The sequence below is a fragment of the Melanaphis sacchari genome, unplaced genomic scaffold, assembly GCF_002803265.2.
Source record: "Melanaphis sacchari strain LSU unplaced genomic scaffold, SCAv2.0 Contig121_pilon_pilon, whole genome shotgun sequence".
NCBI classification, from domain to species: domain Eukaryota; kingdom Metazoa; phylum Arthropoda; class Insecta; order Hemiptera; family Aphididae; genus Melanaphis; species Melanaphis sacchari.
The window spans coordinates 358,552-430,640 of NW_020270481.1; the positions used below are offsets into that span (position 1 = coordinate 358,552).

The 72,089-nt window shown below is 28.2% G+C and overlaps 1 protein-coding gene and 1 long non-coding RNA gene across 2 annotated transcripts; both read left to right on the forward strand.

The window, feature by feature from the left end:
- Nucleotides 1–3,379: 3,379 nt before the first annotated feature.
- On the forward strand, nt 3,380–37,455 carry LOC112590868. Its single transcript, XR_003114478.1, has 4 exons — nt 3,380–3,479; nt 27,675–27,817; nt 35,409–35,577; nt 37,416–37,455. It is a non-coding gene; the product is annotated as an uncharacterized LOC112590868 (long non-coding RNA).
- Nucleotides 37,456–47,812: 10,357 nt separating this feature from the next.
- Nucleotides 47,813–53,869, forward strand: LOC112590867 (the record flags this gene model as incomplete). Its single annotated transcript, XM_025334448.1, has 2 exons — nt 47,813–47,922; nt 53,424–53,869. Coding segments are annotated over 2 exons (258 nt in total), but the record flags the coding sequence as incomplete, so codon positions are not given.
- Nucleotides 53,870–72,089: the final 18,220 nt, after the last annotated feature.

A 72,089-nucleotide genomic window follows, 5' to 3' on the forward strand; every position in this document is an offset into this window, starting at 1 on the left:
ACAAGACGCACGCTTACGAAGACGTTAAATATCAAGAGTTAAGACGCAACTAAATACCAATTAACGTAATCTCGTGTGCCGCTGTTGGGCCTTGAAAGATGTGACGCCTGCGACCCGTCCTAAAAGTTATCGTCAGTTTTCGATGGAGATCTGGGGATACTGCAGAGTACAGGTGACAATGCATTTATATAATATATTTGTTTTGCATCTATCTACAACAGCACTCGCACAAACAAGCGTCGTTTGGGATTTCAGTTTCTCTAATGAGCATTGGCTGTCAACTGTAAAAGTATACGTCCAACCACTCGTACGAATACGCTTCCAAATTAAAATATAATGATCGCAGTATAGCTTATAGCTAGCAGGTATACACAGTTATAAATGCCTACCTCACGTACAGATATTTTATGTAATCGAATAACTATTCGTATGTGTGAAACTCGGGGTAAGTAAACTGGAAGTGTTGTCGACAAATTATAGAAATGTTCAAAGAAGATTCCACTTTACAGTGTAATTTGCTCATATATATTAAATAATGAGAGATAGGTACAATCTGCACATATGTCGTTAGTAACTATAGACAGATTCTATATACATGAATAGTTGATCATTTGTCTCAAACGCCTTATGTATTTTACTAATCTTGCTTGTACATCAGGCAATATACTGAATCTTGTTAAAAAATTCAATTTAAATACTTAAAATATATTTATTAGAAGTAACGATTTACTTACCATAGATATCACGTAAGACTTTTAAATGAATAAATCAATAACTATACATTGTAATAAATAATAATAATAATAATAAAAAATAATGTACCATCAATAATTGCTTTACTATTATTATTTTGTTTCAATTTATTCGAAAACTAAACTAAAAATTTCAAATTTTCAAACTGAACCAAATTCTTATTAATATAGTTAAGTTTAAAATGTAATCAAATAAATTAATATTAATACTGATGATTTATGAGAAAAAAATTAAAATTAAAATTTAATAATATTTTTTTTGTATTATTTTTTAAAAATATTTTTGTTTAATTCGGATCCAAATAACAAAAAAAGTTACTTTATTTTTTAAATTTAAGTTCAATAAATTAAAAAAAAAATAATTTTGAAATAGGTAGTTTTTTAAATTAGAGTTAATATAATCAGCATTTTTTAAATGAGTATAGTCGAAGAATGTAATTACGTATAACAGTATTAAAATTAGCATTGACCTATAATTACATAAAAATTGTTTAACTCACTTTAAGCTATTTAATAGATATCTCAAATTTTATTATTTTTTTTTTATAAATATCGATAAAAAATTATTCACAGGGTTAAAATTTAAAAAAAAAAAATGGATACGAATTTCTACATAAGTTTCTCTTGTATCTATATAAAAATATATAGCCACATTTTTTTCATATTCATTTGTAGTTAGAGTTTTGTCGCAATTCTTCATTAAATTAATTATTTAAACAATAAATAACGATGTTAATTATTACGCAATGCATTTTTGATCAATTTTAAGATGATATCTCTTGATATTATGAATATATTTTTTACCGTTTTACGGTATTTACATAGTTAAAATTAAATTTCAAGTTATATAGATGTTTATAATTTTGTGTGGATGTTATGTTTTTATAATAATTAAATAATACATCAACCTTTTGCAATACTAAAAATAAATAAATAGATTTAATAAATATATAAAAAAAGCATATCACAAAATACACTCAGTAATATTATATGGGTTGACAAATAGTTCCCTTTAGAATCGTTTTTCGTTTACAACGATTTATCATTGAATTTAAATTTAACTTACTCATAATACTATAATAACAATTCGGCACCTAATATACAACAGCGCGGTACCTACTTGTTTAATAAAAGACTTTTATTAATAAATATCTTTAATAAGAATTATTAATAAAATATTTAGAACAACTTAGGTACTTGATTTTTCTTATTGGTTTAGAATTATTTTACGCAACTATAAATATAGTACTGCGTATAGTACACATTATATCATTATTCATTACATACCCACATTTAAAATGGTTAACTTAAAAATTTATATACTGAAATAGAATGTGTGGTTTGTTTATCAGTAAACCCTTATTTTTTTTTTAATTCATAGAATTTTAATTAAAATAATTAATTAATTGATAATTTGTGAAGTTTAGATACCTACATAGTTAGAAAAAAATACTTAATAATATTTTAATAGTATATAGTGTCAATCGTGCGTTATATAATAAACATTAAAATTAGACATATTATCTTAAAATATTTCTAAAAATACTATTCGGATTTTGTTTAAAAAAAAATTAATTTATAAAATAGATTAACACTTTTAACTATCTAATACTTAAATGAATAATCGATAAAATATTATTTTCAATAAGTTATAGTTTTAATAAAAAAATACTAAGTAACAAAATAAATTTTACATTTATTTTATACAGTATTAATATTAAAAATTACATATTTTTAATGTATTATATTAGCATACACTATGTGTCTAAGCGTAACTACATAATGATCATTAGTATTTAAAGTAAATAATATTAGGTAACATTGTTACGATTGTAAACTTGATTTAGTATGGTTTAGTTGGATTAAGAATATTAAAATATTTCTTCAGGTTTAATTTTTTAATCTTTGAGACAAATTATAAAATTGTATATTTTGCAAAATTAAAAATTGTTAAATAATGTTAGCTTTAATGATAAAAAATACATATTAGGTTCAATTAAATATATTATACAACAATTTATGCATTTATTTTATTATATCATATACTTATTATTACAGATTGTTCTTTTTATTTCGGTGTAAAAAAATGTACCTTTATGCTAACTGTTATTGCCAATCACCAATAATGAGCTGAAAGAACACAGCAGATACGACACAGTAGGCGTAACCGAAGACCGTGGGGTATCCTGTGCGAATTTGCCTCTGGGCTTTCGTCGATCTGACGATGAAGCGTATATTATTATTTTGTACTATTACTTTGTGCGTATATGTGTATTTCTCTAAATTTTGGCCACAAAGGTTCTTCCCCCGGGGTCCGAAGACCGCGGACGGTCAAAAATAGGGGACCAGATGTCCAGCCGCGGAACGAGTAATTCCGGTCCCACAGTGGAAACCACGAGTACAATACAATATAAACGTGTTACAATCGATAAAACTAGTTCGATAGCCTTTCGATGTCCCGAGAACGACGTGCCATAAAATATAAAAAGTAAAATAATAATAATAATAATAATAATAATAATAATAATAATATAAAACTGGATTGACAGGAACGACCGGTATCGGCCCTTCGGCAAAACCCGATCGAACCCCTTTTTTTCTCGGATGTATAATATTATTATCGTATATCGGTTCTAGCCGTTCACTCGGATTTTAAACACCGCAGTATAGCCGCTGATTCAGCCTTAGACATGTCACTATCTGGGAACGTGAGCTAAAAAACAATCCGTGAGTATCAGAATTACCTATATTTTATTTTTTTTAGTTTTTACGTGTGTTATTTTGCTTATTGGTTTCGGATTTTTGACGGTGTTTCTTTTTTTTTTCGTACCGATAACATTGAAATGCGTCAATACGAGTTTTCACGTACCGAATGGTTCCGTTTTCTTCTTCCTATAAAAATAACATTAACAATATTAATACACCGATGAAAAAACGCGTAACAGCAATCACCTTCCGAGGGTCTGTTTAGCATAATACATTATAAGTGCGCTTGCGCGCGCGACGACGACGATGACGACATTTAAAACAATTTCTCGGAATAATAATATTAATATCTTAAATTTAAACACTTTAGAAACAAGAAGGAAAAAATTAGATTTATTTTTCTCGCATAAATTAATTAACAGTTTAATTGAATATCCTGAATTATTAAATAATATGATTAGTTTTAAGGTGTTTAAAATTAATTTAAGAAATTTCAATTTGTTTTAGTCATCTTTAAAAAGTACTTAATTAGTATCAAATACACCAATTAATCGTTAAATGAGCTTAGTCAGTATGTACAATATTGATCCGTTTGTTAATAGTTTTTGTGAATTTAGCTCTTAGATAAGCATAATAAGATAAACAATTTTTATTGTAATATAGGACCTTTTATCCGTATAAATAAATAATAATATTGTACACATCTCGCAGCCGCCGCCACTGCCGTTGTCGTCTTTCCGGCGACGCAGTGCGTGAGCTCCAGTATAATATAGTAAATCGACTTGGAAACTTTATTATTACGACGGGTCTTCTCTTTATATTTCGCCTTCTTCGTCAACACCGCCGTCGTTTTATCACCAGCACAGCCGTAACGACTCACAGAATTATTTCACCCGCTCGTTCGTCTTTTGCACCATGAGCGTACGCGTTATGTATATAAATATAATGTGTGTGTGTGTACTTTTGCGCGAATAATGCTTCCTTTCAACGTGTATATATATCTACGTACACAAAAATACGCACACGCGTACGCATATTATATAAGAGAGAGTAATGGTACTACACGCACACACGGGCGTATAATGTATAATATGTGTATATATGTGCATGCGTGGAGGAAAGAGAGAGGATTGCACGTCAAAACTAAAGTTCGCCCTCTTTTCCCGGGGTTCAGCCATTGTGCCTGCCTGCCGCTGCTATCTAACCCCCGGTCGTCGTCGTCGTCGTCCACCACCTCCACCGCCGCCTGTCCGAAAAACCCTTCGACTTGCAGCAAGCGGGCTTCATTATTCATACAAAAGTTTTCTCGTCAACATTTTCCTTTGCTCTGCTGCCACTGCCGCCACCGCTCTCCCAACGTTCCATTTTTGCCTCCTTTTGCCCCGGCTCCGAGGACGTTCTCTGCCGCACCGCCACGTCTCGTCTCGTCTCCTCGCGGACTCTCCCCCCATTCCGCTACCATACCCTCTTACAGACATCGCATAAATTATCTATCGACCCAGACCACCGCCACACCTCCTCACCAGCAAGATCCCTTCGTTTCCTTTCCTTTAATACCGCCACCACTATCATCGACGTCGTTTCATATGTACATATAGTTTTTCCCTTCGACTTTAAACAGACTTCTACTACACGCTTTGTCCATTTACGAGAATTCCCGCTCATACTCTCATCCGAATTCCATTACGTTTCTGCCACACTACCTTCATACAGTTGCTACTGCCGATACATGTCAAATTTTTCGCATTGTTGGATCGTGCTGTAGAGTGTCAATGTCAGTAAAACAATTGATTTTTATTTCATTAGAAATTCGTGCCTTATACATGCATATGAACTCATATTTACATTGCGATAATACATATTAACTTTGATTAATAACAATTAAAACATAATTATAATATTCAAACATAATACCATCGCACAAAATACCTATAATAGAAACAATCTTCCAACACTAGTAACTTTTTCCAATATGATTAACCTCAATGGTTTGTATAATTTAAATCTCGATATCTTACATTAGTTTAGGATCAGTAAACAATTTAATAGCATCTACATTCTACGTAATGTTACATCATTAGTCATAATTCAACATTTATTTTATATTAATAACATACACGAGTATGACGATCAATGGAAGTCAAATTTACTTGTAAATAATATAAATACAAATATTTTAATAACTTTAAAAAAATTCTATATTAGTATCAAAAATAACTTCCTTTTTGTAAATTATTGTATATATTATAACACTTAATCTAATGTTTGTATAAATTACAAGCATGTTGTAAATGAATTACGAACAAATAATTCTTTATTAAAAATGACTCTCCGTAATTTTTTTTAGTTTTTCTATAATTTTTGCTCAGTAAAATTAACAGATCAAATATAAAATATTCAACTTTAAAGTTCAAGTTGAATCACTTTTGATAAGGATCTAAGAATTTTCGAAGTTTTCTTTTTTAATTAGAAAAAAACAATTATAGTCAAAATCAAAGAAAAATATCTTTGACATTTTGTGAAAAATTACAAAAAATTAAAAAATAATCAAATATTGATTAACGAATTTATTTATTTACAAATCATAACTATGATATTATTATTTAAGATATTTGAGAATAATGAATATTTACTATTTACATAACTAGCATTTTAATGTCCGTACTAATAAAATAATAAATTATTAATAATAATGTTAAAATATCAGTAAGTTCAAACGTAAGACTCCCGAGAAAACTAGAACCCGTAAGTTTATGCTATATTTTTATTTATTAATATATTAATTATAAAAATAATATCAAGATATAATAATATGATTATTATTTATAAAGTTTTTATATTTTCAAACTGTTTTTATTAGATGTCGGTTAAAACTATACGCTTTCTGAAATTTTCATAAAACTATTTTACGCTATAGTCAGTAGATTTTCTTGGCGCTTAAAAAACTATTGAATTCTGGTTTTCCAATTCACAATCTTTTAGATGAGCTTAATAAAACCTTATTAGTGTTTTTATTATAAGAAAAAAGTATTTACTCAAAAATGTTTATACTTATATTAATATAAATAGTGTTCTCGCAAATGTACCTTATAGTTATACAATTCTTGACAACTAAAAGCTAACTAATAACATGTACTTGTACTAATGGATAATAAAATAAAACTTGTGAAAGTAGTTTTTGTATTACCGTTGGGGTTTTATAAAGTAAATTTAAACTGGAATAACCTTTATTCGCTTTTTTTACTTTTTGTAATAACTAATATTACTACCTAGTTTTATTATTTTATTACGTTTAACTTTGTTATTAATCATAAAATAGTTTCCAATAGTTTATTATACATAATACATATAAGGAATTATTTTTATTAAAATATTGCGTAATGATCTGAATAGTTTATATAAATATAATCTAATGTACGTAATATTATGTTGAAGAGATATTTGATTAGTTTTAATTATTTCTATAACACTATCAACAATATAGTGTTTATATATTGTTATTTATAAGTGAAATTATTCCTGTAGTCCAATAGCTACAGTACTAATTTTTTTAATGAATATATAGCCTAAAAAATAGCTTTTAAACGCGTCTTAGGTAAATATCCTCAGACATGCGTTGATGGCGACTATTGAATTAAATAAATACATTTTAATTTTAATAGTGAAAAACGATTTTCCATTTTTAAATGCATTATTAAGATTAAATCAAAAATAATACTGTTTAACACACGATGGCCACCACATATTGTACTAATTTTGGTTTTGGATAAAATTGACCAACTCTGTCGTCACGCGTATCCACGACTAGCCTAACCTAGCCCGTAGGTATTATAATGTTTAGTATAGCACTATAGCGATAATCATAATGAATACGCAAATTCGCGAGCAGATAGGAAGAAGCGGCGCGCATTCCTCTGACAGGTAAAACCTTTATAGATATATGTACGGCGATTCTTATTGTGGCGCTTACGACACGACGGTAGGTAATAATAATAGTACCTACCCATAGCAAAGAGCTCGGGAATATTGTTATCGTCGAATTCCTATACACACAGACACACGGATTATATATATATATATTATATGCGCTCGGAAACAGCAGCGACGTGGTCGAAGTATTTCATATTATACTTAATAGGATTTCTTGGCACGGTTTATAACCTTAAGGCCGTAATTCATACGGGTCCCCCGCGACGAGGCCATCTTCCTTTCGTGCTCACTATGTACTGTGCATATACCTTCATAATGTGCACGTGAATGTGTGTGTGTGCGTATCTATGGTAGTCGGGCCGTGTCGCGTGCACGACGGTGATACTGCACACCGATAACGGCAAAGATGCCTTTAAAATGTTTCTCGCGCGCAAAAAGGGTTAGAGCGGCGTGTCGGCGTGGAAGTATAATATATAGTGGCGGGCGAGCGCAGCGGCAGCGGCGGGGTTGCGCGCACCAAGAATGTATAGTTCGCCACCGCCCGCGCCACCCTTTTCGGCCGCCAAAGAATCCGTGGCGCGCGCGAGGGGGCGGCGCAAAGAAAATAGGGGATTCTTTACCCTCGGGCCGCCACCGCCGCCGTCGCTGCCGCCATTATTCATTCGGCTTAGGGTGCGGCGGAGTGGTATACGAGTTTAAAACTGCTGCCGGGTTTTAGTATATATATATATATATTATACTGCGCGCGAGTTCTCTTCCCGCCGTCGCTCTGCAGCCCCGTTTCGCGTCCCTTATCGTGCCCGACAACAAGACGCACACACGCACGGACCACCCTCGATTTCTCCTCTCCCGTTTCTACTCTTATTCCGCTCTCTTTCGGCCCGGGTAATTTTATCACATTATTATTATAATATATACGCGCGTAGACGGCGACTGAGACGACGTTTGAACTCTTCTTCTCCCCACATATCATTGCCGTCGTCTCTTACTCACTCTCACTGTCTGTCTCTCTTTCTCTCTCTCTTTTTCACTCGACCGAAAGAAACTCGGTATGGCGTAGAGGAGGGCTTGCGTGCACGCGTGCACAGCATACGAGTATGATATATGTACATGACGTGCAGCCTAGGAATTTAACGTCGTCCTTTAAAGTTTAAACGCCGTCCCTCTCATGTCCGGCGCTGTAAAAGACGATATATACCTACGACATTTTATTAAAATTATTATTATTATTATATTATTATATTACTGCATACAATATTTATATAAATGAATATATTATATTGTATGGCTGCAGTCTTAGGGTAGGTTCATTATAATGTACTGACGAACCTTTTTGACCGGCGTACATAGAAAACGTAATTAATTTCTATTTGCTTTCAAAGTGAAGAGACCAAAGCTACTATTTTATACTTGTATAAAACTATAATTATATAAGACTATAATAATAATTATCATACACAGCAAAAATAATTATTTTATTGCTATTTCATGCTATAAAAATATCTTTCTTGTGGAAATCGAATCGTTGTCGGTATATTTGAATATAAAATTTCTCTAGTAGTCTTAAATTTATTGATCATTAATTTTAAATTGCATCGTATACATCAAACTTACGTTTTTTAAATACTGTAAAGATCATATAATTAAATATAAATAAATTATAAGCTGTGTAAAATAAATATTATATGTATATTGTATATTCATATAATATTTAAGGATTAATGTGGATATTAAATTGTGTAACATTAAACTGAAATTATTAATTTGTGGGCTAAGCTAATTTATTATTACAGTATAATGATCAGTAAAATAATTGTTTATACAATGGTATGATACGTATATTATATACTACACATATCTACATATTCATATTATACATTTTTGGTGCATTTTTAGTACGTAAAATAGTTAACATCTTATTTAAACGTAGATATTATATTTTCAAATACTTAAAAACTATTTATGTTGATATAAAAATTGATTATATTATTTAACTGATTTTATTTTGTTGCCAAAAAAATATTTTCTTCAAAAATGCTTAATCTCATGATAATCTATTAAGGTAAACTTAGATATCTTCGTGAATTTAATATTACTTTTCCCTTTTATTATAGTGGCACATGTACATAACTATCAGATTCATATTTTTAGAGTCTTAAAAAAAGTAAGTACATATGTTTTTTTAATGAATTTCTGTAATAAAATTATGATCACGTGGCGTTTTTTTTTTAAGCAATGCGTGAGTCTAATATCTAAGAATTTCTAGACTTCTACTAACCGTATTTCAAAAATAAAATTATGATTCCATCACAACTTAAGATACTAAAATTGGAAATCAGAAAAATAATCATAATAAATAAAGTATTTATATGTACAAAAAACTAATACAATAAAAATAAAATAATAATAATAATTATTATTATTAATATTATAAATTAAATAAAGTGTGTTGATATTATAATATTATTCCGGTTAGGATAGTAAAACGATTAGCTTCTATATATCATATATGATAGATCAGTACCTTAATACCTAGTAAAATGATTAGCTTCTATATATGATAGATTAGTACCTTAATACCTAGTAAAAGGATTGGTTTTAAGGTTGTTTTTGGTGTGTAAACAATTTTTGCATTTCTATTATTAATAATATTATTCTTATATTAGAACTTTGGCAATCTTTTTTTTTTTTTTTTGAAGTTCAAATAAATGTTTGCTTAACAAACAAAATGTTATATTTTTGAATGTTTTCTCAAAAGTCAAAAACATCTAATTACTTTTCCTATAAGAAATGTGTCATGTTTGTTATTTATTTTTTCTTTTAATTCTCTTTTTTGGTACATGTATGTATTATACGTGCAGCGTACAGAGATAAAATTGAATCAGCATCCCCCGGGATGACTATAGTGCAGTGAGCGCTACAAAGCTGCGGAGATAACGTCTTACAATAGTCGAAAAGGGGTTATTATTAGACTTGTTGTCCGTGTTTGGCGTAATTGCAGAGGACATTTTTCAGAAGAGGGGTCTTGTATGGTCGGCGAGTGTATGTTAGTGTTGTATACATACGTTTAAATTAATGCACACTTTTGTCCTGGCTATATTTATATCCACCAAAAAAGGGCGACGGAATACATTTTGCAAAAACACGGGCATAATGTTTTTCTAAAGTGTGCGTTGAATATATGATATTTTTGTATAAGTCACCCCTAACCACTGGTTTCGAGGGGCGCATGGCGTGGGATGACGGAGAAGGTTATGAAAAAGTGAATTCCCACGACCGGCAGTTGTGTAATTGGACGCGTTATATTATTTTATATATTATACACGCGTACGTTTTTCTCGAGAACACCGAGGCGGTTGGACAAGAGGTGGAAATTAAATATTAATTTTTCCACCGGCCATTGTTTTTTTTGGAAAAGGGATTTAAAATCCCTTTTTAACGGCAGTAGCCACCGCGGCGAGTAACGAGAAACGGGGTTTTCGGTCACAATGAATATACATATATGGGTGTGTGTAAGTTATATGCTTTCTCTGTTACCCCAAAAGTGTATGGATCCTCAGCCTTCGTATTTTACCTAGAGACAATATTATTCCCGATGGGTGAGTGCAACACACTCCGCGCTAAGCAGTGCTACCAGCTCGTGCCTTTTTGTCCCTATAATGGAATTATTTCACAAAGTTTAAAATGTTGTAACCCAAAATGGTGTGGCAGCTTAGAAATACAATAACGGCCGAAGAAATATATTCGAGTTTTTGTCATCTGATATTTTCACGACGTCATATTTTATGACACGTCAGCTAAATAATGTTGACTCGAGTCCTAGCAACATATTATCACTCTCCATAATGGTGGTCTGAGTATTTTCAAACACAAGGTTGAGCGTTAAAGAACACGCATTTGATTTCGTGAAATATATAATGCTGAATATTAATCGCCATTTTTATATTAATACGTGTCGTACTAACGAAAATAGTGACCCGTAAGTATCGTAATCGTTGTACTAATGGTCTAAATTAACGGTCCAGCGGTTGAATATTTTGTTGGAAATAATATCAGTATTTATTTAATTATTATAAAACATTTTGTTTGTAACAGTTGTTGGCGGAGTGTGCGACTGAGTCGTTAACTGCTGTACAGGATTCGAGAAAAGGAAAAACACGGTAATCGCGTTATCAAAAAGTCGTTTTTATTTCCATCACGTAGTGCTACGTTAAACCGACCAAAAGTTTTGGATAACGTCACCGTCGCCCACGTCGTATACGTTTAAAGGGGGGAGGGGGTCACGTAGCGCGTGAGATACTCCGTCTCCCGGCTGTTGGGTTACGACAGAAGTTTTAGATAGGTACTTTTACATTTTTATTTTCATGAAATAATTCGTTTGCTCGTGTTAAGGTCGTCGACGGTGAATGTGGTTCATTGGAAATGTAGTGGCTGGTTATCAAACGTTTTCGAAGTAAAGGTTGTGTATTGTCGACGAGGAAAGGAAATCAGTGCAAGTGGAAATCACAGGTGAACTGTAATCGCGGGAGAAGTATATAATACATATAATATGGGAGCAGAGGTTTAAAATATAGAATAGTTCGGTTAATGTTTCATTCGTGTAACTATACCCCGGAGAATATTCTTATCGTCGTCCAAGAATATAACGGCCGCCAATAATTTAAACGAGCTCAGTATCGCAGATAAGAAGACGGTGCGTGTTGTTGTTGTTGTTGTTGTTGTTGCTACACAGTCCTTTCGCGCCACCGCGGTCCTCCGAGGACGCGTTATCGAATCTGACTCGTTCACGTGCAAACTTATATAATAATGTAATCGAAGAAAACGTCGGTGTAACGTCTTAAGCTCCTACTCTGCGTATAGTATAATTTATTGTATTGATAATATTATAATTTTACGCTAAGTCTAAAATACACGAAATGGTGCGTATAATACGCGTCTTCATGCTTGACGGTAAACGAATATTTTTAAATTATTTTTATTGTCAAACATAATATTTACGAACAATTCGACAAACTCCGCCAACGGTAGAACTTATCACGACACCCGTGGCCTATGATAATTATATACCGTTACCTATGTACAATATATATTTATCAATAATATTTGTGTCTGCAGTGTACATATCCGGAGTGTAATGCTATATGTTTGTCCGAGTTTATCGTACCCGCCACTCGGGTATCATAGCTTGGTGTTTCGTATATCGTACCGGAAACGTATTTTTCGGTCGAAACGATATTATACTGCGAACACGCACGAGTATCACGATTCTAGTGGTGACCGGTTGGATTGGCTAAAACGGTAGTATATTTCTTTAAAAAATAAAAAAAAAAAGTATAATTCGCAAATTGTGCGAGAAGGTTTTTTCCTCCTATTCATACGGAGAGGAACTGTACACCGCCTTACTGAAACAAAAGATAAAACCCCGCGTTGTTTCAAATGCCCGTATATTTATATATTTATACGCGCGTGGCGATTAAGTTTGTTCGCTTCAAAGTCTTGCAAATGTTCACACACACATACACACACATACATATATTTATATGTGCGTGTACATTATAATTAAATGGTGGAGGGGGGTAGCGAGCGTGCGCGCTCCGTCGTCGTTGCCAGCACTCGTTCGCCTCTCTTCCAAGTTTGCCGCGTGGCTTTTAATTATTATTAAAACTTAGAACTACTAGCTAATTAGTTGACGAGCCGCTCTCTTGATTTTCCGCTGCTCGTTCCTCGTAGTCCACCCACCGCGTCTTTTTCGAAGGTCTCGCACGTATCGGCACGCAGGTCTTGGTCGTTGTGTCGAGGGAGGGGGTGCAGGAGACGTATGGGAGTGCGAAGCCCAAATTACATTTTCTTATTCCGTTTGCGCCAGTCGCGCGCAATTACGCGGTGCGCTCGGAAAAACCCTTTCGCCGACAATGCGTTAAAGCGCCGCGTGCACGGTGCCGACAGTAATTACGAGCACCTGTATACCTACAGTTACGTTGGCTCTTACGCCACCCTGCATTACTACCCCTACCATCACAACCATATCCTTTTCATTCTCCGATTGTTATTATATTATTACAACGATGTCGCACTTCCACACGTTTCGTTTTGTACGTCTCCTCGCCCTCCCGTCGTCTGCCCGTCCGAAAACGAACGTTACCAAACCGCATTGTATTGAATATCCTAAAGTATTAAATGTTATTGAATAGGCTTATAGTTTTTCAATCGTTTGCATATAATCCGGAATACCACATAAAGACTATCGAAGTTAAGATTTTTTTTTCTTCAAACCCTATCCTAAATTTTTAACTAATAGAACTACTTTTATCACACATTTGATATGTTATTATTACGATTGAACATCTGTATGTCTTTTGCAATGGTCATTTTGTTATTCTTTCACATTGGCACAATGCATTTATAGCGTAACATAATTTTTCACACCAGTAAAATACTAAAATACACGAATAAATATGGAATAATGTTATATTATATTGTTGAATATCTGAATAATAATAATAATAATAATATACATATATATATAGTTAAGATACGTATGATGTATTAGCTATTTATAATGTTTCAGTGCAATATTTACATATTCTAAATACTTAATCAATTCATTGTCGACAATATACGACAATGTTTAATGTATATATTCGGTGCTCTCAATTTAAATAGATTCTAAAATATATTGTTCACGATGTAACGATTTCATTTAAGACAGAGTCATGGTGGCTGTTTTTTTCCCGAACTTTTGATTGTCATTCCTCTTTTACTCCTTGTCCATTAATCTTGTACTCTATCTTGCCACTCCCCATTTCTCTACATCATAATATTGATTATTCCTATTAATTTCTTCTCGGGTTTCCTTTCATGTCTATTCCAAACACCCTTTCAACTCCCCTGTGCTTGTGCTCCTTTCCTATTTTGAATATGTCTAAACCATCTCAATATAATCTCTCCTGCTTAATCACCAATATAGGGACCATTCCTACACACTCTCTAAAACTCATTTCTTACCATAATTAACCGTGTCAAGCCAGAAGACATCCATCTCATTCTATATGATACTTCTTAGTTTACATCTAACAAGCTTTTCCTCGCGAGACGAAGTGAATAATACACTCTTATTGTGTAACCCGATATGTCGTATTAAATATTTAACAAAATAGTTCAAATTTGTTTACTATTTTATTAGATGGATTATTTCTAGATTATAACCTAATAAAAACTAAAATTGCAATCTACATACATTTAGTTTTATTATAAACGATACATGTTTATAAAAAAATACTTTTATAGTATAGTTTTTACTTAAATATAAATCTAAAATACTTAAAAAATTAAATTTGAATTAAGTTAAACATAATTAATAGGATATGAAATATTTCTTTATAATGAATAATTGTGTTGAAATGTGATTATTAATTCTCAAAGTTATTTATTATATTATAGCGTTTTTACAAGGTAAAAAAATAATTTAATCATTTTCATGAGAAAAAAAAGATGTTTGTTTTTTAAATTCATAACTATTAGAATAAAATTATTTGTGTTATATTTCTTTTTCTCTATAAGTATTATTTTTTTTCAAATTTAATTTAATATTTAAAATCACCTGCTCTCATATATAGCTTTATATGTGCAATTGGAATATTTATTTAATAACCATAGTATGAAGAAATAAACAATTAAAATTTTAAATATTTACCAATTTCGGTCGTCAATATCAGGAATTTGTCTATGCATTTTGAGAAAATTTTCTTTTTAATAATATGTTTGAACAAATGTTCAATAAGTAATTATATATAATAAATATCTACTTATATGAAATATCATTTAGTTTTTAAAATATTGTAATATGAGATGATTGATATAGATTGTAGTTAGTCATTCACATATGTTAAGTATAGTATACTTAAATATGGTAATATAGTATTTTAATGCTTGTTTTTTAAATAGCAGATACTACTCATATGTTTAATTTATATGAATATTTGATTTAGAAACAGAATTTCGTTAAGAACTGTACTGTTATAATAAATAAACAAATGAAAGTTTTTTAGCATAATATTTAATAAATACTAAAAATTAAATAAATATTAAACAATTAGATCATTTTGCGTTAAAATTGCGTGTGAAATTTAATCAACTGATAAATTAAATCTTATTGTAGCATAATATTATTTATAGATTTTGGTTTAGATAAAAATTTGTGTAGTCTTGAGTATTTATTTGAGGTACCAATAATTATTAGTATAGGTACTCTAATAAACTTGAAATTGTTCTATAAGAAATATTTTGAGATGCGTTAATGTATATTAAACAATTGTTTCAATTGTTTGTTTAATGTCTTAGGTTAATAATTTTTTTACCGATGAAACTAAATTACGAATATTATTTTCCATGGCATAACTACATTGAAAAAAATCACCTACATTTTTTTCTATTATATAATAATTATTATAACTAAAATTTTACAAAAACGGCTATAAAGAACTATAAGAAGCAATTGATTTTCTTCAAGGCGTAATTCACATGACATAAAAATGTGTTGCGTGGTAATATCGAATTGTACATCTCCGAAGATGTAATCAATTATGTATAAGTACACTTTACATCAGGTATAATAATAAAAATAATAATAATACATAATTTATTGGTTTATTTATTTCCCGATCATAATAGCGTGCGTTATGATAAATTCTTAATCTAAATTGAATTATATGATCGGAAATAAGGACTTAATCTTCATTTTTATTTATTTATGATAAAATTTAATCAGTATATCTATATATAATTATTATGGTCGTGACTTGTAAGCGTCGATATATCTAATAAATTGAATAACTTAATTACGGTTTATCGATTATTGGAGGTGGCCCATTGACTTGATTCAAATATTATTTTAATAGTGATTCGCACACCCTTTTTACCATACCGACCGTAATCGTTTATAATAATATAATTTATGTCGAGTTGCGTGCATACGTGTATAATAATATTATTATAACACCGTTGCGGTCGTGATCGATGCGTTTTTGGGGGTGGTCGTGATTTCTCTACCCCCCTACTAACTGGTAGGACGATTGCAGGTGAACATTTATATTAATAATAATTATTAATAAGCGCGGTGACAGAACTAGGGTGGCTATGGTGGCGCAAGAAGACGGTGGAATCGCGAGGGTGATACAGTCAAGTTGTATAATATACTTCATGTCGCAGCCTAATAATAATATTATATTCTGTAGGTATTATCGTTTTAATAAAAATATTTTTCAACAACCTTAATATTCATTTACGCGATGAACGGTGTTCGTTTAAAATATAGTATTATATTATTATATTTTGTTTTGTTATATTGTACGGGTAACGTGTGCCAGTCGGATGTGGGTACCTATAATTATATGATATTCCGCAGTGGTCGCGTAAATCGAATTATTTCGTGAACGTGTAGAACGGATTTGAAAAACACCGACGGACGACAGCGCGTGCATTATTAAAATATTTATACCGACCGAAGACAAATCCTCGGAGGGGTGAGCGCCCGGGAGCGGAATGGGGGGGGGAGGTGTTTGGCGGTTTTAAAATCTTGATTCCTCCTCGGGCAAACGAAACGGCATTCGCAAGCGCGCACACGCACACACGAACGCACGGTGGAAAACATTTCCGACCAATGGGGAGCGACCGATTTTAATTGCTTTTTCCTCTTTTACTTATTCCCGGGACGGCGGCGGCGAGGATCGGAGGAGTTTCGCTACGAAAAGTAGTTCAAACACAGTGTACCGCTCCATCGTTTCCTGTTTGCGAGCGCGCACGCACACGCACACAGTCAACGACCCTACTCCTCTCGTGCCATACGGATCTATATTTTCTCAACGTTTTCCGTTTTCTTTCTGCCGCGCCCGCGCGCCGCTGCCGCCATTTGTAATAACCCCCAGGCTTAAAATCCCTTACGTCGCCACCGCCTACCCCTTTCTTTTACTGCCATCCCGTCGTGTACACGCACACACACACACACACACACACATGTATATATATATATATATATTGTACGTATATTATAATTTGCCTGTGTGTGTGTGTGTATGTGAGTGTGCGTGGGGTTTGCTTTTATTGTGTGTACATACTTGTGTGTGTGTTTGTGATTACACACTCACACGAGTCACGCGTATATATGTAATATATTTTCTACATCTCTGCTCCCTTCCTCTTCACGCGGCTACTGTGAGAATAATTCTCTTTACTACAGGATTTTCTTCGAATATTTCCATTTGCCCAGTCTTTGCTCTTCGGCGTGCTTGTCTCTCTGTGCGTATGTGTACGTGTATGTGTGTGTGTGTGTGTCGACTTATCGATTTTTTCCCCTAATATACGTATATACATACATTTTATGTTTATAAATTGTATTACTTGTACCGGCTGCTGCTAGCAGCGGCTGGTTGCAGGACGATTGTTTATATACCACCTATTATACACACGCACTCATATACGTATGTATACGTATAAAATTTTAGTACGTTCTCAATGTATATATGTGTTGTAAATATTCCGCAATCTTTCGTTATAATCCAGGAAAATACGTAGGTATACATATACATAAGCTGATATTGTACTCATCAACGTAAATATTATTATAATATACTCGTTCTTTCTACACATTTTACCCAAATCGTATCTATAACCTGTATAATTATCGTTTATAAAAAAAATTACATTTCATACAAATTAATATATTATTACATCCTAACATCTGAAAATAACTGAGCTTACTGCAAGTCCACTATTGTTAATTTTAAATGTACAGTATATATCTGGATTTTTTTTTTTTTTTTGAGCTTTTCATTTGAATATTTTCACGGGAAAAAATAATGCAGTTCAACTAGTGATAACTTATAGGAAATGTTAGTAATCTACTGAACTAATGATTACACATTCAAACTGTTCACTATATCAAATTTACCATAGAAACAATATTTTATTATAACTATGTTTACAACACAAATTTGTATTAATAGAGATTTGGTGATTTTTCAATTTGAAATTAAAATGCTACAATTATTTTCTGTAAATAGAGTTTTTCATAAATAGCATTTGCCATTCAGACGCTTTTTTATGTTCATAATAATTTTAAAATGCTATTTAAATATTAAAAATGTACATAATTTATGTAACCAACCCACTACTATTTACTGATAAATATATATTTATTTAAGATATCTTTATTAAATTAAGAAATCTTTATTGGCTGTATTATGTAAAATAACTATCAATTCTTGATCGAAAAAGTAACTCTATGCATTCTTAATTTTATTATCTTAAGTAGAATAATCTAATTAATATTTAATAATAAATGACCAATTATTTCTTTTATAAGCACTTAACATTTGAATAAAAGGAAGAAAAAAACAATGAATACACAAATTCATATAAGCTTAAAATACTAATTTGCTTAAAAAAAAATACTTATTCAATTTTTAAATACTTAGCTAAAATTATTATTTTAGTATGTTCTTTAGCTATATATAATAAAATAAAAAACATAAATAATAATTTATTGCTAAAACAATTACAGTTTATAATTGTATATTAAAGTCACATAAATTTAATCAATATTTAAGTTCGAGACCTTAAATTGTCCAAAAAAAAATTATTATTTTCTTTTATAAAAAACAATAAATCGTATTTAAGTACATTGCATTTATCTGTTATAGTTCTACGAACAAAATAGTATTATAATATATTATATATTATGTGATAGGTACACTCACATCATGGTTTATCTTGATTTTATAAAATTTATGCAAGGTGAATTAAAATTTCAGGTAAAACCACATATAGTTAATTATTATTATTATTATTATGTGTAGATCGTTTAATGTTTATACCTAAAATGTTTTCAAGATTTTCATTCAAAAATATAAACATTGCATTCACCAATATTGTTCCATATAACCGCGAATGACTAAAACAATAACGTTTATAGTCACAAATTATACATTAATAATTTCATAACGTTATAATTACTAGGAAACACCATTGTACAAGATTTAACGTTATTCATCGTAAAATTATTGTAACACAAAATGGTTTTCTTTTCTTTTTTTCTTTTTTTAAATTAAAACCAAAATTGGAATTACGTCATATTTTCTCATTAATTTTGTTTATCTGAATATGATATTTCGTGTATAGTTATTGTTATTTATATAAATATAATTTACGTGAAGTTATATTATTTTGTCATATAATAATTTAATTTACTCAAGCCAAATGTATGACAAAAGTAATAATAAAGCCGTTTAAGTGCTATGAATAAGTGTGGTATAAATATTACTTTTTGTTATCCTATAATTTAAAACCTAATTTTGTTATACACTCACAAAATATTAATTAATTATAAATCATAAAATTAGATTTTTTGGTTCTTAATAATTACCAAACAATAACTATGAAAACAAATTGATTTTTATAATGTAACATATTATATAATTAGATTAAAATGACAAATACTATACCTTTTTTCCAACTATCTAATCGTTAGTCATGGGCATGTATTTTATGAAATAAAGTTTTATGAGGAAAACAAAATTTGTAATTGCATTATAAATAAGGCATTGTGTTCTTAACATAAAATATAACCACTGTGGCTTTATTCATTATAATCATAATACGATAAACTGTATGAACGTTTTCGTTATAATTAGAAAGGTATGAGGGGGACTTAGAATTCGGAGTTCAAAAATAAGAATATCAAAAAATCTAGTAACAACTATATTTTAAAGTATTTAATAATGTTTAAAAAAAATGGTGTCATATTTATTTTTTATATAAACACAGAAAATACCTAAAACTATTAATGTTTTTAAATTATATATTTTTATCTAAATAATAGTTAATTTTGTTTTTTAGGAGAAACTCTACATTCTAATAGTTTAGAAAGAAATATTAGGCAATAATACAATAAGTTGTTAAATACTAATTTACTTTGGAAATTCAACTAAAAGATGTAAATGTAATACAAATTATATTTCATACAACTAACGTAAAAATATTTATCTAATAATATTATAATGTTTATAATATACTTTTAGTGCATGTTTAATACATAAGATCTATGCAGCCAAGTCGTATACCCAAAACAAGATATATATACTTAAGATAAAGTGAATAGTTAATTTGAATCAGAAAAATTAACGATTTAATATTAATAAAAAAATTACAATAAATTATGCATTTTTGAACCAGAAAATTTGTAAATTTTAAAAATTGTACCTCAAAAATGGTGGAGTTAAATTGCTTATTCAAGACAATGTGTGATGTTGATTTAATTATTGAATAATTTTACTACGTTAAAAAAAATATATATATATATTTACTATGACTTCCTGAGAAACTAAAAAAATGATACAATGATCAAGCCTATTTTTGCAAAAAATTTTTCGAAATTGTTTCAAATATTTGCATTAGCCGTTTTTTATGATTTTTATAATTTTTTATCTTACCACAAAAATAAAAAAAATATATCAAATAGGAAAACTCTCTGCTATATAAGAGGTGTTAAGTACACCTTATTATTAAGTAAGTCTCTGAAATATCTAAGTATATTGTGATTCCTCAACTCTTGATTTTAATTTTGTGAAAAATAAATTATTTAACCTGGAATCGTTATTTATTTCTAGAATAAGTATCAAATTGTATCGTTATTTTGTGTATACAATAATTTGTGTAAAATGTAAAATTAATGCTATATTTAGCATTAATAAAATTATAACATTGGGAGAAAAATTTATTAAATTAATTACCATAAAGAATACATTATACATATCGACATTGTCTTAATGTTGAAGTAGTTTACACTTAAATATTTATCAACAACAAATAAACTTTTGTTAAAAGTATTAAAAATTACATAATATTACTATGAAAACAATTTTAAATATTGGTCTAATTTAATAATCGAATAAACCTAGCATATATTATTTTAATTTTTAATATTTCTACTAAATAAGAGACCTCAAAGTATTTTAATACAGTCGTTGAAAATAATTAGAATTACTCATTAACCATGTACAAAGATATTTGTCTTTCTATAATACAAAATTTGTATGCAAATGGTTTACTTCAGAAATTTCACATAAAGCTTCAAGAGATATTACAGAAATTAATTTATTCATATCGTAATTTGTAAATTCCTTAAATATTTTTGAAGAATATTATTGATATTAATTGTGTGATCATTGTTAAAAATATATGACCTGTTTTCATACGAGTTTAAAAAATAAAATATAATATATTTTATTTAATATATTAATAGGTAAATAAATGCTGTTCTCATGTTTCTTCTATATAATATTTTATAATTTAACCAATAACCGTTCTACATTTTCAAAATATTTTATAAATTATTAATAGTAAATTTCATTCAATCTTCTCTATTTACCCTACAAGTATATAATATATACCTAACCTATGTTATTGTTATATTATCATAGTATTATAGTGTATATATATGTTGATAGAATAGTGAATATAATAAAATAATTTCTATTATTATTTTACATTTATATAATTCAAAACCATATTTTTCTAATAACGCATGGGGTCCCTCTGTACCAAACTCATTACAAATTCGCCACGCATAAAAAATATCAACTTAATCCTAGTGCATTCATGTATTTCCGTCATTGTTTATTGTAAAACTTATCGTCACGCGTGCTCGCCCGTCATGGCACATCAAATCTAACCTGACAAGAGTGAGAAGAAACGTGTGCTTGTACTACTCGTCTGGGATTTACAGTGTCGGGCGGACTAAATTTCTGGAAGACATCAACATTTTGCACCCAAAAACCTTTCCGTGATATCGTCTAGTTGAATAATTTAATCAACATCCTTTGCGGCTCTGCCTGTCTAAAGCAACAGAGTGAACGAGTATTCATGTGTCGCATATATGTCGTTCCAGATAAATGTCTACCAGAAGCCGTATATGTGTGATATATCAAATCATTTTTGTTTCAATTTCAATTAGGCTACTTATCATACATACATATTAAACAAAACATAAACACCGGAGATGCATTAACAAAACGAGGGAGAATATTAAATCAAGTTTATATATTTATATAAAGCCCTAGGCTGATAAAAACAATAATAAATTAAATTTGCATAAATACATAATATCGTTGGCGTTATGTTTTTTACGATTTACCACGAAAATTCGTATTTTTTTTTTTTTTTTTTTTTTGACAATAATTCTTAATAACATGTATGTTTTATAGTTCTATTAATACATACATTATATTTAGATTCTCAGTGGAGCGATGAATATTAATATTAATATTTTTTTTTTATTGATTTCACAATGAAGTGTGTTCTTTTTCTATGAGTCATAACATTTTGGAATCATAAAAACGATTTGATATTTAAAAATAGAAGTGATAAATAGCAACGAAATAAATCTAATGAGTACTTTATTGGAGGGAGGAGGAAGAGATCTAAAGTAAGAACTTTTTTTTTTATAAACGTAAAAAATAAAAAAATAAGGAAAAATAAAAATGTTTATAAGAATCGAAATTTTAGTGAATTAAAAATAAATAACTGTAGATGTTCAAATTTTCACTAAATGTTTATATTATCATTTTCTATTTGTCATAAAATTGTCAATCTTTTTTTAGTTTTTTTTCTATAAAATTTATAGATTAAAAGTTATTCTTTAGGTAAAAATGCTTGAAAACTCAATACTAAGCTCCTTTTAAGTTGTCAATTTTTTAATTATACAATATCGAAAGTCAATAGTCACAATCATTTTTAAAGGCATTTAAAGTTGAAATGTTTACAAAATTCATAAAAATTAGCAAATTATTTTGTAGTTAAAAATCCATAAATATGTTTGTTCTTACATTTTAGTTTTGAAAAAATAATACGAGGTTTATATATGTGTATATAAAATAAAATTTACTGAGAAGCAAAATTAATATTTTTCGAGCGTTTTAAGTTCAAATTTTTACAACATTCGATATTCACCCATAAAATAATTATTTTTCCTTAAATAATTTTTAATAGATAATTCAATAATTGTATTAAAAAATTAAAAAACAACAATTTTAAAACATATAATTGTAATAATTAAATACTAATAATATAATAAATGAAATATTTTCAGAAAAAATTATATGAATCTACCGTAACACTAAAAGTAAAATAAATGACTTTAAGAACTACGAAAATCAAAAAATCATATGATGAAATAATATACTCGGTGGTATAAGATGGCAAAACTAATCATTCCATCTCTACTCACCATCACATTTTGTATAAAACGATACATAATTGAATTAAAATTAAACTCCACACCCATAAGAGTGAATCGTTTGAGAACTAACGTACAGCAGATCGGTTGCCACTTGCCCGTCTTTTTTGGGGAGTTTTAGATGTAAAATGACAAAAATATCTACATGTTTAAATAATATGACTACATTATTGTGCGTATTTTTTTCGAACAACTATACAATGAACGAAATAATCATGAAATAATACATAATATTTTAAAGAATCTATACCGTCGCGCAGCGCACCAGCAATCGGTAATATCGGTTTCGATTTCGGTCCCCTAGAAATCGAAGTAATAGTTTACTGCGACCTAGATCTCTGTTCAAATGTTGGTATTTTTAATAAATTACGCTGTGTCAAACCCAACGCGTCACGTTTATACAGAGCAATGTAAATAACGTCCGTGTCAGCGGACACGGTGTATAAGTGTAGAGGGGTGGTAGCAAAGTGAGGAGGGATGGCGACGTTGCGCGAACCGAGCGTCTGAGAAATAGAAGAAGAATAGCTGTATAGCTGTTATATTTTATCCGTCAGCGCTTGTCGACGAAATTCCCGCACAACACGCACGCACGCACTTCACCGTAGTCGTAGTCATCGCCGTCATCGTCATGAATATGCATCATCCCTTTCGTCTACTCCACCTACCACCTCCCCGCCACCAGACAGTCACTCACATTACTGTCTTAACTCCTTTGCGGCACCGACCACCGTCGCATATACACGCAATATTATAATATAATATATTATGTTCAGTTCCTTTGACCCTGCGGCCACACACAACTCGCGCACCCAGGTTTCGGTATATTATTATAGTTTATTAGAATATTATAGAATAGGAGGTAGGTAAACACAAAATACGTATGTGAGCCACTGGAAGTTACGATATTTTCAAATTTAATTTCGGCGTAAACGTAAAGTTAAATTATCCATTTACATGTATTTTATAAATGCCGTACTATATCTCATACTTACATTAATTTTGTTATTATGTGTATAAAATAATAATATACGCCATTTAAAAAAGATACAAGTCAAATAAAAAACAATAAAAATCAGTAGATAGCTGAATATCGTTATTTTTTGTATATAAATATGTATATATCTAATTTCGTTTAAATTTGAATTTCAAACGTTCATGTGCAAAATTGATGTGCAGTATTTTTTTTCATAATTTTTTTTTTTTCTATTTCAATAAAAAAAAAAAAAAACTAAATTTTCAAGTCCAAGTTATTTAAATCAGTTCAAAGTTCTAAAAATTAAATAATATGCTTATGTATTTTTGATAATTTTAAATTGGTATAAGAACGACTCTTGAGGAATCCAATAGAAGAGAAATAGCATATGTTTATTTCATCGCGAGGATGAAATAACGAATGAACCCTTTCGTTTCGGCGGCCGCACCTTCGTCAAACCACCCCCAGACATGTCGCGGTACGACGTAGGTCGTGATCTATTTGCGCGCACGCCAGTCGCATTTCTCAACGGTCGAAGGCGGCAGAGTCAGTAATCGGACTGACGGACGGATTGTCGGGCGAGGGGGTGCTGCTGCAACTACAAGGGTGGTGTCGGGGAGTGGAGACGTGGAGTACTGTTTGAGTGAAATATATTATTATCCGGCGAACAATAATCACAATAATGATATGCGTGCGTATATTTATGACGGCTGCTGTTTAAAGCGCAGTTTCTTATATAATAATATTATTATATTATAATAACGTCATTTCATGTAATGCTCGCCAGTTTCCAGTAACAACTATGCGTAATATATATATATGCATTATACGTGCATCGTATTTGTGTTGTTTAACGCTTTTATGTAATATATATAATATATATATATATATATAGTATACATGGTAAGAATTTCTGTAATAGATCCTTTTCACGACTATTTCGCAAATAATACGTTTTATACATTTGTTATACGCGCAAGTGTATATGTACACACTATACAGTAAACACCACGTTTGAACGGATGGCCGTGAGTTAACGATTTATTAACTGTCATAGTACGTCAAGCCAACAAATTTGTTTTAAAAATTTTACTTCCACTGTACGAGCCGTATTACAAAAAAAATTCCAGATTTTCGGATCTTTTTTTTTAAGCTACCTAAAAATGTTCAATTCAATAAAAACAAATCAATAAATGTATCACGTTAATCAACTGTGTTTTATAATTTCAGGGCTGATAAGCAATTTTGTAAAATAAAAGTATATTTAAATTTAGAATAAGAAAAAAAAGTGGTTTAAACGGAGTAAATTATTTTTAAATATACGAAGATATCTAATTGTGTATTGAAGATAATATCATGTATAAATAATTTGAATATGAATTAACATAATACATAATACATTTAATTAAACTAAAAGTTTCATTTCATACTGTTTTTGAGTAATATGAATACCTATATATAACTAAAAATAAAAATAACACAAGGAGTAAAAAATATAAATTTATATTGAATTAAAAAAATCTCTTCAAAAATGTTTAATTACCTACCTATATCAATTTCTACCATTTTTTTTTTTTTTTTTTTTTTTTATTGGTACTTACGTATAATATATAATGTTTATATTTGCAAAATCAAAGGTTATATTTTCTTTTTATCCAAATCCAAAATTTAAAAGTAATCTTCGTTTTAAATAACGAAATAAGTATAAAAAAAAAATATTAATTGATTAATTCCTAATTTTTATTAAATAGGAACATAAATTATAATCGTAAAAGCCGTTATCACCAACAAATAAATAAGAATCAGGTATTTATTTAATAATAAATATTATTAATATATTTCCATGAAAAAATTTAACTTGATCTACTAAGCCATACAACTATCTAATAAATTACAAAAGATTAATAGTTTTCTTTTTTTCTTTAATATTAGAACATTTAAAATCAATATAATGTAACTTGGTTTTTTTTCAATAGCAGTCATACTGAATAGTTAAAAATAACAACTTTTAAAACTATTTATTTATTTATTTTTTTTGAATTTAATTTCGTTTAAAATACTTATAGACTTTAAATAAATAATAGTTGATAATTTATTTTATTATATTACAAGAAAAACGGTTATAAAATATACAAGAAATAACTATTGTGTTTTTTGAATGAAGAATATTTCGGGTATAATAACTTCTTATTTGATGATATTTAGAGAGAATTTTGTGTTACTGTACTTCCAAAGATTAAAACATTTTGAATTAATCCGAAATATAGTTGATAAATCTCAAAATGTATTTACGCATTGCAGAAACGATGATAGCTGTATGAGCAATCATTCTTACAGAACAACGTTCTAGAACAATAACGGAAAATACCAAATACTTAGCAACATCATTCAAATCCTCTTCCATTCTCTTGACTTATACTAGAATCACCGCAGCTCCATACGCTCCAACAACTTTTTAAAGGCCACTTATTAAAAGCATTTGATATTGTCGTGCATAATTCGATTTAACATTGAAATAACCGAATTTTCCTTGTTTTATTTAATTTTTTTGTGTAAATGTTAATTTTTTTTTATTTTAGTCTTTATTATTAACAAAAAAATAACGATTTAAAGCGAATATAATATGAAAAAAATTTTTACATTTATGAGAAAATGTTTTAAAATATTTTAATACTTGATATAATTTTAGTTTAATAATTGAAAAATGTAGGTTATATGAATATATATAGTTGTATTAACGTATGTACTGTGCAAGTCATTATTTATGCTACTTTTACAACTCAACTCACAGTTTACATCAAAACACAATTTCAAGGTCTAAAGTCTAACTACTAATTAATATTACGTAGAATTTCATTGATATAATAATTCATCATAGTTATTATAATAATTTATATTGTTTGTGCGTATAATTCTAAATACACAAGCATAACATAATATATGAATACCGAACTAGTTATTAAAATAAACACTTGAAAAAAACATTTAAAATTTGAAAATTTAAACAATTCTAATTTTATTTCAGATTTGGAAATGCATTTAAAATGACAATCAACTTGATGAAAATCCATGTACTTACTTACAAAAAAATTCAAAAGTAAAATGAACAAACAATTAATAAAATATGAAATGCCTAAGTGGACACAGTTATTTTTTAGTACTAAAAAGGTAATAATTAATATTAATTAGTTTATTATAATTTATGGGTACATTTAAATTATTTTTAGGTCTTATGGTTCTATCTCAAAGTTTATTATTTAATAATTTTAATTATGACATATTTAAATTTTAGGTGAAATTATGAATGCATTAATTTCACTAAAATTAAGTTTTTTAATTTATAATTACATTTTCAAAATACTTTGATTTTCAAATTTAATGGGTGATTTAAGTTGAAAATTAGATATAGTCAGTACTTTCGAAGTTATTAGTCATTTTCAAAATAATCAATAAAATAAAAAACCGAGGATATTTACGAAAAATTAATTTTTGACAAATTTTTTAGCGTAATGCTATATTATTTAAATTATTTAAATTATTTTTGAGCTATTTCTAAACATTTGGAAATTTGGAATTTTTTTTTTTTTGTGTCAATATAAATTCAGTTAAAAAACTTTAAAATTTTATACGAAATTCTTCATAAGTTGTATTTATTATATTTTAGACATTAAAAAAATATGTTAAATCCATAGTCACGATTATGCTTAAGCATTCAAACTTCAAATTTGGATTATATTTAAATAAATAATAACGATTTTAGTTGTATTTGTGTAATTTAAAAATATATTATTCGTGGATACTTGACATTTTTAACGTATATATATATTACTACTTGTATCTATTTTATATACATAATGAAATTTTTATCCGCAATTTTTCGGTAAAAATTAATTCTACCAACTGTATTATTAAAAGAAAAAAAACAATAGCTATATATTATAAATATACTATAGATAATATTTATTTATGTATAGACTGGCACAGACCGTTTTCGTTCAGAATCATAGTTCTCTTTTTTTACATTCTATTCTAATTAATAAGAACATTATAGTATTATGCCATTTTATATTTATATTTGGCAGACATTCACTAAAATAATTTTTTTTTTATATATACAAAAATTTACCACATTAGTATATTAATTGTTCTACCTATAACACTTCTATAGACTACAGTATTAAAGAATATACACAATTATCTGTTAATCTTACGTTGAATATAGGTATTATATATATTTAATTTGTGACGTACCTAAGTAGATACAGATATTGATATGTGTTATTAGTTTTGCGATTAATATTCATAGGTATTTAAAACTTACAATAGCTTTCCGTTTTGTTTTATTTTGACATCCAATTAACGGGAGAGTTTATTTATAGTGTCACAGTTCGAATCGAATGGTAAAAACCATGTATAGTATGAAAAATATAGTTTTTCCAATTTTGATTGTCATATTATATTTTTGTCATTATGGTTCAGATATACCTACTCAACGAAAATAAAAAACTATCTATTTTCATTATGATTAAGAAGCCGCCATTTTCCATCACCGTTCTTTCGCCCTATAGTCATTTAATAATTCAATCAAATGATAATATAATATAAGCGTGATGTTTCTCGTTCCATTTTGTCAACCGATCTTTATAATATGGTTCATGCATATTTAATATTCATACATATATACGCGTATATATTTATATATATATATATATTATTCGAATAAGATTCCTGACACTATGGTCTCTGACGGAAACAATAAATTAATGCAACTGGGTATATTATGTACAATACGTCACGTATTTACAATAAGGGGCGATGAGCGTGCTCATAGCACTTAGGTCGTCTCATCTCGCCTTGAAGTATTATAATTATGTATATATATATATATCATTTATTTTATAATAAATTGTATTATTTATATTATATATATATATGTGTGTGTGTGTGTGTGTGTAAGTGAGCCGTGCACATATTTTAACGCTAACAGTCGGAAATGGGATTGGCGAACGGGTCGAAGAACTCGGAGGCGTATATAATATAAAAGCAGCGTAATTATGACGTAGCGGACAGGAGTTCAGTTACTTTTTCGAAGGGCTTTTCCTCTTTCCGAGTACCTATACTCGTGCTCACCTCGTCCCGTTCCTTCCACCCTAAATCACGAACGGCGATCCACCGGTATTTGTTACCAGCCGCCACCTCCATACCTTCATCCGGATCCACACTAGCGGAACGACGACGACGACGAACAGTCTCTTCTCTCGTTTTACAAAACTTTGTTTGCTGTTGAGGCGTCGAGATAAGGCGGGCCCGGTGGTAGATTTTAATGGCATTTAAACACGCACTACCACCACCGCCGCACACTGAGACACACGAACGGCCGGTACAAGCGGCGGCAATAACAAAATCTTCCGATGGCGACAAGAAGGCACCCACCCCGCACCGTACACCTCACCATCTGCTCCTCCGTTGCCACTGAACTCGGCGTGCATCGTAAAACCAAAAGGGCCGTTAAAACTTTATCGCGTTTACCGGGCATTAAGAATACTTTGGCTGCGGAAAGAGAGAAGTAGAGATTTAGAGAGAAAACCACTAAAACGACTCGCCGTACACGGTTTATATAAATATGCACGTGCACACATAAACACACACATAAACCTATATACACAAATATACATACATATGTGCATGGAGAGGGTATACATATATGAAGTGCAGTTATTTGAACTAGGTGCACGGTACACGATAAAATGCTACTATATTGACCCACATCTCTTAGCCTCGGTGATCCCATACTCGCCGAGGAAACGGTTTTTCGGTTTTTCTTATAAGAAGAATAAACACGCTTACATATGTGTTTTCTTCGTCTTACAAACGTATAGCGTAGAAAATTTCCGTTTAGCAGAATCAAATTTGAGTTGTTAGCTTCAATATTACAACGAATAATTTACCATATAATATCAATTTCAAGAACATCATCTATTGTTAATATGTTGAATTTATACAATATATTAGTTTGGCTTTTGATTATGAAATAAATTACTGTTAAACAATGATTTTTAACGAATTGAATGGCCACATTGTTACACTTATAAATGCGTAATATTGTATGTATTGCTTATGTTTAACGTTTAATCAGGGACGAAGTGGCCCACCGGGGATACTGAGAAAAATTCCGTTGACCTGAAGAGTATAAATAGAAAAAACAATTTATTTTATTCAAGAGATGAAAATTTTGAATGGCCTAATGGAAATTTATTTTCCTAACCTAAATGTTTTCCCACTCATTCCCTGCGCTTAATTATAAGTTCTGTAATGGTTAACCGAAGATCCAAACCTCATGGTTAAAACTTTTCGTTATTCAATTAAATTTTTTCCGATTTCCAACATAATATTACACATGACATTAAAAATACTATCCCGCATTATTGATTTCGAACCTATCTGTATTATATATTACTATTATATTCCTATAAACAGAAGCTAGTAAAAGGCTATTCTCGAATCAACACGACTGAATTATTAACCGTTTAAAATTATAATAACTTCACAACTGTTTATTTCCATCGTGATGATCACTATTATCCAATGGACAATAATCAACTTATTGAAAGTGAAAGGATAACGAAGTTACTGGTTTAAATTAGTTAACCACCGAGGGACACTTTGTATCTGAATTAAACTGTTTGGCGTAATTCCTGTTTGACACTGATATAGTGATATATATTTAACACAATTACAATATTAAATTCAGTGTCAATAAATATTTTTTTCTATTTATGACATTATTCACAGATAATTTAAAATCTATTGATTTATGGTAATTTCATTTTATCAGATGTTTTATTAAATTTATAAAATAATAGAATAACAATAATATTAGACTATTAATTCTTAAATGTAATTTCATTGTAGTTTAATGTAGGAATATTACAAAAATAAATAGACGAATTTTTTATAATTTTAAATATATTAATGTGTTTTCTACATTTTCGATGATTTTGTAAAATACTATATTTTTTCAAAAAGTTAAATAGACACGTCATTTTCATTCTACATAGATTATGTAATATATATATTATTTTTTTTTTTAAATTTGTTTTACAGCAATAAATAAATTTATTTATAATATTATGCATATAATATAAAACATAAAGAAAACAAATAGATATAAAATATTCAAACACAAAAATATGACGAAAAAAATGTACAAAATTCATTATTTGTAAATAGTATAACTTGTAATATTAACTATTATATTTATATTAATTTATAATACTATCAAGTTTTTAATAATTTATAAAAACAAACAATTTTTTATTTTTTAATAGGTAAAATTTAGTTAGTTGATTTAATATACAATTTAGCTCTAAGCTTGAAAATTTCTTTCAAAAGAAACTAAAAGGAGACTTTATTTAACCTGTCTACTTCATTTAGTAAGTAGTAATGTATTACAGTGGTGAAACGTGCTTGATGACTAAAGACGAAAAGATAAAAAACACAACCTTTGAAAGGAAGACTCTTGAAAAGGAGTTCACGAATCCACATATATATTATAGTACAGAAACCGGAAAGTATGAATATAGAATGAATAATGAATGCAAATATCAAGAGAGAATATTCAATGAACAAAATATCCAAAAATATTTTATGACAAGAAAACTACAACGATCCAAACTCTTTGGCGAGCTTGGAAAAGTTGGATGATACAACCTAGTAGTTAGTAAACAAAAAAGGTCGCGTAACAGAAGAATAACTCGAAACCGCCGGCTAAATAATTGTGTAAAGAAAGATTTAAAACGGTCGGATGATTAAATGAAACAGTATGACTGGAAGAAGCAGACAATAGTAGTCGCTGGAAGGATTTGGTAGAAGCACTAAAAGACAAAAGCTTAAAAATAAATAGTTATTAATACAAAAGTTTATCGCAAATATGAATAAGTACTGAGTCATATACGTCTTAAATTAATAAAAACCGCCTTTGCAATACACTTCTGTGTGTGTAAATAATACATATTATTATACGCAGTACACACGTGTTCAATGCGTATTATATGTATTATTATTATTATTATTATTATATACAACCAAGTTTCCTACTACATCACGATCCGCCTTGTCTGTACACGATTCGTACAACTACAACTGTGGACAAGGATGGCGCAGGGACGGCTCCGTAGCGGCGGCAGGCGGCGTTGTGTTTTGTGGGTATATGTGGGTGCCGGTGCGTTAAGGGTCAGAGGGGGGTCGTAGGGGGGTCACAAAGGCGGCGAGCACTCTACGGGTTCCTACTACAAAGTTTCTTTCTCCCGTTTTACACTGTCTCGATGTCTGTTGTTGATATTAAAATTCCATCCGTGTGCCTTTCGCGTATAACACGAACGTCGCCGTCGTCAGATTGAAATTCAAGGCGTGGCGGTATATTTCGCATTATACGAATATGTATAAAGTATGATGCCGCGTCCTGAATACGTTCTACACACCGACCGGGGTGCATGCACCGTACTGTGGGGACCGGTGGGAGGAAGAGCTCTTTCTCGAGTTTTGCACGATAAAATTTATGCAAAGCCTAATAACAAACAAAATGGCTGCTTCTTATGGCGCGGATATACTGTGTGTGTATGTGTGCACAACTCGGAAACGTTAAATTATAAGAACAACAAAACTTTTAATTGAGTCTTGGTGCGTCTTATTTAAAATATATTAATAATCGTATCTGGTGTTTTATGCGAGTAAATCCGGTACGCGCCGAGATATCCATAAATCATAATGTTGGTAGTCGTTAGTTGTATTGCGATTGGATATTATTTGCAATTTGCATTACCGTTTAGAAGAAAATACGTATATAATAAACAAAGACCTAATAATGTAATCATCACCTACAAATATGATGATTCAATAGTTTGTCATACGTATTGTCAATGTTTGAATACCAAAATGCAATGTCACGTTTTTTTCGATGGTTAGTAATGATAAACTATTGAAAAACTTCAAAATAAATTTAATAATATCAATAATTTATTTGGATTTACTCTAAAGTTATGTACTTATGATTCGAAAAAACCAATAACTTCTCATAGTAAAAAAAAAAGTGATTTTTTATTTTTATTTTATTTATTTATTTAAAATTACACTCCAAAAGAGTAATGGATAAATATTTACGAAAAAATATGAATAGATATAATAATAAATGATTTAAAGAAAAAAGTATATAATAAAAGACAAAAGTATATAATATTATATAACTAAATTAATTAAATAATTATCGCATGAAACTGTGAATAATAATTACCAGATAAAATTCTTATAACCATATTTTTTTTTTTACTTACCTTAAATCTTTCGCTAAAAAAATGTACTTTTTTTATTTTTTTAAAAATGACCACTCGAATAAATGTGAAGACCAATTAACGTCATAGCACTAAGTTATTTGCTAAGTTAAACATGAAACACACAGGTGCATTAAAAAATGATTCATACAGTTTCAAATGGTTATACACATTTTATAATATAATTGGTATTTTACTAGGTAATATTATTTGAAATTGAGTTTCTGGTGCTCTTAAATATTTATGTGACTTTTTTTATTCACTAGTAAACTACCACCAACAGTACTATATATTCCACATAAAGATTTTTAAATTTGTCTACGGTTGATAGTGTTTTTGTGGTATGTACATGGTAACTTTAATAAATCTCTGAAACTACTGAAACATGATGTAAGATCCAATACCCTAGATAGTCATGTCAAAAGGATTGGATTTTATAAATTTTAATAACCCTGTATTTTAATTTATAAATGTTACTATATGTGTTAATTATATAAAATTTATATCTATTAACTGTCACTTAACATACTTTCGTTTAAATACCTAATATTATTATTTTTTTTTTTTTTTGCAAAAATACAAAAAATAAAAATATAAATGACCATAAAATTTTGATGTTCTACGTGTTTTAACAAAAATTATGATACCTACATCTTAAACGACTTAAACTATTGCTAAAATCCAAATATTTAATATACCTAATTTTGATCGTGAAAAATGAGCGGAACGATAATATTAAAAAAAAAAATACATTTTATTTAAGTTTGATTCGACTTTGAAAATTTATTTTTATTACTTTTACGAACTAAGTATAATAATTTACGGATTTTTTTTTTAACGTATTGCATATAGGTTAGGTTATAAATATTTATTTAGTTATAAATTTTTATTATACGAAATAATGTGAAATACAATTTTAATTGATTTAAGGTATAATTATCTATCATAGTTTTAAGTTTAATAGCTATTGCTTCCATTTAAATGTTAAATAAAAGAAAAAAAAGTCATAGCTTAAGATGAAATTTATTTTATATCAATAACTCTTAAAATACTATTAGAATTACACAAATAACACACTGATGTAAATTATGTGTAGATAAAAATATTGTTTTTATATTATTTTGATAATAATTACAAATTGTCACTACTTTGAAAAATAACGCGGCTAAGTACAATATTTAAAAATAAGATAAAATCATAAGTAATATTTAAATTAGTCTACCCAGAAAATATGATTCGTTAGTAAAATATTACATATAAAAAAAATAAAATGAAATACATTCATATTGTTTTGACGAAATATAATATTTTACCTTTGTTTTACCCGTATTTTTTTTTTTTTTTTTTTTATCTTATCTTTTCTACTGATTATTAAGTTAAAATTAAAATTGTTTTATGTAAAGCGTTTGTTCACGTATTAAATGTTTTTACAGATATAATATGATCTTAACCCATAATGGAAGCATAACACCTGAGGAAAAGTCAACACACTAGAGTGACTTAATCAACGCTATCCGATAAGTCTGTATTCTAATAAGTTTAACGGCTTCTATATATTATAAACTTTGCTTTACGAGAAACAATGATGGTTAAATGGTTGAAGTATAGTATTATATTTTGAATTATTAAATATTATATCATTATTATAAAATAATTTATTATTTTTATATTTTTAACTTTCATAAAACTTAACTGTAATAAATTAACACAATGGTATAACAAATATCAAATTTGTTACAATCTAATACAAAATCCTATCATCACAGTTAGTATGTCCGTATATTTTTGAAACGTTTTTGAAAGAAATACTAATACAACCTTTGGACATTTGAAAAATGTTTTGTCCTTTTTGGTTTTCTTCCGGTATCCTTTAGGACGCGCAAATCCTCTTTCCATTTCACATCTACCATTCCTGCCCACTATAAAATTGTATTATACAGTTGATTTACGGGACTCCATCCGAGAGAGCACCTTTTGATACATTATTACGTAATAAATCAAATTTAGCGCCCGATGTTGGCGAAAATTAAGACGAGTCGGCAATGTGAGAGAGGGAACCAACTGCAGTGTTGTCGGCGACGAGGGAAAATGCTGTGGGCGGCGGTAGGTATAGCGGTGAAGGGATCCATAATTTAAGACTTTCTGGGCACGGGCCCCCGAGTTTAAAACTAATTAATTTTACCGCGAACTCGTCGGGTTTCCAACTAGACAGACTGAAAGAGAGAGAATAAGAGAGCAAGTGAGGACGAGAGAAATATATATGTTGTCTACGCGTAGTGTGTGGGCCATGGCGAACACTTAAAGTCGTCCGAGGTTGGTTGAGGGTACTCTGGCACACAAAATTCCTAAGTTATTATTCGCAGAATATATTATATTTTAGAATGGGACTACATGTATTCTGTATGTATATAAATATATATATATATATACCCTAATACGTGTGCGAGAGAAAGAGAGAGAAAGACGATGACGGCGCGGGTAAAGAATACAACAACGACGGTGACGACGGCAACGACGACGACGCCGACGATGGTTAAGGGAATAGAAAGGGTGGAAAGTTTGCGAGGAAAACTTTGCGCCCGAGAAAACCGGATAAATAATAATTATTAAGGATTCCGCCGCCGCCGAGCTTCGTGTGCCGCTGTCGCTGTCGTCATACAACCCATCTCCTCGCCGCCACTGGTCTCGTTGTGTAGTGGTGCCGGAGGCGTCGCTCGTCGACACGATTACGACGACGTTACGTAATTATTCAGCAATATGTAACAATGTTCATATCTCGAAATTGAATTATCAGGTTCATTGGCGGGAATTTAATTTTTATTTTTTATCGCCAAAATGAATAAATTACGCTGGAAATTAGGCTAGCGAACCCCCTTAAGTTTACCAGCAGGTAAATCCCTATTATATGTTTCCCAACCAGTCACCCTGCTACAGCTACCACCGCATCTACCTCTTCCTGCCACAACATCATGCCATTAAGTAATGATTCCGGTGGAAGCAAACACTTAAATCTATTTAGAATGACGCTTTATGTGTGGTGAGAAAATGCACGTGAAATAATTAAATTCAATAGCGCTATTATTTACATCGTTCATTCAGAAAACTGTAAATATATATTATTGGTTTAAAAAATCTATTACATTTATATGATACTAATTTAAACTAATTTGTTTTTTTTTAATTTTTTATTATTAAGCAAAGTCCGCTACGTCAAATTCTTTTGAGCAATACAATTGAACTTATACATATTTACAAAGATTGTAATTTACATTAAATGTGTTATAGTAGATGTATTACTCATTTAATAAATATAAAATTATAACTATATATTTTTTAAAAAGGTCTAAAGATTTGCTCTTGGTGAGAAATTTAAGTTTGACCAGATATTTATATTGATGTTCAACAGAATGACATTCTGAGATTAAATTTATTTTTTTCAGAATACTTTCAAGAAAATGAAATATATTATGCTTCTCGTACAAATATAATATAATACTGTTTACCTAAATCAAGATAAAATATAATATTCTCTTCTATTCAATAATAAACGTCGAAAATGTGGTGGATATCCGATTTGTCTGTCATGCGGTTTTCCTTTAAAGCCTAAAACTATAAAGGGACTAAATAACGTTTGTGGTTGAAGCGTGGTAATATATACGAGAAATTTTGAATAAACAATGAAAACTTTTAAAAGGTGACCATTATTAATAATCTTATTCAAATTATATTAACTTAAATTTTCTTGACATATTTGTTGTTTTTTAAACGTATTATTCTTAGGTTTAAATATTTGTTTTTATTATCATTATTATTTTATTTTTTTTTTTTGAATCAAGGATGACATTTTGTAATATATACAACGCATGTTACAAAGAATAAAGATGTACAAATATTTAAAAATTTGATACTGAAAAATATAGAATACAATAACAACTAACCGATTAATTGTTAAAATGAGTATTATTTTGTGTAAAAAATATATTTGTTTTCCAACCAAACCGAAAAAAACATCGAATTAACCTGAAGATATAGCAACAATGTTGAATGTATTTAAAAGCAGATAATCAATCAATAAGTATGTTATATGAATGTATACACTATTATTTTATATAGATAAATTTTATAAATTTTTATTTCAATTTTAAAATCAAATTATTTTATTAAAGGTAAATAAAAAACATCATAAAAATCATGTTTCGTCAAAGAGAAAAAAATCTCCGTAATAATCAGCAGTATAATTTTAATATATAGAATTACTAACTAAATATTAATATGCAATAATAATAATAATAATAATAATTATTATTATTATTCAATTAAAGAAATAAATATTACAGAGTAAATAATATCTCACAATAATTAATTACAAATGATGAATCTTTTCAAAATGTGATGACTGTACTTGTACAATAGAAGTTAGATTCTAAGCCAGTGATAGTAAAATTACTTCAGATTTTTTATATTATTAAGTTAATAAAAAATTATTTTCATTTAAATTTTGGCTAGTACAAAATTGGATAAAAATTATTGTTAAACATTATTTACTTTGTATTATTTATTTGTCTGATGGAATAAATATTATGTTATCATTATTATATTACTATACAGTCGTACTTTCTATGTAATGTTTCTTCTACATAATTATAATATTTGCCATTAACTGTCTGAAACGAAGAGACAATCATTAGGCATAGTAAAAAAAAAAAAACAATGAGACATATCTAATTGAAATTATAAATAAATCTAGCCGACAAAAGCATCACTCGTTTTCAACGGGCTCATAAAATACGGGCATTTTCTTGATTTACTAGTATCCGAGATACATTTGCACTAACCAATGACCCACAAACAAAAGGAGTTTGATTTACATTTCTAACGTTGCACTACATTGGTATAATATTATTGCTATTATTATTACACAAACGATGGTTAAATATATTTTAATGATATAGTCGTCATTGATGGGCTTTATTATGTCATACAAGCACAATTAAAACGTTGTTTGACAGATGCTATACGAAAAATACCAAGTATTATTAAATCGTAGAGGTACCGAGATCAACAACCGTTCTATAAAACATTAATAATAGTAAATAATATTGTAATAATAGTTTAGTCGCCGATCCAAGAACACATTCGAAACAAAACACTACCCTAATAAACAGCAACTCCGATCGTGTCGGGCTTGTGTACGGAAGTAGATACCTACATGACTGTAGTGGGTGTAGGATGTTTACCCCACCGTTATTTCAGGTTTTTTTTACAAAGTTTGTTGATAACCTTGATATATTGTTTGTTATGGCTATCAATTATAATCATATTTTTGATAAAATATAATGTTAGATCTACGTTTGTCGCACTGCTTATGATGACGATTACCTTATTTTGAAGTTCATTATAACAACTACTATGTACAAACCCTTTTTGGTTCAATAAATATCAATAATATGATTTATTTCCATAAGTAAGACCAAGGTTGTAACTGAGGAAGGTTTTGAGGGTTTTAAAATTTCCTTTAATTTTTAAATTTTATTTTTCTTAAGAAAAATTATAAAAAATAGGAATTTCTAAGAAGTATATTATTATGCAATATTATTTTCATCGCAGCAAAATATCAGTAATCGTACATGTGGGTATGCAAATGCCAACCATTGCATTCAAACTAGCTCAAAAATTTAATTTTTAATCTCGAATAAAAATTATTATTATTATTTTATTTTCAACATTTAATATTTAGTTGTTCGTACACAAATGGAAATTTTAAAAGCATAATATAAACTCAGCATTCACTCAGCTTAGTACTTTACTTGTATTCTAGTTAAAATATTTTAAATTTAGTATTACTTCATTTCAATCGTAATGATTTTAACGTAAAAGAAATTGTTATAATTACAATCAAATCGGTTTGACATTTTCATTAAAATTTCCATTGTGTGAAAAAATATAATACTAAAATATTTGTCTCGAATACTAAATGGTATAACATAACTTCAATATGCGTACACGTTGAGTTTAAAACTACAATAGAAGTTTAAGATTATTTTTCGACATTTTTTAAACTACTATAGAAACTTTAAAACTTAGCTGAATTTTTAATGAGCTATTCAATTTATGCACGAACATGGGTCATCCATTTAAAGAAGTTTTTGAGTACACTTAAATTTGTTCAAAATGTATCGATGATAATATAATTTCCATTAAATCTGTTCGAAAAAATTAAATAAAATTAATATTAATTGTTCAGAATATTATATCTGTAAAGACAAAGATTCGGCTTATTATACTTTTTAGGTTTGAAAAAAAAAAATAAAAACTGAACCGTATCATTTTTTCTAATAATATCATAGCGTAAGTCTATTTTGGAGAGTACAGAGGGATTTATTAAAAATACTTGTAATTAACTAGAAAATAAAATAGGAGAACAAACCCGTGAGACTGAACAAAAATAATGTGTATGGTATTCGTGATGTAAATGTACAACTTTTAAAGAAATCTACATATCATTTGACGTGTGCACATACAATTATTTACACGCTTGAACACCCATCTCCAATTCATCGCTTACCACTCGACCGGGCTACGTCGTAAGTAGCGCGTACTAAAGGCACGTTATCGGATAATAACATAATAATATATTATCGGTTATCACACGCTGGAATGTGCGGAAATTCGATTTTGTCGGTTGCCTTTGCAGTGAATTCAAACGGTTGGTGCGGCCGTTGCTTTTATACGTCGGATTTCGCGCTCAAAAACACCGTATAATACGCGGTGCATAGGTACACACGTGTATGTATATTATTTTATATACGTACGCGTAATATATAATTATATTATATTATATTATATCCATTAAAATGTCTCGTGAATGATTGTTACAGTACAAGTGCTCCCGGTTTCCGCCTCCTCTACTCTGAAATCGGCGCACAACGACACGTCTAGTGGGTACCTATACTATACTTATATAATACTACACTCTAATCGCTCTGTACATGTCAGCTGTAAAGACCGTTGTCGCGCCGTTTTTGTGTCGGCGTATTCTGTATAGCTGGCGTATATTATATTATACATAAATGTGTGTGTGAGTGTGTGCGTGCACATTCAAAGAAAATAATTTTGCGCGCAACGGTCTTTCTCTCTCTCACACACGCACACTACACCCTTCCTACTTCGAGATCACACCTTTTCCTCCTCACCGTTTTACGACCACCATACGCCGACCTTTCTTCTACGAGTTCTACGCGTTACTTATTTAGTATTGTATATACGTATGGCATTCGGGACTAGGTACGTAACGCATATAAATATATGTATATGTATATGTGTGTGTGCGTGTGTGCGTGCACTGCCCGGCAAAGGCAGTGGCGGTGTCGGTGTACACACGCACAATACAGTCGTGTGCGGCAGTGGTGAAAGTTCTAACGGAGAAATTCCAAGGTGGAACGCTCGCTGGTAATTGACTTGCCGTCCCACCCCCTTAGGTCGATTTATCACGAATACGAATGGTTGGTACCTACCACCGCGCGTACACTCGCGCGGATGCCCGTGTTTTGTAAACGGGCGAGGCGGACGAGGTCGGGGGATAGTGTAATTTCGTTGCCTTCAAGCGCACTCTTTTGAGTAATGCCATTCTCGGGTCGCAGCGGCGACGGGGGAGGCGAGAAACTTCCAACTTGTAATTTATGACTCGGTAGCGCGCGCGTTTTGTATGCAACTTTCTTCGTATACGCACACATGCGCGCTTAGGCTCACACTGCACGTACTCGACGACAACACACACCTACATTTCACGTCGTCGTTGAGGAGAGGTTTGTTGTCGAAATAATTATTGACGAGCACCGGAGACTTTTGTCTCCGGCTCGACCCGGGGATTAATCAACCGCCGTTTCGCTACACCCTCACCATTCTTCTACTACCACCACCACCACCACCACCACCGCCACCACCACCACCACCACCACCGCCACCACCACCATATCACAGCCGCCACAACGTCGTCGCTCCATGGTCTATTTAGCCACACCCGAACACTCTGAACTCCACACTCACATTTGGTGCACCGCCACCACCTTCAGTCACTACCGGAGGAAATGACAAAATGACTCGCCGACAACACGACGATGACGTATAATTAAAGTCCAACACAAAACTAACTTGCAGTTCTTCAACGACGAAGCATATATAATACCGCGCGCTACTATTTCTAACTTTCCGTTCTTATGACTTTTAGGAGGGTACACGCACACACACAGACATTTTTGAGTGATCTTTCTTCCTATAGTTCCTACCTACAACAGCTTGTTCAGTTTTTGCCATAGTATTACTCATATTATACCGCCTTTATAGACATAACTCATATCACTATTGCTTGTCTTGAGTGTAACTTCAGCTACATCACTGTAAGATATATCGTTATCATATGAATATGACCAATGCACTCAACGAGGTATTGCTTTTAACGAGTGATTATATAAAGTACAGCATGCACTTCACTCGCATATGCGAGAGATATCTTTAACAATGGTTGTGCTATAACTATACTCACATTTTCATAGTCATAACATTTGTATTTTTAAGTCTGTCTAGATTCCAATGGATATTAAATAAACTCAAATAAGCAGGAAATTTTTCTCGAAAAAAAAACTTTATTTAAAATTAATATATGCACATATCATTTATGTATTGTGACATTATTTTGATTAAACATTATAGCACTTTTCTTAATTTCCTGGCTGGAAATAGGTATATTGTATCTTTCACGAGGATAAACTTTCCTGAAATAGTCATAAACTGTGACCACGCCAGGAGTATATACTTTACCACGTAACTTTCGATAATCTCATGATGTTCTTTTATTTTTATTTATATATAACATAGATAAATTAAACCATTTAAAATTAATTTACAATCGATTAAAAAGTTTAGCTCAAAATACAATATCGTGTACCGGAAAAACGTACGGTTATCACTGTATTATAAATAAAGAGTAACTGAATATTTATTAATCGACAATTACTGATATATTTTGATAAATCTTATGTTAGTTTTATAATTTAAACAACATTTAAAATTCATTTGTGTACCTATATCAGGTTGCCACCGATTTTTAAAAACTATTATCGTAGTTATATTAATAGTATGCCAATTATTCATGACTCATGATACAGTCTCTTTTGATCATTGATAGAATTTATAATATCCCAATAATTATATTAAAATTAATTCTACTTTGAACGCTAACAGTTTAAAAATATTAAATATATTTTCATTTTTTGTAACACATTTAGAAAATCGAAATTATTGTATGCTGTGGTTATTAATGAAGTACGAAATAAACTTATCAGCAGTATCAGTGTAATTGATTTTACACTTTCTAAATAGATAAGAAATATTCCAAATAAATAATGTCAATTTACTGAACATGTTATACATTCAAATAAATTATATTTTATTCGTATATATATATTTTATAAAAATTTAATTAATATATTGTATGTATTTCAGTAGATTTAAAAATAAAAGTTTTACATTTTAATGACTATAATCATTTAATCAATAACATATTTTATATAATATTATTTTCAAACCAACTTAATTATTTTTATTTTATTTTGACGTGGATCTACTTGAAAGTCGTAGCACATAGAATATAAATTGTATAAACAAAAATTGTAATTTTATCAGCTTTCGGCTTTGTAGTTTCTACAAATACAGTAGGTAAATATTATTATGCAGGCAAAGCAACGCTGAATTTAATTTATTTTATTTTATTATTGTAAGAGTGTTAATACATATTCAAATACAACAATTGAAAACTTATTTAAAAAGTAATAATAGATAAATTTGGATTTATTAAGTATAAACAAAAATGAATCCTCGATAATAATAAAATATCAATAACTGACTTTGTCTATGTTAAAAAAAAAAACAATATTTTTCTCAATCGAAAATTATTTTTATTATACTTAATACATGATTCATTTAAATAACCTGAATAACTTGTAGTAGGTTCTACTTTAAGTTAGATGAAAATAAACTTTATACAATAACATTAGATATTACGTTGAATGCATTTTACAATTAACATATCAGTACATAAAACTAATTATGCATTAGCTGTTCTTATAAACAGAATAATATCCATTGCTAATGATCTACACTTGATTTTTTTAGTTTTAAATTTAGTTCCATTAAATCTTCAATATTTATACTAAGAACATATTTTAAACTGTTCATTTATGATTTTATTTCTTTTCATTCATTATCATAAGTTTTTATCTATACCAAATGAAAATTATTTCCATGTTTAAAATGTTCTTTATAGATAGTTAATAATTTCATGTAATTGCAATATTTTACCCGTACAATATATTTATAAATAAATATCATAAACCAACACTATTTAATTTATTATCTTTTCATTGTTTCAGATTAAAATTCAAAAAAGAAATAATAAAATATTTACTAAAAATTCATATCATAAAAACTATATTTATGCACGTATCATCAAATAAAAAGCAGTTTAAACTTAATTTCAGATCAAAACTTTAATCGCAATAGATTGGGGAAAATTTCTCCCCAAGTCCAGACAAACCTTTTCCATACTTTTCAGACTACCGTAGAAAACAGATTGGTAAAAACAACAATAACAACAGGTGATACCCGGTCGGTAGTCATAAATTAGTACTTCATTTCTCTCCCCTTTCTTGCGGTTTTTTTTTTTTTATCCCAAACAGATTTTATTGTAAAACAATGTATATCACTTCACTTTCTGCATTGTGTGGTTTCTCTATTTTTTTCTGACCAAGTTTATTTATATTTTTTAACCAATGCATATACAATATTTACGATAATACGCATATTATATAATATATATATATATGTCTATACAGTAATATTCTATTTTGATACTTAGGTATTGTATACAATATAATCTGTATAATAATATACAAAATGCGTTATTTAAATGTAAACAGTAATAGAGACGAGCCTCTTTGATATATTATTATTTATTAGTTAATATAGGTACGTATCTATATTTACCAATAATGTTTAAGCTACATAAACTTAACTTCAATTCAATGCAATATCATTATAAACAAATCAAAGCTTTTTGAAACAAACTGAATTAATAGTTATGTCAATTCGATCGAGTCATAAGTATTAATTATCATTGTACGTTCGAAATTATGTCAACAAAGTGGAATTCTATATTACAGGTTCGCATTTCGCTTAAAAAATCTATCAATAATATCGATTACCTTCCACGAGTATTTATTATACATCACAATTTATTTCTTAAAAATTATTTCATGCTACTTAATAAAAAGCATATTGTATTTATTTTATTATATTGTAAAACCTACCACCATCTAGAAAACGTGTACTTGCGATTTTACGAATAATTATTACGATACATACTATATTACATAGGCATTCTCCACGAATAATTCGAATATCGAAAATATTACAAAACTTTTGAACTGTCGGATGAGAAGTTATGTATAACAGTTACCATACACTGTGGAATACCCTTTATATTGTGAAAACTTTACGAAACGCTAGAGGGATTTTCAATTATTATTTTAGATGAATACTTTAGAAATTTCTTCGAACGTCCCATGTTCTATATCGTATCTCATTTGCTATATCGAATATTATACAATAATATAATACTTCTAAGAGTAGATCTTCAGACTCTATACCTACTTATAAACTCATTTTCAATCGTCTATTATAAATTCAGAGTTCGACACTTAAAGCATTTATATAACCGCATTGTATTTAAATGCGTAGTAAAATATAGCTGAATTGAAAACAGAAAATTAAAATTAGTTCACAAATAATTCTAATAAGAAATTTTATTTTACATAATATTATAGAAATATTTTTTTACAACATTTCGATACTTAAAACTTAAAAGTATAATTAATGATAGTTTTTCATACTCATAATAATAACATTGTAATAATAAAATTTTCATTAATGATGTTTTAATTATAAATAATTACAATATTTTTATATTACTTATTACTTATTTCATGTATATAGTTTGGTTTAATTATTTAACCATAAAAAACACGTTATTTTCTTACTCATTTGTAAATTTATATTGTACATATTAATTTATTATCAGACATTGAGTGATTCTTTTATCAAACAACACTCATTATTTTAAAATCTATTAACGTTTTTAAAAATATTATTGTTACATAGATCCTAGTCGGAATAAAATAAAATAAAAAATGTTAAAAAAAATTATATTTTTAATATTTTTTATCGTTATAATTTTTTCATTTTTTTAAGGTTTTTACTTTTTTGAACAACATTATACATTTTTAATGAGATAAACTTTATGCAGGTTACCCATATACTATTCCACTCCGTTAACTTAAACTTAAAACACTTATAACTCAACAACTCCTTGCCTGAATTTCCACTTTTATCTTATCGAAAAGTATTTTTCTTCAAAATATGAAATTATAAATGTATATCTTAATTCAAAATTTAAAAAAATAAAAAATTTAAAAAATGTTTTATTTTGAATAGACTTTATACATACTAAAAAAAATATTTTCAATAACGTTGATAAGTAATGAGTGTTATTTAATGAAAGAATAACTTTGTATATATTTATTAATAATTTAAATATGAATTTTTTATGTGACTGTAAGCATTTTTAATTGTATAACATTGTGTCGTACCTAAATGCATTATGTTTCCATCTCAATCATTTTTAAAATATATCAATATTTACGTTCATAAATTAAAATTCTACATTGTTAGCATAAAATATATTAAAGTTAATTGGCAAAATATCAATACTAAGAGTAAAAATATTATTTGGATTCTATCGTTGGTTTTTACGATATTTTAGTATTTAAACAATTTATAAGTAATATGTAAAATACTAAATAATGTTCATTGTTTGGTTAAAATTTAAAACACTGTAAAATCCCATCGGAAAAACACAGTTATTGTTCATACCATTAATAATAATATAAGATAATAATTAGCTTTTATTTTTAAATCTAAATATACAAAATCAGAACTATTAAAAGCGAATTTGCTATATTATCCATTTGTAAGCCGGGGATAAAACATGCCGTAAATAGTAAAAGTCGTTTGAGTTTAATTGTTAACTACTATATTTTATATTACACCTATTTTATAGTAGTTTTTTTTCAAATCATTGTTAAGGATTATTATATTTTATATAAAATATTTTAATAACTCGGGAACTTTATTCACATTTTGATTTAGATATATATTAATAATAAAATGAAATAAAAACTATCTGCTTTATAATTTACGGTTATAAGGGTTGGTCTCAATTGGAAAAAATAATAATAGTTTTGTATTGAAATATTAAATTCCTTATACGATGTAAAATAATTAAATATTTAAAAACACATTTCTTAAATACGTTTATTAGAATTCGAAAAATTGGAATTTGATTCAATTAATTTTTAACAGAAAAAATAAAAATCAATTGCAGTTATTAAATACATTTTTTTCAATTATTTTTTAGAACACGATTTGACGTCAAATTTTTAACAAAAAGAAAATCTTTTAAATCCGTATTGATTGCAGTCATATCCAAACAAGAAGAAGAAAAAATCAGCGGATCTAGAATATTGCATATTTTAATATTAGTATGTACTCTAATGTAATTAATTACAACTACGTAAATCATATTAATCGCACGATATTTGCAATAGGAACTGCAGCACCCAAAGCAGATGGCGAGTCAAGAATCTTACGGAAGCGTTCGATTTGCAGTACAATAATAATATTATATCTATATTCCATAAATATATATATATACATATTATAACAAAGCTACTTGTACAGATCACCGACAAAATCCTCTGCGACAATAATAACAAATGACGGTATTATTATTTCTCCGACAATTAAAGCAGCGCGTGGTTCACTCCGGCTTGGCCGGTATGTACATATATATTGTATAATACAATAATAACAATGTAATGGTCGTTTAAATGCGTCGTCACTCGTCAGTGGTTTGCTTGTATATATATATACAGAAAGAGATGTACCCCCATACCATCATCGTAACGTATTATACGTAATAATATTTTAAATCGTATCCCGATGTCTCGTCATTTATCGAACTCAATCGTCCGGCAGCACCGTGAACGGCGATTAAGGACCGAATCTGCGAACGACTATAATAATACGTACGTACGTATTTATGTACGTATATACGTAGGTACCTTCTTCGAAAGCGGGTGGCGATGAGTCGGAAAATTAACGAATTAACGCGAGGCCGGTGGCGACGCGGATCATCGTGAAAATATAATCGCCACGACGACGTCGTCGGTGGAGGTGTGGAGGTGTGGCGGTGTGGCGGCGTCGGCGGCAGGGACGGTCGCCCGTGCACATTATGCGACGTTAAAACGATAATGGTGAACATCGTTGCGGACTCGTCGTCGTGATAATGGTCGGCAGTATATTATTTTGTTACAGCTGCGACGAAGTAATCGCCTGCAGCACGGGAATGCGATCAAAAATCCGTTTCGATCGCGTACGCTGCTGTGGACGACGACGACGACGACGGTTATAATAAATGAACATCGACCGAGACGAACTGCAGAGACGCAGTAGTATTCGTTGCACACTGCGAAGCAGTAAGTTTCAGTTCAGTTTTGCGGCAGATTTGACGAGGACACACGAGTTCAGATACGATTTTTCCACAGCCCTTATCGAGCCCAATAAACTCTGTAAAATTAATTTGTGACCTAAGTACGACTGGGTTTGAAAAAAAAAATTGTCGTCAGTCGAAAAATAGAGTGGAGTGGGTACATCGATAATCTATTGTGAACGTTTTAATGATGACAAAAATAAATTTGAATAGATTGAGAGTGTTTTGATGTACCAATTAAAAATCCGTAGCGATTTAAACAATTGTGGAAAAAGAACGTTTTTATGTAAATATATACAATATACAAATAGCTTATTATATACCAAACTAAACTAAAATTGTGTTTTCTTATAGTATCGACTTAATGAATAGATGTCGTAAAATATTAAGGACGTATGGATTTCACATTAGAAAAAACTTATAGTGAGCCAAATAAATATTAAAATACTAAATTAAAACCGAAAGAAAAAATACGAAAATAAAGATTGGACTTATTCGTTCGACCTAATGTCTATCAACCAGCTAGAAGTTTACGACCAATACGACCAAAAAATCAGTATGAAAATCTAAAAATATATATTCACAATTAAAAAATATTACGAATGGATAAAGAAACTAATAAGTAATAACTATACATAATATTACGTACCTATTAATATAACACAATAATATTAAATATCATCTATTTTTTTTAAATACCTTTTCTAATTGATTTAAATTGATTTTCGTATCTTGCATTGTTTTTCCACCTCGACACGTACTTTACACACGTTCATACCGTTGATTTTGCGCCACGAAACAGAACAGTCGTGAGTTTTTTGTTCATGGTATTTTACGTCTCTAACTATTAATTTCTAAAGTCGTTATTGTTGATGTTGTTATTATACATTTTACGCATTTACCGCTAAGTAGTTCAACTGACCAAAAGCGGGGTTAAGATATTTACACCCTCACAACATTTGCCGATTTCCACAAACAAGTAGATCGTTGTTGATTCGCGACCGTTGCAATAATTAAGATCGTTAGTACTTTTGTAACTAGTAAATCTGTAGTGCTCTTTATATAATTCCAGTGGGACTCTGTAGATATTGCTACTGACTTTCTAGGAATATAATGAGCTTGACTTCGAAATGAATAAATATTTATACCTATAATTAGTATAGTTCGTGAATGTAAAAGAGAAAAAATTCTGAAGAGGAAACATACTTAGGATTATTAATAAGTTTTGGTCACTCGATTTGCCTGGCGTCGTTCACCTCAAAGGTACAGGTTACGTAGTTTTATTAAAATTTAAATTTCAAAACAATGATTGTATCAAATAGCTGTTTAAAGTCGAACCCAGTTATTTATTTTACACCCCTTTTGGCACTCTGAAAAATTAATCAACAGTCGTCAGTAGTATTTTCAATCACGTAAAGACTACAAATAAAATCAAAAAATCACATCACTAGATTCGATTTTAAACATTCTGTATGGAAAAGAGTTAATATAAATTAATTATAAAAAATTGAGAAAGAACGCTTCACTCGGGATTTAAAATGAATGATTGTATTTTGTACAGGTAAGCTGTATTACTATGATAAAGTATGTTATTCTAATATAATTTTATTTCAATAACCGTTATTATAGTTTCTTATAGTAAATTATTATTAAACCCTAAAATGTGTATAAACTGTTAGTTTTTTTTGTTTTTTTTTAGAAACAACTAATATTTTGTACATCATTGACAAAGTTTTATGAAATCGATCGTATTGTTTCGTAACTGCAAAAACCGTAAAATGATCGTCCGAGTTTAATTAAAATGTTTTACTCGCCTTAACTTTGAACTCACGATACTGCCGTACAACCACATTGAAGAAACACGCAGAAGTTTCCGCTGCACATTAAAGTAGTAAGTTGTTAAACAATATTGAAAAGACTAAGAGAGTACCTACCTACACTTATTGAAATGGAAAACTTAACTACAGAAATTAGATGTTAATATGAGTAATATTCAATGAATTCGATTCTAAAATATTAATTTTATTTGTCTTGAAAATATTTTTTTGTACACCTGCAATTATTGACAATTTTAGAACTATCATTCTTGGATACATTTTTTATTTATATTTAAAATTATTAATAAATTATTCACGCGCTACAAAAATAAAACTCTTTAGGATCTGCTACAACGTTAAAAAAATGTTTGTAAAATATAAGTCATTAACTAAGTATATTAGAGGATCTATTCATACAAATATATCTATAATACGTTAAAATACGAATTGTTTAATATGATTATATTGAGTTTTTTCGCTCTCCGGGTAAGGAGAAGTGTAAGAGATAAATCTCTTCATATCATTACTTTTTTTTAAATCATAATTTAACTGACTATTTTTATAATAAAAACTAGTGTTTTTCATATAGGTGGCAAATATTATGTATTTTGTGTTAATTATTAAATAATTATTTATTTGCTACATTTTTCCATATTTATTTTTTTTTTTTTTTTTTTTTTTTTGAAACCGACCTTTTTTTAAACTTTTTTTTCCATTTTTTTTTTTTTTTTTTTTTTTTTTTTGTCGAAACCGACCTTTTTTAAAACTTGTTTTACAACATTTTATCTTGACTTTGATATTTGAACCATATCGCTAAACTAAAAATATAACAAACAAAACTTCAAAGTAAAAAATTAACTTTCTAAAGCAGACGTAGATGGTTCATGTTTATATTAATTTAAGTACTTCGAATTTTTCAATATTATCTACTAATTATGTTAAGTCATTATTTTACCCAATGTCATCATGTGTTTAAAGGTATACTAAAAACATATATGTACAAGAAATATGATGACCGAAGTAATGAATAAATTTATTAAGTAGCTACTATTATTAATTTTCTCATAATTTAACGTGATTTATTGGAATTGTTTCAATGAGTTAACATTATTTGTCATCTGTGAATGAGATTACAGGTTTGATCTCAAAGAAGTTATTTAAAAATTATGCCTTAAAAATCAAGTAAAGTTGATATATTTATAATAAATGTATGTCAAATATTATTTTTAATATACCTCATATTTAAAAATTTTAAATGTTATTTTTAAAAGCATATCAATTTTATTTGATTTTTAAAACATAATTTTTAATATTGTTATTATTATGAGAGAGTTAAGAAAGAGCTGTACAATTGTGACAAACTTTACGGTATATTTTTGTATTCTCCTCAGTTGAAATTTCCTGAGAATCCCGCTGACATCAAGCGCCAGGTATAATATATAAATACAATATAATCCAATAATAATTTATTAAGCTAATGTTTATTGTTTTTGAACATTTTCGCGTATCAAAAAAATTATATTGGTTAAAATTTACAACATAATATTTTTGAGAAACAAATTAAATTTACACTATTTTTGAAGTTTTGTATACTTTTTTAAATATTATTTTTAAAAATACACAGTAATAATTGTTTTAGGTACCGAAAAAATGACTGTTGAATAAATAAATATAAATCACTAAATATATTACTAATATCATGTTTATATACTAGGTAATTGGATCTGTAAAAACGTTCTTAGCAAATATTAAAATATTATAAATATAATTTTAATCAAAATGTACGTAAAGTTATCGTTATTTTAAATCAGTGATTAAGAAACAAAACTGTTTATATTACATACATTCTGTATTTTATATAATATTATAAATATTTTTTAAATATTTTTTAGGAGATGAGTCATTTCGTCGAAATAAATAATTACGTGGGTCGTCCATCAAAAATATTTGCGCACGGCATTTTGCAATATGTTCAAGATTCTTTTCGCAGCTCGTTTATGGTAATTTTATTATTGTGCATCATTGTAATAACTAATAAGTCGTATCATTAGTCTATTAATCCATTTGGAAGTTTGGCCTTTATTGCAATAATACATAAGTGGCACAAAGACGGTTGAATAATATTATTGTCTAGTGTCACAAACTCGTTCACTGATATTATTGTGAAATTTATAGACCACGGTAAACTACCGTTCGACTATAGTCGAAACGGAATGATAGTCTCTTAAAGTCCTAAAAACGGAACGAATTCAATCGCCAACCATAATGGCGTGACCGGTAAATCATCTGAATTATCCGAACTTTAATAGATTTTCTGCTGTATAGTGCACAGTAATAATATTGTATTGCGCAAGTGATTTTCTGTATAATATACACTTATATTTTAATTTATACAGGTAACCAATTACCATGTTATGGTTTATTCGTTTGTATTTTCCGCCGCTGTGCAACGCTGTTAAAACATCAATAAGTGAGTATATTATTATTCGATATAAATCATAATATTATAAATATTATTACACGTCAGCTAAACAGTCCATGCCTTAACGCCAATCACTGAAATAATAACGATAAAACGGTAATGTACGATTCTGAATATGTGTCCGATATAAAACTCGATCGGCGCCGCCGAGTGCACATACTTTAACTGTAACAGATAGGTAGTATATTATTACGATAAAAATAAAACCAGTGGTCGCTATATGAGTTATAATTTTTATTTTTATTTTGTACGAACCGCGTCCCGATTTGTACTTGTACTGTCCCTTGCCAACAAAATGAAACACCAACTAAAATACCTATAATCAGGATAGGTAAACGTCAATTGGGACGAATCAATGACCGCATACTATTTTTCTTAGCACGATTTTGATCCATCGATTTAAAGATTTTAGGATGAACGTTAGAAGGTTGAAAAAAGAACAAAGAATGATATTAATTTATTCATTAATTTCACTTTCAGGAATCAGTATACCGGCAATATCATTGCGTGCTGCCATCTGCGTGTTACATCGCGAGCAAAACCACCGAGGACACCGCCATCTCACGAAATCAGAACTCTCGTTAAAAGCTGATGCTTCTAATAAACGTAGAACTTTAAATTACTCATTACATTAATGTTATATTATTCATTATAACGAAACATCGTTCCTCAATATTGTATAAAAATGAATGACCACCTAAATCACATTTGGCTCGATAGCTTATTCAGCTTGCGAATGAATTTAATAGTGTTATTGATTATTTTGTTTCTTGAATTAAAATAGATCCATACGTATTATACTTGAGTTGTGTATGATTTTAATTTATAATTCGATACATCAAAAACATTATTTAGTAACGATATGCAATATTACAAGAGAACATCACAATCGCATTTGCTGTCTCCGTCCTACATAAGTTAAACTGTTAAACATAACAAATTTTCATCCAGCAAAACAAATTCTATATTGATAATTTTAATATTTAAGTTAATTATTCCATTATTAAGCTTAAGGTAAAAATATTATTATTTAGGTCTTAAGGCAAATCATAAGCTTTTATTCGTATTTTATTAATTATGTAAAATATTGAAATTTTAAAATGTTTACAATCGCATTAAAATTAGGTTAACTCACATAAATGATAAACTTTCAAGCTAACAAATAACGAAACAAAATTGCTTTTAATGAACACAGATATAGGTTAGTTTGATAGTTTATAAGACAAAAACTACCCTTTTAACGAAATATGATTTTAGTGATATTAATAAATATATAGCTTAGGTACTACCAATTATCATAATAATTTAAAAACATTTATAAAATATTTTTGGCTATCAAACTAGTATTTTTAACAATATTTTTTATATTATTTTAATAAAAATTTTTTTGAATATTTTAAACATCTCACAATAATACATTTATTATTAAATATTATTAATATTATCTATACATTATGTGGATTGTATTTAATAGTACGTATAATAAAGCGAAACATTAAAACATATACGTATCTATATGCATCAATAGCAAAACAATAAAAATAAACAGAATAATAAGATGCTAATTAATTTAACCTATATCATGTAAAAATTTAAATTTAAAATGCAATCATTAGTTATTACAAAATTTCGTTAGGTTAGATTAGGTTAATCAAAAATTTAAACATCATTAGTAATTAGTATACTATATTATTATTTATTTTAAAAAATTGTATTTTTAATTATGGTAGTTATCTGTATATTAAAAATAGTATACTGATACTGAATAATTATACAAAATTCTGTTATGAAAAAATCTAATACAGTAATGTCTCTATTTTATTACATTTAATTTAAAATATATAATACGTAAATAAAATTGTTATTATCTATTCGTTTAAATATATAATTTCTACGACTATAAAAATACATATGTATGTCTACATAATATGTAGCATAGAACCAATAATATTATAAATAATAATTTTTCTTAGTCGTTTTTTGTAAATTATTTCTACCAGTCGGATTGCTTTGTAATTGTTATTTTTGTATGATGATTGAGCTTTTAAAATTTCTGTTTTAAAACAAATATCATATAAATATAATTCTTAAAATCTGAAGACCTACACAATATTTAAATTTAAATATTTTTATAAGTTCAAACGAAGGCATTTACAGAAACGTAGATTTCATGATTATTTACACATCAATACAAATTTAAATTATACTAAATATTGATATACACACCAGTACGCCACGATAACATGACACGTGTAATTTTATATCACCGAAAAAAATACAATTTTTCAATAAATACTAAAAATATTCTTAAAAAAACATTTAAATAAATGTTAAGATGAAATCTCTTCCAAGCTATTGTTAAATAATTACTGAAATTCTCATTTAACGGAATGATATATTTATTTAACTCGTATTTCATATATTCACATAACTTTTTTTAATCAAACCTTATATTTATTTAAATCATAATTATTATAGAACAATGTAATATTTATTTTTTATTTTTTTTTTTTTTTTAAATAATTTATTTTTACTTAAATATTTAAATACTTGTATAATATTATAATGAAGAAACTTGTTAATTTACATAATATTATGATACACCTGTTTTAATGATTTTTCTATTTTTTTCTATTATTATTAATAATAACATTTAAATTGAGTAAAAAATTTGACGAATTCAACTAGCAATATTAAATACTTTACCAAAATTACACAAAATACAAGAAGTTACTTTCACTTACCGTTTGGTTTAAAAAAATATTTTTATTTAATTTAAAAAAAAAAAAAATTTGTATTTAGTTAAAACACCCAATTACAAAAAAAAAAAAAAAAAACTGTGAAAATTTACATTTATATAATTATAACTTCTAATTAGTCTATGAGATGCTTGTTATTATTTAATTTTCATTTCAATTCATTATTCGTTATAAAACATACATCCAAATTTAGATTAATTAAATACTCACAAACTATAAACATATTGAACTATGTAATATTGTTTGATTAGAGTATTAATATTAACTGCTATACTTAACCTAAATCCAGTAGTCATCAACTATTTATTAAATAGGTAGACATTTCTTTGTTGACTACACAAATAATATAGTAGGTATGTAAATTAACAGTAAAATAAAATAGAAAAGTATTTAAAAAGTGTGATATTATCAAGACCTGATTAATTTTTCTAACTAATCTAAATTAATTGAATCAAAAACAAATTTTAATTTATTGTTATTGAAATGTTAAATATTTCTTATTTTTGTTGATATTAACTAAAAAATAAATATCAATAGTACCTAATGTTACAAAAGTATCTAATTTGTTTTATAGTATCAAATGTTATATATACATATGTGTTATTATTAAATAATTGTATTGCTTAATCATTTGTATTTTTAATTTTCAAATTCTTATCAAGGTTATTTTACAAAGTAAAATGTTTTTATCAAAAGTAAATATTAATAAAATTACGTAAATACTTTTGAATCAGTTGTAAACCAAAAACAAATAGGTAGATATGTATACTACGGTGAAATAAATAACCTTAAATGGGAATGTTACTTCAAAAAAATAAATCGTAATTAACAGACACATTTAAAAGTAACTAATTGAGTTGAAAAAATATTAAAAAATTATATTTTTGATTTTAATATTTATTATTTATCTTTATTAAATTCTAAAAGTAAATTAATATCTCAAACTTCATATGTCCTGTATTATAGTGATGAATATAATGAGTTATATGTTATAGATAAAATTCAAAAATAAATGGTTGACGCATATAGTTCATAATTATATGAACATCCTTATTACAAATAAATATTAAGACAGACAATGCAGAATGTATGAGTAAGAATAAATTATATACATTATTTCAGATTTTATTCAAAGTTTATTTGGTATACAATAAAATTACAAAATTTTATAATTCATATAATATAGTAACATACTATTTAATCTAGTTTGATAATACACCTATATAGTGTATAATATAATAATATGCATATTTTTTTTTAGATATAAAAACAGATTTATTACAAGCTAAAAAATTTAAAATGAATGCTTATTTAAAAATATGCATTTTTGAATAAATTTCTTTAAAGCCATGAAAAACTTTATTAAAATATTACTTATTAATAATCATTATTTTTTACTAGAAACTTGTTTATTTTAGTAAATTATTAATACACTTGAATATATATTAAAGAATTTATATTATAAAATATGATAGAAACATTTAATTTTAGAGCTAAAATTTAAGCTAACTTATATCATCCAGTGATGATATATCTTATAGTGTTCGTTATTTAAAAACATAAAAAAGAAAATAAATTGCAATATTTTTTTTCCCTAGGCTAATAACAATTTTAAGCTATTGATTGATCAAAATCTTTCATTAATTCGTATGCTTAATCAACAACATTGTGAAACTTCTGTGAGTGCGTAATAGGAATGTGTAGCATTGTGTGAGAAAAAAATATGGATGTATTTGTCTTTGTTGACCCTCTAACTTAATACTTTGGTATTAAAATGAGTAAATTTAGTGACTCATTTAATATAAAATCTACAAAATTTTAGAAAAATGTAACGTTTTTAAAAATCTGTATTTCAAATAATTTTAAGTCATTACAAACACCATTATTGAAAGAAATAAATACTTTCAATATTTTTACTGTTATATTTTATTTAGTTTTTTCTATTTTTAAGTCCACATACATTTTAATTTAATATTCAAAAGCAAAATGTTATTCGGAATATTTAGATTAATTATAGTTAACATTTTGTTAAGTAGTTTAAATAGTTTATTAGTTAAAAGTATTTAAAGTTTAGACAAGTGAAGTAGTGGACAAACATTTTGGAAAGTACTCTATTCTATTTATCTAAACTTTTAATATTTAGAACTTGTAAGGAAAGGACAACTTTACGTAACTTTTACATATTTTTGTCTAAGTAGTCAATAACCAGTATAAAATTTTCCATTAATTCACTAAATTTACAATTCATTACAAATATTTTCAAATCTTCTTACGACCCCGCAAAACAATTTTTACTTTGAAATTAGAGACCTATCAACTTTCCACACTAACCACCACCACATACCATATCTTAAACTATGATAATGCTCTTTTTACTAAACGATTAAATTTTCGTAAGCACATTGAAAAATCAAATAAATATAATAATAATAAAAACATCTATAATTATATTGATTATTGATTCAATTTTCCTAAAGAAATGAACAATAATAGAAAAATGATTCTATGAAGTATGATTTTGAATAGGTACGTAATAAATATTTTCTTTAACCGTTCTCTGAAAGAAAATTATTTATTTTTCTCTTTTTTTTCACTTTACAATAACTGCCGGTGATACTGCATTTTGTTTCAGCTGCCTAGGTAGTGTTGTACTAACATGCTATATTTACGCGATGCACATACAAATAATGTAACTACAAGTTATTACGGTTTTAATCAATTATAATTTTAAATTAAAATTTGAATATTATTTTTTTGTTTATTTATTTACACTTTCTATCGGGCAAATAATGCTTGTGAAAATCAAATATTATCTCTAATACGAGATACCGCGAAACAATCCATTGTCAGCCATTCAAGTAAGTCACCTTTTTGATCATTCTTATTTTATATAAAGAGATGTTATTTAAAAATGAACACTTGTTATTTCTGTTTAAAAACTTTGATCCACGCAGTTCTAACATTTTAAACTTTTCCTTATTTTTTTCACATTTTTCCTTTTTACCATTATTTGTAATCTAACATAAACAGTATAATATAACACTCTATAAACTGATTATTTTTAAATATCTTTTTCGAGTTAATTATAAAAGCTAAATATGAATACAGTATATTTTCAATATATTTTTAAAAATAGTATTCATATTTATACACCGGATATTGAATAAAATAAATTAATAAATATTAAGATTCTTGATGATTGGTGTTTCAATACACAATCCTGTTAAATTAGTACAAGAATACTATCATATTTATTAATATCTATATTAAAATTATTAAAATGTGTCAATGAATATATTTTTTAAATAAATTCAACCGCCTATTTCTTTAGATTCCAAGAAACTCCAATTTCAACTTTTTTCGTTTATAAATACCTCGACATTACACTTAGTAGGTACAAGTCTAATTTAAGGGCCTTTATATTTTAAGTAAAAAAAAATCCATAGAACATATTATAATTATTACATCCAGCTATTATATCCAAACTTCTACCCGCACTAAACTTTCTGTATATAAATATATCATATTGTTTTATCTAAATTTAAGGCTGAGTGAACCCATCCAAAATTCATATTATAAAGCATTCCAGCCAATCATTCTCTGTATGTTAACTTCTGAACACAGATTTTAAACTGAATCAATTAACCAATTAGCCTTTCAAACACTACAAATTATTTTACTCAAAGTATATATTACTAATCTTATCAAATACAAAACCTTATAAAGTATGTATGGGTACATATAAAATCAAAAAATACGTGCTGTCTATCACCGGATAGCCAGAAAAAATTGGTTACTTGTTTATTTGTACCGTTTGTGAAATAAACATAAGTTAATATTTTATTGACTAAAAAAAGTTAAAATGTTTATATGTTAAAACATAATAATTATATAATTAGAATAAATTATAACTATAATTATTTAATTTTATAAATATTATAGTATAATGTAGATTAGTTTGTCTAAGTTTTTTTTTCCATTATGCAGGTAAATATTATAATTTTTGTACCTATTTGAATTAATAAAATTATTTTAAACAATTTATACCAAGAAGTTATTGGTGCCACTATGTGATACATTGTATTGAATTATATTAATAATAATATTACGATTACCAATAATAAAATACATGTAATTTTTTTGTAAAAAAATAGTTCAACATGTACCTATTATATAAACGTTTAATATTAATAGAAAATTAATACTACCATTAACATAGATAAATTATTAAAAAAAGAGGTTGTCGCGCAGTTTTCACACAAAATTCGTTTTTTGTATACAATGATATGCAATTTATCATTAAGTACAAATGTAATACATATAGGTACATAATAATAAAATGCACTAAAAATCTACGATACAGCAACGTCATTTTTCCGGTTTTTTGTTCAAATTATCAATAGTTGATTGCAGCTGGATTTCAAATGAAAATTAAAAATTTAAATTTAATGAAGAAATGTACAAACGAAAATACTCTTACGCTATCGTGAGTACAGATAATGATTATTAGTTTAATACATTTAAATTTAGCTAATAATTAATAATATTATAATTATAATGTAACAACTAAAAATTCCATTTTGTATAAATTAAATTCTTGGTAATAAATAAAAATTCTAAATGAACCTATAGTTTAAACAAAATAATATAGTGTTCTAAATAAAATATTACATATTTAAGATTGTTTTCCGCAGTTTTTCATGTTTCATATAGGTAATTATTAAGATTTTTAAGTTACTAGACAAATTTGTCTTAACCACTAACATTTTATACCAACATAAAAATTCGTTAATCGTCATGTTAATATAACTAATCAAAACATTATATATATATAAAAAAAAAATCAAATTGTGTAACTACAATTGATACTGTTTTAGATGCTTTTAATATTTTATTTGTTTTTATTTAATATAACCGCTGTTTCTATTCATTTATATCGTAATACAGATATGACCTCAACATTAATATAATATTATAATAGATCATCAATTTTTCGTTTTATTAATAATTCACCATGTTACTAAACACTCACTACAGTGCGCGTATATTATCTCGTATTACCATAAAGTACTGCAAAGGGAGAGGACGAGGATACCTATAGTGACTCGTTTGATAAAACACGCTGAGCAAAATATTAATTAGAAGCGGGCGCGAGATGCTACGACTGCGACTTTGTACTAGAAGGAGCCTTGGGCGTCGGTGGGGGAGGAATACGATTCAAATTTCTTCCCGAGCACACTGTCGACAGTGGCGGTGGTGGCGGCATCGGTATCGGTCTCGACTGGGTGGTGGGACTTTGACGTGCCGGGTCTGCACCGCTCAGTAGATGGCTGGTGGGGTAGTGCAAGCGGGGTGTATGTCTTCGGGTTTTGTATTAAGGTATACGAGATTATTCGGAAGGAACAAAGGGTCCCTGCGGGTCTACTTTCGAGCCGTCTTAGCGTGCATTATTAAATTGTATGCCGCGTCAAGAGAGCTAAAAGACAGTGGCTCCGGGAAATTCTAATTTAACACGAAACGCCCGGAACACGCCGTCCACTAGAATGGGTGATGAGAGGGTAGCGGCAAAACTCATCCCTCTGTGTGTTTTGTGCTTCGCTTACGTAATATCGTATATACTTATATATAACTGAGCTCTCTTGCGTATATGTGTATGCGTGCGCGAGTGCGTAAATGTGTACGTGTGTATTTGTGTATACGTGTGTGTGTGTGTGCGTGCATGTAGAAATTCTTTGGGCCAATAAGAATGCCGGAGGTACTTTGGGAGCTCCACCCTTTCCTTGACAAACACCTTACCGTACCAACCCTCCGGACTAACGGTGGGGTAGGTTTTAAGAAGAAGCCATCATGGAAAATGCCATCCACTACTCCACTTCTACCGACCCGCTTTTCACCCACTACCACAGACACCGTGCGATTTAATTTTCTATACAAAGTTCTGACGACATTTCCGTCAAAGTCTCTTTCTCTCACAATTCTCTCATACTCTCTCATTCATTCTATCTTTCTCTTACTTATATGTCTCAGTATCGTATTCTCTCTTTCTATACCTCTTTACCACTCTTCCGCACATACGTTAATATATATATTATATATCCTCTTTCCTTTATCAACCTTGCCACCCCCATTGAAATTTTCCAAGGTTTTCAATCGAATGCATTCCAGCGGCAGGATCTCGGCTGATGAGAGAAGTTATCGCATGAGAAAACTTTCCTATTAATGTGATGGGCAATGTTCTTGTTTATAGAAGAAGTCCTCAAGTTTTAACCTAGATAAATACTTAAATTCTCAGACTAATAATTATTGGATGTTTTGAATTGATACATGAAGCTAAATACTAAAAGTAGTGAAGAGCTTATAATATCTTGTACAAAATATTATATTTTTAATTAACTTTGGCTAGATATATTAAAGTAAATACATACTTGGATGTTTATTCACGTTTTTGATTTGTGAATCAATTAAGTCAGAATTTTAATATATTTAATTTAATCAAAAATTACTTATATTATCTCTGCACCTATTATAATTGCATAAACATTTTAATATTCTATACGGTCTCTAAAAACTAGTGCCTATTTCGTAAAATAATCAACTAAACATATCTCTATAAATAAAAATTATATCTGGTGCCTATTAAGAATTTAATTTTAAAATTAATAAATTGATTTTAATATATAGTCAATTTTTTTCTCATCTTCAAAAAAGAAGTACAGCACTCAATGCTGTAAATACCGGAAATTAAGTGGTGATTTTTGGTACAGTGAACAGATTACAGTTAACAAAAATATATTTGTAGAAATTTATGAAATCGTTGAAACCATTTTTTATCAAACTGTTAATATATTATCCTAGTAAATATAATATGTCGTAGTGATATAAAATAGTTATTTAGTTATAATAATTAATTGAACGACAACAATAAGAGAACAGTGGTACCTAAATACTATAAAATCAGCCTCTATAGGTCTATTATATATACAAAAATATTTTATAATTAAAATATATGAGTGATAATGTGTTTTTATATTTTTAAATTGATTCAAGCAAAATTTATTAGGTATTTCATATTCAATTTTTAAATACTTGATAGAACATAAAATGTTTTTCAATACTTATATATGAAAAAAAAAATTAATTTTAAGTAATTATAAATATTATTAATATTAAAAATGTCATAGTATATAGAAAATGATAACTTAAAGTTATTGTGAAATGATTCGAGTTTCTAGAATTCAATGTTTTTAATAAAAATATAATAACAAAAATCAATTAAAGATAAATGTTTATTATATATTCTCATAATTGACGATTGAAATATTTTTACTTTCAAAAAGACAATGACAGAAAAAAAAACACGATTTCTAAATGATTCAAAACTTAATTTTAGATTCTGAACAGAGCAGTAAATGTATTGATTTTACAAAAATGTGTTTTATTTTTATTTATTTATTTTTTTTTTTTTGTGAAATTAGTACATGATGATATAGATTAAATTTTAAACTTCCTAGTACTCATTTTTATAATTGAGATTAACAAAAATTAAGGAAAACGTAAATTTTTACATAAATTCAATTTTTGACAAAATGGGCTATGTTTTTTTAATGAAAAATATCGAAAAAATCAATAGCTGCAATATTTTTTTATAAATGTTTAAAATTAGAATTTTAACGAAATTCATAAAAATCGTGAAATAAGTAAATTATTTTGTTGTTAAAAATGCATAAGCATTTTTGTTTTTATACCTAAGATTTAAAAATTTAATACAAGGCTCTTTATTAGTTTTTCAACCTATAGATATATGAAAAAAATTCTATAGGAAAGCTAAATTAATTTTTTATAAGCTTTTAAATTTCAAATGTTAACGACATTCAATATTCACCCGTAAAATAATCATTTTTCCTCAAACAATTTTTAATATAGTATTAAAAAACAAAAAAATAATGATAATAGATACTTGCAGTTTTTTATCAAATATTTATTTAATTATTTTCATTATGCAAAAAAATTTCAAAATAATTCATTGTGAGTTAACTATAAGTATGAGAAATTTTCAATTGTTTTTTTGTATTTTTTTATAAATATCAATCGAAAATTATTCACTTGATCGAAATTTTTGAAAATTTAATTCAACGTCCCACACAAGTTATTCTTATATCTGTATAAATACATTAAAAATACATCGGCGTATTTTTTTTATATATATGTTATATACGTATTTTAATTAAGATTTTTGATGAATTTTGTTAAAATCGAAAAATATTGAAAACTATTCTGTGCCTAATTAATAATAATACTTTCCTATTTATATATAAGTTTTGGAAATTTAACGCAAGATATTTCATAAGTAGTTTATACTAAAACCATAAAATCCATTGAGACAATTATTTTTTTTATAGACATTTTAAGTTAAAATTTATCGAAACTACTTATTTAAATTACAAATAACTATATTAATTATTTTTCTTATAATTTAAAAACACTATTCATGGGAACCTAAAATTTTTATGTATATTATAATATTATTTTAAATTTTATTATACGTGATCATATTTTTGAATTATTTCAAGATATTATCTATTTTTAGATTGTACTATGAATCTATTTTTATTGTTTTACGCACATGCAGAAAGATGTTATTATATTTTATGTTATATAAGTTTATATTATTATAATAATTAAATATTAATAATATAATAAATAATGTAATATTTTTGGAAAAAACTTATACAACCATAATACTAAATATAAATTAATTAACTTAAATAGCTAAATTAAATAAACATATCACTTGGTAAAATATTTTTCATATATTATTGAATTCAAATTCAATGCACCAATAATAATCGTGACTCACTCGACACTTTACGCACACCAGAGCGGTACCTACTTACCTACTTTTTTTATTTTATTTTTAAAAATTATTTACAGTCTGTATATAAAAAAGTAATATAATAAGTAAATAAGTTAATAATTTCTACTAGACGTGAGGGAAGGAAGCATCCATCAACTCTACTTTCAATATTTTAATTTAGGAAGAGTAAATCATTATTGATTATTTGATAGATCAAATAATAATTTATGTTTGAGACAACAGAAAGGATTGTTAGATAGTGTGTGAGAGAAGAGTTTAGGTATAATGTATCCTTTATTCTTTAAAACCTTAATTTTTTTTTTATTATTATTAAATTAATAAAAAGTTGTCAATTAATGAATCATATATTTAAATACTTTAATTTTTTAAAAATATTTAACAGAAATTTTATTTCTATAATATTATTAAGTTATTTATTTATTTTGTTTTATTTTAAGAATATACCTTTTTTATCTAAAGTTTGACTTCTGAAGGCGAATACAATGCATCAATATTTTATATTTTTGGGATGGTTTAATAATTTACCTTAAATTAAAAAAGAAATCAATAACATTCAAATAACGAAAAAGTGGCAAATCCGGTTGATTATTTTATCAATAGATATATAAAATATAAAATATGTAATTTCATGTTAAGCTTGTTCAAGTTTGAAGACTTTATATTTTAAAAGTGTACATTTAGAATTACTCTTATTCATATCATATAGGTAACCCCGAAAATTTTTTTTAACATGTATTGAAACAGCGCATATATGACATTGACATATATATATTATAATATATTATATTACTTTACAAAATAACACTCAACAAATTATGTTTGTGCATAAGCTTAAATGGTATTTTTTATTTTTTAACACATACGTATTGACAGATATTACAGAATGTCCGTTATTTTTAATACCTTTTCTCAAAATCGATAACAATTTAAACATGTATTTATTTTTGGGTTAATTTAGACCTTGAGATGGCAATTTATAAACATAACGCATGTAATCAAAAATTTAAAGATTGAACAAGGGCTGAGTCGGGTAGGTATATTATAATATGTAGCCGAGCAGATAGATAATGTGTACGAGGACAAGTACGGTGAGACATCCTGTTTGTATATATATATATATATATATATATATATATATAAACAAACCGACTAGGTAGACGATTTTAAAATGAACAAACTAAAATTCCGAGCACACAAATCGCGCCGAAAACCTTTTCGGCAAATTATTATATTCATAAAACCGTGCGTCGACAACGGTGAGACGCATTTAATTGCGCGAGCATTCTTGGCCCGGGCAAGCGACAGCGATGTGTGTGTGTGTATGTGTGCACACGTGCCTGCTAAGAACGGAAAAGGAAAGTACAAATTATGTATATACGCATAGAATGAAAGCGCTCATTCTCCTTTCCGCCCTTGCACCGACAACGACGACGACGACGACGACGACAAGACCGTCGCATGAGCGGCCGTTTTCTCCATTTATGCTCTGATGAATATGCGTTTGTTCGCCCAAGAGGAAACTCGGCAGTGGCGGAGAGGTTTTATTATTCCCGTAGAAACCCCGTGAGCACATTATCGTAGTCGTCGTCGTCGTTCCCTTCACTGACTCTCTGTGTATCCCATTCTGCATCATATTATACATATATATTATGTGTGTGTGTGTGTACATATGTATAATTCGTATACTGGGCGGGTGTTCCGCAGATGATTGTGTGGTGGTTAAATTTCATAGTCTTTGTTGCACACGTTGAAGAGGTAGATGGAAAATGTGAGAAAACTATTGGAGAAAATAGTTGTTTAAGACATTTTTGCGCAAGCCGTGTGTATGTGTGTGAAAAATTTAAGCGGAAATCGTGTGCCGTATTTAGTGCTTCGAAATTCAAGTAAATTGTAAATGTGTACAAAATAAATCTTCCATTATTATGCATATATATATATTATGTTTATTAATTACAGATATCAATACAATTTCTAATAATATATATCATGAAACTTATGAACTATACTATAACCTATACTCTGTAATAATTTTGTTCTATTTCATAATAATAAATTATTAAAATGTTTAATGACTTATTATAAAATGTGTATCTATGTAAAAAATGTTTGAGTCGTTTTCAGTAAACCGTTTAAGGTAAAAATCAAAATAAACAACGAGAAAAACTAACACCACAATAAGGTGTGTGCTCGAAAATCGGATAACAATAGTGCATGCAATTCCATATGGCCATAAATACCGAGAATAAAAATAATACGATAAAATAACGGCCGTATTTCCGATTTTCGATACTCGCTACATATACGCGCTCACAGTGTACACACTTATTACAGTACGGTTACCTAAACAAACATATTTTATAAGATCCCCGTGGCAGCCGATATTTCCAAAGTTTATAACTTACTCGTAACTACAGTCGTATAGGAATACAAATATTGTAGTAGCGGTAGGTGGACGAGACTTATAGCTGACAGAGCTTATGATGATATATAAATCACCGATTCAGTAGCTTCCACCCGGCAGTAATAATAGTAGTTATTACTATTATTATTATTATTCATTGGCTGACGTGACAGAGATTTATTGTCGACGCCGTGTCGCCGTGCTAAAATTACGTATTGAACCCCCCCTCCCTCCTATATTTCCATTTATAAATCCGTTTGCTATTTCACCACTTCTGTTTTGTTACTACTACCTTGATACAATCTTAAATAAAATCTGTCGTCTGTTATCGGCCAAGAAATATGAAATCCCTATGAAGTTTCCTATAGTATGATTCATTGAGGAAAGAATCGATGTGTGTTTGAGTGTATTTTACATGACATAAAACTAAATTAAAAATTATATAAGTATTACGTGATAAGTGATGTTCACATAAGAACTTTTTGATATATTTATTGTTTAAGTCTAGTACAAGTTGTAAATAACAATAATCCATTAAGAACCAATAATCTCTTCAAAATAACAACATACTTATACTTACATTTTTTTTTTTTTTTTTTAACAAACATTTTATTCTTACGACCAAACAATAAATTTATAGTAGAATTTGAATAAATAATTAAAATATTAAAGTGTTTTATAATAACTACTGTAGGTGTAGGAATTTTTTGTAGATTTTATATACATTTTAATTGAATATAAAACGAGGAAATTTTTATTTTTTAATAACTTATAGTTGGAAAAAAAATGGTCGACAAATAAAATAACATTCAATATTACTGAAACACTTTTGACGATCACATACTACTATGGCTCGTACAGCTACCATCGGAAAAAAATAAAATGATGGTTTATATTTTATGTATAACCGCTCGTTCCTATAATATTACAGCATAATACACCACGCGCATTAACGCAATTAACCTTTTAACGCGTATTCGAATCCCAACCGAGCGTATCATATTCGTATATCCTTACTCCTTACTCTGCAGTTTATTACCAATACAGCTACACAATGTACACAGTGAGAGTATAATGTTACCTTCATAAGAATATTATTGTTTATATTTGTAATTCGCATCTACAATATCCCGGGGTACATACCTATACATGTTATTATATTTACGCATAAAGTACACACACGCGACGTCTTAGGGTTATCAAAATATTATATTAATAGTATCGTACAACATATCAATAGAATTGATGAATTTATTATAATTATAGAATATATGCGTTACACGGAAGAACAGAAATTTAAAAAAAATATATATAATACTACACGAAACGCTGTGAAACGTAACGAAATAAGTGTCCAACACAAAATATAGAAAAATATTAGTAATAAAAATAAAAATGTCTAAAAGACAGTGTTTATAATACAGACCGTGAAGAAAATTTACTGGGGTAGTTATTAATTTTAAATCATATTTAATACATTTGAAATTATAGTACTATAATATAGACTATAAGGCAGAAGTGGCAAATTTTTCTAATGTGACCTGCCAAAACTTGTATGATTTTTGTGTTTTTATTTCTTGCGTGCCATTAAAATATAAAAATATTACATAAGTAAACAAATTAGAAAAAAATTAATATAAAAAGTGTTTCACGTGCAACAGATTTGTTATTCTTATTAACTCGGTTTCCGAAAACAGTATGATATAATAATATATCAGTTTTGAGAAGTTGTTTTTAATTATTTTTATTTTAGTGTGGTTATTTATTTTATTTTCGTCATATCGGAATATTGTTCTGTTTCATTATCTACTTTAATCTAATCTGAAACCGATTAATTTATAGTTCAAGGATTGCAAGTATAACATAATATTCTGCCTACATTTGAGAACCAAACTGAAACCGACTGATTTATGGTATTCTGGTCACTTAAGTGGTGGTAGTAATAAATCGCTGAACACAACGAATCATACGCTGTTCCATTGTTCGTTCTGGGTGGAGAGTAGGGTTGAGATGGAGCAGTGCATCGGTTGGCGACTAAGGCCCGAGGATGTTCCTGATATCAATCTGGAGCCAGAGTAGGAGCTTCTCCCAGATGATATGTCGAGAAGAAGGCGGATTGAGGCGCCAGTGGATAAGCGGAGGATAGCGTTTGGCAGGATAGTGGAGACGATACTCAGACTTAAGGAGGCAGCAGAGCGCATCAAACAGACAGGAGGTGGACGGGTAAGGTAAATCCGTTTCTATCTTTTTTTTTTTTTTTTGTAAGCTGAAGGCCAGTTTTTCAGGGTAGTTAAAGACCCCCACGTATATATAACTAATATTAATAATATTTTAATTAATTGTTGATGAATAAACGTTACGGGACCGTGTGGCAGTATTGTGAAAAACAGTTCTCACCCGTTTCCGGTTTTTTTTAATGGAAAAAAAAGAAATAAATCGCTAAAGAATGTATGTACAACAGTAATTATTTCAGAACTGTAAAAATTTTTAACAACTTTCTCTTTTACAATCATTAAGTTTACATGTGTACATATTTATAGTTTAATTAATTGATTATTAGTCACTAAATTTAAACTGTTCATTAAAAATCCGAAATATAGCCAATTTTTTCATGTTAAATTATAATAGTACTATACTGTGTCGCAATGAAAATTTGATGCAAAATACGTTAAAGACTCTGAATTATATTTACCTATGGCTTAGACTACTTGTTAAAAATTATCCACCAAATATTATTCAATAATAGTAGTTTTATTTTCAGTTCATAATATTTTATTTATGTCATAATAAGGTCGTCTAAAAAATGAGCTTTTATCATTTATTTTTAACTTTGAATTCATATATTACAAACCAATGTGGCCCCACGAAAAGGTAATCGATTTCACACAATACATTGTTACTTAAACGACGACAGAACGAAATTAAAAGTCATAGCGGATAATAATATTATATGATCATATTATGGTACGGCGCAAAACAAGGACACTCGCACCAAAAGTGTATGAATAAACAATAACAAGCTTTTGGCTCGAAAATCACTATTGTTTAAAAATAAACAGAGGCCAAAAAAACTTTATTGAAAAAATATTATAATCATACTTCCTAATAAATCCATGAGGTAATTTTTTCAATATAATATAGTTTTTAGATCACTGTTTTTTAAATCTTATCGGCGTCAAGATGGACTGCACGAAGTTATACTTAGATACTATCGTTTGAAACCGACATTCGTTTTTGTTATAAATTATTTAATTAACGAACGACGACAACGTCGACGCATCGTTCGGAATTATCGATGCTATAACTTTTGTAGCACTATTATTATTTATTTATATGTATTGTTTTTCGTGTATATAGCTATTATGTCCATATGCCAAACCTTACACTCAAAAACAAAATTGGATTTGTTAAAAACTATTTTTGGGTAAAAATTCATGATTTTTTTTTAAATGCATATTTTTTTATTTTCCCTAATTATTTTGAAAAATATTGAAGAAAAAAGAGAATAAAAATATTTTCAAAAGTTGACCTTTCAAAGTTGAAAATCGAAGTATTTCTTCAATTTTGCTTACACGAACGCATACAAAATATAAATAAATAAAAAAAACACGCATTATTATAAAACTAATACATTCATCACTCCTCCCAAAATCTAAAATTAACTCGAGTAACTTTCAATCTTTCCAAATGATAATTGACAACTATAATATTATAATACTTAACTGATACATAACAATTATATCGCAGTTATATTTTATAAATGTTACTATAAAATATACATTATTACAATAGTCACGAAATATACTTAGATCTATGCTAGGTATAATGTATATAAAATAAACAGTATAAAATACACTGAAAACAAATGTCAATACGATTTAATGTTTTTGACATAGTCACAATATGTTTAGGCAAAACAACGTATATAAGTTCTGTCAACTTGGAGATATTTAATTATGATATTGCGTACATGTAAATCGCTATAACCAAATTGAATACCTACGTAACTTCATAGCAATTTGACAACATCACACTAAAATCTTGGGTAAAAATCATATAGAATCGTATGCCTTGAATGTGCACAATTCTGATCATTAATATAAGGGCTGTACAGACAGGTGTTGTACTCATTAATATCTCGATTGAAGCGACCACTGTTCAAGATATTTATCTACTACTAAGGTTAGGAACTTAAAGAGTTTGCATGTTTTCCAATACTCATTCAAAACATAGCTAAGTAATAAAGACATTTTTTTTTAGTACTACTAGAATTTTAAAATAATAATTTTTGTATTGTATATTTTACATATTCAGCTCTTATAATATTAATATTGCATATTTATATTTTAAGTACATATTTTACATATTTTATTTAAAAAAAAAAATTAAAATGATATATGAGATAGGGAATTAAATATTTTATACGTAGTTACTATACAATTATAAAACAATCTACCTACTGTGTATTTTCTCAATTATTTGTGTATTGTAAAAAACATAGTCCTAAGGAATATGCCGAATATAGTCAGTTGATGTGAATTATTCGTCTGTTAATACCGCATGTGTTTTCGTTTGACATTTATATAGCTTATTTAATATTCTAGATTAAATACAGTTTTTTTGTTGAAAAAATTAGATTAAAAAAGTCTTATTTAAAAATTAATAAATTTATATTTTTTATTTTTTCATGAAAGAAAAAATATTTTTAAGAACATATTTAATCATTTTTGCATATTTTTAGAGCGTAAATGATTGCACATTTTAAGGTTTTTAGAGCATAAAGTCCCTAGCCCTATAGTTATAATTTTTAAGCACTGACTACCATCGGATTCTCAACTACAGTTATCATTGACTCTTTAATGATCAAACAATACAAAATTTAATATTATATTATTATATATTTTAAATTGTTTTACTCGTGAATAAGTAACCATAGTGATTTCCACGTTATCTGTTAATCGTTTAGACAAAAACACGATTGTCATCAGACTTTTTTTCATGTCCGTCATCGTACAATTCTCGATCAAACCATTTTTGAATCGTATTTTAGGACTGCATAAAGTAATTTTATAGTGTCACAACATTATAGCAAAATAAGTAAATAGAATTCTATAGGCG